The sequence below is a fragment of the Mercenaria mercenaria genome, chromosome 15, assembly GCF_021730395.1.
Source record: "Mercenaria mercenaria strain notata chromosome 15, MADL_Memer_1, whole genome shotgun sequence".
In the NCBI taxonomy this organism is placed as follows: domain Eukaryota; kingdom Metazoa; phylum Mollusca; class Bivalvia; order Venerida; family Veneridae; genus Mercenaria; species Mercenaria mercenaria.
This window is the reverse complement of record NC_069375.1, coordinates 16,069,064-16,124,430: the sequence shown is the minus strand read 5'-3', so window position 1 is coordinate 16,124,430 and position 55,367 is coordinate 16,069,064. Positions and strand designations below refer to the sequence as shown.

At 34.8% G+C, this 55,367-nt stretch overlaps 1 protein-coding gene and 1 non-coding gene across 3 annotated transcripts; both read right to left on the bottom strand.

The window, feature by feature from the left end:
- Positions 1-5,402: 5,402 nt before the first annotated feature.
- Positions 5,403-36,504, bottom strand: LOC123545972 (ras-related protein Rab-14). 2 transcript variants are annotated; one of them, XM_045332171.2, is made up of 9 exons: positions 36,418-36,504; positions 20,742-20,877; positions 18,692-18,737; positions 17,555-17,686; positions 16,999-17,065; positions 15,386-15,473; positions 14,959-14,989; positions 14,228-14,296; positions 5,403-12,494 (listed from the first exon to the last, which is right to left on the bottom strand). In XM_045332171.2, exons 2-9 carry the CDS (start codon positions 20,845-20,847, stop codon positions 12,389-12,391), a joined length of 645 nt encoding a protein of 214 aa, XP_045188106.1. In that variant the 5' UTR covers positions 20,848-20,877; positions 36,418-36,504; the 3' UTR covers positions 5,403-12,388. The 2 variants fall into 2 exon arrangements, with proteins under 2 accessions (XP_045188106.1, XP_045188098.1); XM_045332163.2 differs by having other exon boundaries at positions 36,306-36,490.
- A 5,019-nt stretch (positions 36,505-41,523) lies between these two features.
- Trnay-gua (transfer RNA tyrosine (anticodon GUA)) lies at positions 41,524-41,609 on the bottom strand. Its single transcript is given in 2 exon segments — positions 41,524-41,559; positions 41,573-41,609. It is a non-coding gene; the product is annotated as a tRNA-Tyr (tRNA).
- Positions 41,610-55,367: the final 13,758 nt, after the last annotated feature.

Here is a 55,367-nt window from a genome sequence, read left to right as displayed (position 1 = left end):
CTAGCATTCCTGGTAGTGTATTGGCTTTCAACAGAGCAACAATACATAGTACCAGTACGAGCGATGTCAAGGTCGTTGGTGAGGTAGAGGAATTCTGCTGTAACTTTATATCAGGTGCACGGAAACACAGAATTTAAATGTGCAGATGTAACTGAAATAAATGATGTTATACCTTTAAAAAGTTATAATCTTTGAATAAATTAACTCTTGTATAAAGTTTAGATAGAGTGCTGGAAGGCACTTTTACTAACATTTTTATAGCAAATGTCACATTTTTATTTGAGGTATTACATTTGTCAGTATTAGCTAACTGTCCACAAGGGTATTATATCTCCAGGAGAACACATTTCTTGTACATTCAGATTTTCACTGTTTCTTTTTGTCTTATTCATAAGGTGAATAACCAATTTTGTTGAAAAAGTTTTAAACGAGCAAAACGGACATTCATATAATTTTATGATTGTTTATCATGATGTATGTAGAATCAGCTAGCTACTGCTGTTTACACAATTATCTAACTTTTAGGAATGATTGACCACTTCTCCACACTGGGAGTCAGTGAAGATGACCTTTGTAATTTTTTTCAATTTTTGTTGTTGATCATTATGCACCAATATATTTACAAGTAGTCTGTGATACACACTTTATGCTTCAGGTATTAAGCAGTCACATAATTGATGTCAGTTTCAGTTTTTGTATACCCAGTGCTTTGATAAATGTGGTTATAAACATTGTTCATATAAATAATTCCATTGTCTGTTCTGCACTTTAAAGCTTCCAAAATTTAAGAGAAAACAGATTTTTATACATGTTGTCTTTTTCCATGTTGTAACTTTACTGTTAGTAACAACATTTTCTCATTTTAAACTTGAAAATGCCTTCCTGTTACCAGGGTTAAATAACAGCTCAAAATGAATGTAATCTATTTTGCTCACTTGCCAGTATTACACAATTATTCTTCCTCTGAATTGAGGAAGTAAAACATATCAGGAAATTATTACATAAAGGATTTCAATTATACCCTCTAGAACAAATATTTCATTAAAACTTTTGTAAATTGTCTCAAATGTTGCCAGGGAAATTGAAAATGGATCTGATTCTAGTAAATTCTTCTCCTTAAAACAAATACGTAAATATAGGAAAATCTTCCACTGGTGTTTGTTTCTCTTAATAAAAGAAAAGTAGTTATACCATTTCATTATTCTAAAAGCTTAAAATGCAATTTGCTGTATTTCTATCATGTTGTTATTAGATTGACTTTACATTGTTACCATGTTTATGACTGTGATCATACCAGAATTTTTTTCTAGCTGATTGTTATAGATTCACCTTGTTGCTGATGTATTATCAAACATTATGAGTGCTTAATAAATAAGAAAAATATACAAGAGTCTGTTTTTAATGAAGACCATGGCTTTTATCTAGTCAAAGGTAAGTATTGGCTTTGATTCTTCTAACTCCATGTATTTTATGCAGGAGTATTTGCTCACATTGCTGGTCTGGGTACCGGTACTTCTTATTTACCTTGCAAATCCTGTTTACAAGTGCATACAATCTAAATCTTTTTGTATAAAAACAAAATGCTTTTCCCCTTTCAGTTTCTGACTGAAAAATTTAGTCATAGAAAACTTCTAAGGTTATATAGCAGTAATTCAGTCAAAAACGTGCTGCCATTGTGTATTAAAAAACTACCTAATAGGTCCGAATTTTTCCACTTTTAGCACTTTTGCATGTAAACCTGGAACCAAATGGGCATTATTTCACTTGTGGAATGTATTTTACATAAAATAAGACACATCATGATTATATTCGCATTTTTTCGAGTTGTTTACTTGCAAACTTTATTTTGCGGACAGCTTTCAGAAATGCGGCAATATGAGGGTAATTGATTTCAGTTGACTTGCATTTCACTGCATACTATTCAACACGCCTTTTTCTTCTCATTTTCTTGAAGCAAACGCATGGATGTCTTGTGGAAAATAGGTCTATGACAGAGTGAAAATCTAGAAACTGTATCAAAATGGACCTGAAGTAGCTGAATTTTATATGAAACCAAGAACAATTGCTTTTATTGGTATATAACCTCTAAAATCAAAGCCTAATGTTGTACCCTTACCAGAGTAACAGTGACACCAGCAGGTGGTGATCTTTGCTTTTTAACAAATTGCTGTGCTGTTTGTGAAGCAGTGATTCTGACTTTTGAGACATATAGCAACCTTTAAGGATCATAACTGGACTCTAACCATACCTCATCAACGTTACAAACTACCTCTTGTTTCTTTCAATCCATTTTGTCACCTCCTTCAGTTTTAGTAGATAAACCACTGTACACTTCAAATTTGAAAAAAAAACTAGTTAGATACAAATCCATTTGTATACGCCGGTCTCTGAAAGGGCGGGGCATATTATGTGGACACGTGGCAGGTGGTTGGCATCCAAAGCATGTCCACTCTCTAAGTCGAACAGTTTTCATCCGATCTTTACCAAACTTGCTGACATTATGTTTATGGGCATATCTCGGCAAAGTTCGATAACCAGCCAAATCGCCCCAGGCACCCTTGGATTATGGTCCTTAAATTACTCGAAAAACTGCGAATGTAGCTTTGGCCGCTCTCTAAGCTGAACAGTTCATATCCGATCTTCACCAAACATGCTGACAATGTTTGTGGGCATAATATCCTGGCCAAGTTTGATAACCAGCCAAATCGCCCCTGGCACCCTTGGATTATGGCCCTTGAATTACTCGAAAAACTGCAAATTTAGCCTCGTCTGCTCTTTAAAGAGAATTCCTATAGTTTTTTTCCTTTCATAGAAATTTTTTAAATTCAAATATATGATAGAAAAATTTGTGCTGAAAAAAATGAACAAATAACAAGAGGACCATGATGGTCCTGAATCGCTCACCTCTTCCCACATGACCCAGTTTTGAGTATGACGTCGTTTTTTCTATTATTTGACATAGTGACCTAGTTTTTGAGCTCATGTGACCCAGTTTTTCTGACCTAGATATTATCAAGATAAAAATTCTGACCAATTTTCATGAAAATCCATTTAAAAATATGGTCTCTAGAGAGGTCACAAGGTTTTTCTATTATTTGACCTGTTGACCTAGTTTTCGAAGGTACGTGACCCTGTTTTGAACTTTACCTAGATATCATCAAGGTGAACATTCTCACTAATTTTCATGAAGATCTCATGACAAATATGGCCTCTAGAGAGGTCACAAGGTTTTTCTATTTTTATACCTACTGGCCTAGTTTTTGACCGCACGTGACCCAGTTTCGAACTTGATCTAGATATCATCAAGGTGAACATTCAGATCAATTTTCATGAAGATCCATTGAAAAATATGGCCTCTAGAGAGGTCAAAAGATTTTAATAATTTTAGACCTACTGACCTAGTTTTTGACCGCAGTTGACCCAGTTTCGAACTTGACCTAGATATCATCAAGACGAACATTCACACCAACTTTCATACAAATCCCATGAAAAGTATGGCCTCAAGAGAGGTCACAAGGTTTTTTTATTATTTGACCTTCTGACCTAGTTTTTTATGGCATGTGACCCAGTTTCTAACTTGACCTAGATATCATCAAGGTGAACATTCTGACTAATTTTTATGGAGATCCATTCACAAATATGGCCTCTAGAGAGGTCACAAGGTTTTTCTATTTTTAGACCTACTGACCTAGTTTTTGATCGCACATGACCCTGTTTCGTACTTGACCTAGATATCATCAAGATGAACATTCAGACCAATTTTCATACAGATTCCATGAAAAATATGGCCTTTAGAGAGGTCACAAGGTTTTTCTATTATTTGACCTACTGACCTAGTTTTTGAAGGCACGTGACCCACTTTCGAACTTGACCTAGATATCATCAAGATGAACATTCAGACCAACTTTCATACAGATCCCATGAAAAATATGGCCTCTAGAGAGGTCACAAGGTTTTTCTATTATTTGACCTACTGACCTAGTTTTTGAAGGCACGTGACCCACTTTCGAACCTGACCTAGATATCATCAAGGTGAACATTCCGACCAATTTTCATGAAGATCTCATAAAATATATGGCCTCTAGAGAGGTCACAAGGTTTTTCTATTTTTAGACCTACTGACCTAGTTTTTGACCGCACGTGACCCAGTTTCGCACTTGACCTAGATATCATCAAGATGAACATTCTGACCAACTTTCATAAAGATCCCATGAAAAATGTGACCCCTACAGTGGTCACAAGCAAAAGTTTACGGACAGACGGATGCACGGACTGACGGAAGACGGACACCGCGCGATCACAAAAGCTCACCTTGTCACTTTGTGACAGGTGAGCTAAAAACAATAGGTCACTAGGCTTGTTTTTGTGAAAAATTGTTTTGAACACACCCACTGTTGCTGAAACTGCTAGCGATTTTTCAACATTTTCATAATTTTCTGCTTTTTTATAAATACCAACTAAAAAATACATCAAGACAGCACAATAAGGTTTTTTTCTTTTTACAGATTTTATTATATACTTATTTTATATCATAGTCTTATTTGTAATACTCTATCCTTACAAAAATGGGTACAAATGAAAAAAAGAATATTGTTTCATATTTATTTTTGTGAACTTTTTTCAGTGAAAAATACCCATAGTGAAGAATATTTTTTTAAGTTTTGAAAAAACTCTTTCATAGAATTTTTTCCTGTTTTTCTTGTGTATAGATAATTGTATTGTGAGCATAAAAATCGCTAAAAATGTATGGGTCACCAGGCTAATTTTTATGTTAAGACCGCTAGAATACAACACCTGTTCGGATGGAAAATGGCGAGAACCTGGCCAATTGATTACATGTATGTCTGCTAGAAGTTACAAAAAAGTTTTAAAAATTCCTAATTCTTTCTACAATTGAATACTAAATAACCTGAAAGGTGATATTGTCTTATCAGTACTAAGTCAATTATCTTATGTTATATGAACAACATTGTCTTTGTACTAAAATGCGATGTGAAAAAAACAACCACAAAAATAGCAAGATACCTGTCAGGCATGATACTTGTCAATACAACATAAACCAGTATCAACATTTGATTACTGATAAAACTTATCAAAAATGTTATTTTCATTCAAGATTTCTCATATTTAAGACTGTCTGTAACATGTTTCAACAAATGTTGACTTTAGTTCAGTTTTCCATAGAAGGTGTCGGCTGCGCAGAAAGATGCGCATAAAAAACTATCGGAATTCCCTTTAAGTTGAACAGTTTTCATTTGATCTTCACCAAACTTGCTGTCAATGTTTGTGGGCATAATATCTCGGCAAAGTTTGATAACGAACGTATTTTGTGACAGTCTGGCACTCTTGTTAAAAGATAATAATATTTTGTTCAGCTAATGTTATAAATAATGATAAAATGGTTACACAGTTCATATTCTTTTATTATTTCATATATCTTATACATCATTCATGCTACACAACATATACTTGAATGTAAGAATAATAATTTATAACGATAAAATCATATTGCAACAAAATCATATCAACTGTAGAGTCATATATCTTCCCACGTTTATGTTCCATTGATTTCTACTCGTATGTAAGAAGTTAAACCTCAAAAGAAGGAAAGTGACTGACATTTTTTGGTTAAGTAGACAAAAATAGAGACACTGATTAACAGCTGTTCAAATGTTCACACAACCTGTTAGTTGAAGCTAATAATTATTGACAGTTATTCAAAATAAACAACATTTCAATAATAATTGCAGTAACTGGAAAATAGAAAAATATGTTATGTGAAAAATTCTAATTCTTTCTTTTTCTGCTTTAATGGAATTTTTTCCTATCAATATCGAACAATAATTAAAATATTCTTGCACCTAGTGGTAAGAAATGCAGACAAACCTACAGCTTATGTTCGTGAAAGTACATGACCATACAGTAACAGATGGTAAGTAACTGAATTTCACCAACATCCACTCTACCAGTATCTCAAATACCAGCCTATGTCATGAATCTGAAACAAACAAATGAGGAGCTGTGCCCTGCAAAATCTGGGAATTTGTTAAAAACTGTATAACAAGACACAGTATGTAAGGATAAATGCATAACTGAAATAATCCATTAACCTAATGTAAAAATTATGTTCTCAGGGCAAATCGAACTTGCAAGACTGATTTTAAAGAATGCCCAACTTTTTGTCTACAAATACAATAACCAACCCACACCGTGACAGATTTTTCTTTCATATAATGTTTTCTTTCTTTTGATGGATGTTAAGTGACAAAACCATGGTTCATACAGGACTTGGCAAAAAAAATTCAAGGACTTTTCAAGGACTTTTTATGGATTTTCAAGGACTATTTTAATCGCTTTAAATCTTAAATTACAAAACCATTTAGGCTCTTCATAAGGCATTATGACAAAAGAAAAGTCACAGAACAGTTTTATTTTCCATAAGCTACAATAGCATATCTTAACCTTTATGAGATCTTCAATGGGATTACCTTTTATGAGCTATATTTGCCTGTATACATACTTAGTACATGTTTTTTATAAGTCTTTCAAGCTCTCAAGACTACATTTGTAGTTTTCAATTTGTCCTCAAGGGACTTCACTTCTTGTTTTCGCGTGTGATTTCAACGCACTTTCTCCCATAGTTCCGACATCAATGAGTTTATCACATACACTTATGCTTGTCTGACTTAAACTTCTTTAACCACGATGAATAATCATCCTGTGTAAGCCATTTATTGGTGAAACTACATTTATTCAAAGAAGTATAAATACACAGAATGGCAACTGGCTGTAATCTCGCGTGAGCTCGTGTCAGAGCGTGATTCGGCGTTATCTCACTAAAAACAAACATCGGCGAGCATGGAGTTACAATTTGTACCTTTAAAACTACATTTAAAATACATGTTAGCTTCTAAAACAAAATTAGTTTAATTTGAAATGGTCTTAAGACACGAAGTACACGTTTCTTTTTGCCATCGAAAGAAGCGTGGTCATACGGTGATAATCATTTTACCGATGAATAATTGCTTTCGCATACAAAATGGCGCGTGGAGAAAGCGCCACTTCCGGTAAACGAGATCTCGTTTTTTTGTCACGGGAGGTTGGCGAGATTTGCTCTATATGCCTTTCAAGTTGCCAATCTATTTATTTTTATAGCTCTTTGATTTATTTTTTGGGCCACTCATTGTTGTTGTTGATAGTCACGCTACAATGACCTTGCGCATAATATTTTAATGTTGTGAAAATCGCTATTCCATATCTAACTTCCGTACCGAAACGGTGTTCAACTAGCGTTCCCTCCGTGGGTGTGCATGTATTTTTATATTACACCGTTTTTTCGCTCGTTTTGACTTATTTATTATTTATTTTTTGTATTTTTCCCCTACAATACGATTGCACCCCCGTTTTTAGCAAAATTTAAGGACTTTTCTACCTTTTTTTTCAAAATTCAAGTACTTTTTCAGGGGATTTTTGGAAGAAAAAAATCAAGGACTTTTCAAGGACTTAGGATCAAATTCAAGGACTTTCAAGGACCTGTGCGAACCATGAAAACTAAAGTCATACTGGCACAATGTCTTTCAATGGAATCAGAAAGACCGCAGGTGCCCCTCCTGACATTATTACAGACTTGGACTAGCATCTGGGTTGAACCATCTAACTTCCTCAAGCAAGCTGCACAGGTTCAAGCTATGGAAGAATTCTATAGTCAAAAGCACCCACAGCTGAAAGGGGCAATTAGACTTCACTAACAACTCGGCCAACAAAGATCCCTTTCATGTGATGGGGGAAACCATTTAGCTTGCTTGTGTATGATCTATTGGTCTACAAAGTACCCTTCCCATGCCTAAATTAAAATGCCGAGAAGCTCCTGGCTCTATGATTCTACAAGATACCTCCACATGCCCAAATTATTCAATATGTGGGTGTTTTAAATATTAGTATACATGTACTTTCTCTGCATAAATGTTTTTTAGTATAGCACAGAAATTTCTGAATAGCCAACAAAACATCTTTACTTTTCTGAATTGGTAATCAATACAGATGAAAAGCGGAATTTTACTGGATCTACAACACACACAGTCATCATCCACACAATTCAAACAAAAATGTTACACAATAAAACCTGTGGAATATTTTACATTACTATGGTTAAATCTGGGATAAAACACAAGAATTATAGACAAAAAAGAAATAATTTAAACAATATACATACACATCACTGTATACACAATTAAAATAAATATCACTGCATTTACTCTACTCACTAATGGCAGCAAATCACATCCACATTGTATCTTATGAAGAATTTTCTCCAATTACAGTATTATGAAAGTTACAGAAATTTCTGAAGCCATTCCACAATAAAGAAATTGTATAACAACAACAATTGGGGTATTTTACACAGCATCTGTAATATCAACCTACTGAAATTCAAATGAACTCTGTATAACAGATGTATTACAAAATTTCAAAAGAAATAATCTTTCTTAAGTTAAAAGTTACAACATTATCCTTCCAGGTGACTTTGAACATTATGATTGGAAAATGTTTTTATAAAAGGACTTTTTGCAACAGGTACACATTAGGGCAGTTAAATGTAACTCAAAATTCAATGAAGTTGGTTTGCTGATAAACAGCTTGTTATATCAGTACAAAAAAGAATATCAACATGTTTAAAGTACTCATGATGAGTATTGTATAGGATTTCACTACAGCCACAATAATTATCTTGCTGACTTGATAATGAAAACAAGGAAAATAATATCCATCTATGATGTTGTCACACTTACTCATCCTTCACTTCCAACATTCCTATTTAAGCACATGCAACAATAGGAATTGCACATTGTTTGAAAACAAAAGGGACTAGTTAGAATTCTATTTAGTAAATGCTGCAAGTATCTATTATCAAACTTGAGTTAACTAAACGTAATAGGGTAGATGGTTTATACCGGTTTGTTATTTTATAAACACTAGCAAAAATATTGTTACCAGTACTAGAGAAACAGTGAACCTGCCTGATTTCATTTTAATATTGTGTTACTATGGGAAATCTTCACTTAAAGGACATACAACAAATTGATGATTCATTTGGCACAATTTTACAATTACAGTAACAGTGTATCAAATGATGATCAACAAAGACTATATGACATCAAACATTCATCGGTAGTTACATACAATCAAAACCCTGTTAGTACTCCAATACGCAGTGATATCTATAGAAATGTCAGAAGGTGTAAAGTTTTATTGTGAATAAACCATCTTTTCACAACACTTAATGTTTCTCATAAATTGTATGTTAATAACATCAGGAATAATATGGTGTAATAAAGCAGACAGAATGTGTACACTGAGCATAATATAAAACATGTATATTTTGTTCATGAAAACAGTCACAAGAGAACCAGCACAACTTGCTCCGACTGAAAGTTTCAGAAACTTTGTGTGCCATATTTTCATCACAGAACATTGCTGCATATCCCATCTTTAAGTAAGAAGTGTGGAAAAGTTGTACATGTATTTATCACAGGGTCATTCTGGTCTAAGGAACTTCTGCTGTTTATTATAAAAAAAACTTTAGTAACAGACAAATAGAAAACGATTACAAGGAATTTTCTGTTCTTCTTACATTAAACCTTTCTAGCACAATAAACAAAATTCCCTTACTGGTATCATAGAATTAAGTATCAACAATAAACAGTGGTCCCAATTTAAAGAAAGTTTCTCAAGTCCTTTTACTGTTAACATGAAATACAACAGTTAAGTATTCATTTTTTAGTACATCACAAATTTATAGACTGTACAGAAAAGACATGCAAATATTATTGTCATTACAGTATAAGGAAGTATGCCTAATTACCACAGAGAAACAGCTGAATCTTCCTTTATCTATTTTTCATGCTAAACAGCCAAGCAAAAGCTTTGATTTCCTTATTTATTTACTTACATGTAAATTACTTGGCTGTCTATTATATTATTTGACTTAACTCTTATCTAGCATGCTTTTTTACCTTGTCTACAGTTGTATATATTTCTTAACAATCTGTGTACTTTTACAACTGCAGTAATCAGACAACTTCTATATTTTACATTTATCTTCCAGTCATAAAACACAAAACATATTTACAATTGTTCTTTCTCCTATCAGTACAGGTAACATGCTTTGGATTTCTGTTATATCAGACACCTCTTAATCTGCATTAAATGTACTACAGAAACTTCCCTCTTGCTATTTTGTCAAGAATTTATGGATGGATCAAATACATTAACCAGTACCTTGCACAATTTATTATGTACAGTATCCAACTCAATGCCTTACTTACACTGGTTTCAGTACTGGTAAATCGTAATAAGCAAAGAAAGCCTCGCAAAATTTCAGGAAATTAAATCTACAACTTACTATAAAATAAGTCTAATTTTTCTGGAATTTGAAAACATAACTTCACTACTCTTCAATGTACCAATAAACACAATTTATTCTTCAAATAATTAGTGACCAAGGCGTGTCTTATTTTCTTCATACTATCATTTATTATATGACAATAACCAACAACCTTGTGGCAAATATCATATATTTACAGTCTATATAGGTTTCCTATCATGAATCTATATACAGCTACTCTTTCAAACACTAGTGGCCAGATTTGTTTACATCTGTCATTAAGATACAAGCATTTTAGCAGAAAACGCCCACAGAAAACATGTTTTCTATTCCATCAACTGAAGCTAGTTAGAGGCTTTTAACTTCAAAATTTTACAACATTGGGTCAGTTACAACAAAGTGAATGAAAAGAAAAATCTGTAAAAATAAGTTATAAATCACAGATTCTCAAATCGCCATTTGGTTATAAAATATACAGCTATATATACAATAAGTATGTATAGCAGTCCCACACTTCAAACATTCCCATATATTTCAAAGCCAAACAGGAACTATTGAATTGCAATTTACTTCTTATCTAGCATGTTACCAACACCTATTTCTATACAATGTTATAAAATGTATTATGTGCAATGTTAAAAATATGCTTTTACTATCATTCAAACATAACACACAAACAGTTTTACAAATCAGCCATAAATACAACATACTATATCTATATACATTAATGTTTAACATGTTTGTAAAATGCATACCCTCAATTCAAAGCACACTTATATTCATCAAGTACTTCTTTTCACAGTGACAAAAACATGGAATGATGTATTAAAACTTTACTGAGTTCATTGTTCAAAATGAAAACGAACATGTACTCAGTATGGCAACAGGTTGCCCTGTTGAAATCACCTGCTAAAATTTCTCTGGTGTTGGCCTACAGAAACTAACAATTTTAGAGTCAGTATTTCAAACAAAAGTCAATTTAAAGACTTAGTGACAAATTGGTATACATACTGATGACACATATGCAAGTGTAAGCTATGTATTGCCACAGAAACTCTTTTTAATCTATCTTTATCAATGCTTCTAATCTATATATAATATAACACCTTTTAAACAAATATTTTCAAAAGTAACATTTTGCAGGTCTATCTGAACACCCATAATTCCAGCAATCTAACTAGAACAGCCCCTCACACTATTGCCACAGTATGTCTTAAAATACAGACAGGTATTCCACAGTACATCACATTCACTTCAATGTTCCCCAAACATTTTTTGTTAGTCCCAATTTTTAAGAATCAATTGAATTAGAAGAAAGACCTCTGCCCTATTTGTTTATCATACTGAACACAAGAAATTGCAAGAACCATTCAAACCTGTCTATCAAATGAAATATCTCTGCTGAAGTGACTAGCATTTCAGTTTGTTCTGTATAAACACTGTCTAGTAAATACAAATCTAATGTAACTCATGAAGACATACAGCAGTGTTGTATTCACTGTCAAATATTTATAATTACATGTATCAAACTTAAAAATATCTAACACATGCCGCTAACATTAATTTAATGTTACTTTTACTTTGATCTCTTGAAAAAGCATCAGAATACAATGTGTCTAAGTTTAATGTTCAGAAAAAGTACAAGCCGTAAAATTTGTTGTTGACCTAAAGATCAATACAATGTCTTTTAGTTACAACATGCCTGCAACAATTTGTTGGCATTTCCAACAATGTAATGTAAAGTCAGTGTTAAAAAGACTGGTTGATTTTGACATGGCAGAATGTCAGAGGAGTTAATGTCACAGTATGTTAATGAAGTGTAGTGTGTCGTCTACAAAGTCTATACCGTGTACATCTGTCAAGTGTAGACTGTAATCTACCATGTCTATGCCGTAATCTATCTGTAAAGTTGTTGGATACCATCAAAGTCCATACCATAGTTTGTCTGTAGAAGTGTTGACTGTACAAAATGAGTATAATGTAACATAATAATGTGTATGTATATCAACACGCACAACTTTTCTCACTGGGCTGCTGATCCGTATTGAGGGCATTACGGGGCGTGGCTGGTTTATGCTGGACACCAGACTCGGCAGCATTTAAATCCAAACTGAAATTAACAATCAAAACTGTTAAATACATGTACAGGGAATTGTTTAGAAAGCAAAACAATTTAAATCTTACAATGAGCTATAACAATTCATATCCACTTTGTCACTTAGCCATTTAAGCCACTTGAGCCATTTGCTGTAATTTCATGAAAGTGGTTCAAAATGCTTTCATGTTGCCTTTAAACACCTCTATTTTCTAAGGTAGAATTCTATTTACATTTTCACTGGAACTTTCAGAGACAAAAAAAATTTGAGCAAATGTGACTCCTGTAAGCAGGGCTCCGGAAATTTTGGTAACTCAATCGGTTTGAAACGAAAATCCTGACATCGGCGCTACCCCACCCACCGCATTCCCAATATTACATATTTTGTAAAACGTGATAGGGTAAAGAAATAAGCATGTCATGCATTAAAACTGAGTTACCAGTCACCGTGCGTTACCATACAATGAAGACAATTATTCAGTGTTATGTGTGATCGTTACTTTGTTTAAATTTCGATGTTTTTCCGAGATAATACGAGGCATTGACACCGTGTGCGTAACTAGTCTAAAAGCTAACACACGATACTTCGATACCGTATACACGGCAGATACTTTGTGATGTTTCCTCATTTTTTGACGGAATTCTATAAAATACAATGCGTCAAAGTGAGTTACACGACACATATTCTCTGCTAAACAGCCTCAGTATTTAAAGAATACTCTGCCTCGGACCAAATGTGTACGTTATTTGAACGCTGAGATCGAATTTCCCGCATGTATAGTACCAAAACGTCACGTGGGTTGGCCACGGATATTTCATTTCACTTACGTTGTACTTCAATAAAAAACTACATTTTATAAAGTTATATGTTCTCTTCTGATGTAAACAAAATTTCATTTTGAAACGTTTTTTAAAAGACCGATTTGATAAACAGTGCCACTCCGGTTTTCTTAATCATTCATGGTTGCCCGTCCATTTTTTCCTTTTTTGTACAGTCGGGTTGCAAAGACGATTTTCTGCATTTGTTTCAACTGGAGCCCCAACAAATGAATCATGTAATTTTTTCAAATCAAGTAATTATAAAAATTATTTTTATCGGTTTTCCGTGTGATGTCTCATTAAATCAAAGACCTATAATGCACAATTATAGCTCTTTTATTAAATGCAGCGACCATTTGTTTGTTACCGTGATCAAACATAGCCTTTTGAAATAAACCATCCGTCGGATTCTAAATAAAAGAAGTGGATCCCCGTTGAAATGATTTGGATCCAGTCAGAAATGTTAGGAAACCAGTCAAAAATGTTTAATACACCGCAGTCGGCTGTCTGCAAACATTAAAGGATGTGCTGCGCGAGCACTGATTGCGTCACGCGCTAATTACGGACCGATTATCAAAGTGTCAATCAGACCGATTGTCACGTTTATTGATTATCTGAAGGTGCGACCAACAATTTCCTACTTGGCAGGTGATCGTGTATTGAGATATCAGACCGAAATTTATACTTTTCTCCATTTTTACGGGACCAATTTTTTTCGTTTTTTCACTTCACGAATCGGTCTGAAAAGTCAAAAATCGGTCCAAAACCGACAAACCGGCAAATTTCCGAAGCCCTGCCTGTAAGTGTATATGGTAATAAGTTTGGAAGCAAATGTTGCAATAAAATTCAAGAAATGTTAACTTCAAAACTTTTAACATGCCAGACAACAGATACTGTTAGCTACAAACGACATCTATTCTGTATCTCACCTGCCATCCTGTATATTTTGGTAAATTTTCTTTGCTGTGTCTAAAAAGGCGTCTTCTACATTGTCACCTCTGAAAAATGTATAAATAAATGTAATATCATGTTTAATGACTAGAAAACCTTGTGCGAAGTTTCAATACTATACATAAAATTACTACTGAGATATGACCTAACACACAAAATTTAACCAAATTGCAATGCCAAACACCATGTCCAGTTAGCAGAATATACATGTTGCTCTCACTGTTCTTCCGATAGCCGAGCTGAAAATCATATATACAAATCCATTTGCTCGAAACTTGTAGACTTTCAGTGGTAAGTTACTAAAATTGCTGTTAAGTGAAAATCTCAATTCTGTTCCCTTCAAAATGTTGCAGGTGTAATACGGGAGTTTCAGGATCAATTCCCAAATATAATTCTGATGGCAAAATTATGTTAAATACAGTGGACTTTATATTCAAGGGATACACTTTTACATACACACATGCTTTATCATTACACTGATAAGATATAAATGCCTAGTATATCTTTCTCGTTTGCAGTCTGACTTTCGTGACTGTTTGCCAGATTTTATGTTTTACAAAGTTCTTTCTTTTAAGAAATGTTGCAAAATGTTGTATATGCCACTTTAAACAAAGAGAATTCCAACTTTACTTTTTTCAATTTAATTTTAATTTGAACTTTAAGATAAGGAATAACAATAAGAAAATTTGAACATTTATCCCACACTTACGTTTTTGCACTGCACTCCAAAAACATTAAACCTGCAAAAAGATAAAAGATTTAAGAAAAAAGGTTTCAAGATCATTCCGCTAAAAAAATAACAATAATTCAATACCAGACATATGACAAATACTGTGTAATTATTAATTATTACTTGCGAGGAAGTATGTTTCAAGGATTGTATTTTTGCATCAAATGAAAATACATCTCACCAAACACATAAAATTCCAATTTATTTTCAAATCTTTAATTTCATCTTATTATTGTACTAGCAAAGAAAGTTGCTTTAGCTGAAACTACCAAATTAAGGGCAACAAATTTAACAGATTTTACAGCACTTATTTCAATTCTATCTGTTTACAAGCTACATGTAATATGAAGTCAACAATTGTCGAAATCAGTTTTCTTTGAAATTAAGCTATATTAAAATATCATACCATTTTCATCAGCAAATTGTTTAGCTTCTTCGTAAGTTACATCTCTTTGTGCTTCTAAATCAGATTTGTTCCCAATCAAAAATATTACCTGAAATGAAATTACAAAACAAGATTATTGAAATCTGGCGTGGTCTTCAAAAACTACCTATTGTCTGATTCTACAAAACAACATGAAACAACATCTTGCCTACAAATATTAGTAAATTACAATCAATCATCTGCTAAGGTGCTCGTCTAATAAACTCCACTACTCATACAAGCAATCCTTTTAATACCTAATTTAGTAAAAATGTGGCCAGAAAATTTGGACTGAATCTACCACAGAACATCTAACAAATAGCATAAACCTTTATAGTGGGTATTTTTTAATTATCAATGAATTTTCTGTTGATTAAATGCTTATACATGAAAATAAGATTGGTTCACTATAAAACAGCTCCAGATTTTCAAATGAAATAACTAACGTGGAACGCAGTGATTTAGAGTGCTAGTTTTCCATCATCAAAATAAAAACACCATTTTGTTTTGAAAAAACAACTACAAAAGACACATTCATGCAAAAAAATTTCATAAACATGTTTTATTCTTCACTTATCAATAGGTATGTGAGACAGATATGTAGGTTATTTGGAAATTACCATGAGAGAATTTAGCAACTGAATCCCTTAAAAGCCAAGTCGACATGTTGTCAGATACTGTAAAAGCACATTTTTCGCTGGGTAAAACTTTCGCGAAATTGAACATTTGAGTATGTTCGCGAGGTTTATTATCGCGAAATTGTGAAAATTGTGTCCTACTTGAATTTGAATTAAACTAATGGGGAATATTTATGCGAGGATTAATTTTCGTGATATACAGGGCCTCGCGAATATAGCGAAATTTAAACCCTCGCCAAAATTTCTGCTTTTACAGTATTTAGCTCTCAAATCTAGGATTAAGGAATACTTGGATCTGGAAGCTGACAAAGTGTTTGTGATAAATTTAACTTTCAGCACCTGGATTAAGGAATACATGTACTTGGATCTGGAAGAACAATTAATGAATTGACATCACCGAGAAAACAGTAATCTATTTTCTGAATTAAGCAATGCTATGGCCTGCATGAATTTAACACAGGCTTCACATTTGCTTGATGAGGATAGGTGCCTGAATTTCACATAAAAGTCACTTGGCAACAAATCTAATTATGTTTAACACTGCATAGAAGTCATCATGTACATTTGTACATGACACAAAATCAGTCTTTCTTCTTTGAAATCTATAATGACTAGCTACCTATTCAACAATGACAGGTGGAAAAGAAACAGAGCTGGATTGAAGCAAAGTTTCTGTTCCGACTAAAGTTTTTTAGTTAACAACAAAAATTATTTATGCAGTGGAATATGAAATTATTTCTTCGACATTTTCAGGAATTTTATCCAGAGCATGTAATAAAACATCTAATAGTGTTAAAGGAAAGTATCAGAAAAAATTCTAAGAACATAAAAATCAATGATTTCACAAATTATTGATATCCTAAGACGGATTGTCCTAAACCTAATGTAAATACAAAGTCAACACTATATGCAGTATACTGAGAAGTTGAGACACTATATGCTTATCTGTATACTTACAGTATTTGGATTAGTTAAATTTCTCGCATCTGTTAGCCAGCTACTTAAATGGTTATATGTACTTCGTCTGTAAATAGTAAAGTAAAACTATTTAATGCATATATTCTTAACTTTAGAGAATATCTGATAACAGTAGATGTTAATTGTTTAGGAAATAACAGCATTTTATTATGAAAATTCAGAAATGAGGATTGATTTTGTAAGGTCTAAATGTCATAGCACTAATATTCATACTCACAGTGGCAAGTGTTTGGTAAAACTGGTAATACTTTTTCAAACTCAGCAAAGTTAGGTCACATTATAAACTACTTCCTTAAAAGATTCAAATGTGAATTTATGTTGAACTTTTGTCAGTTGTTAAATCTTGATTGAGGTCTATAACCTGTGAAATCAAACATAAAACCCTCATAATATGAACTGTCTATATTGAAAATGGAATTAAGATTTCTCTTAATCCTGTCAGACCAAAGATATAGACAGAGATGTAATTTGTGGCTGGTAAACATGGAATGAGGACCTACTTTATTTTCTATGTAACAATTAATTTCTCACTGACCTAGTTATATCATAGACCATGAGTGCCCCTGCTGCACCTCTGTAGTAGCTTCTGGTGACAGCTCGGAACCTCTCTTGGCCTGCTGTATCCCAGATCTGCAACTTTATCTTCTGACCTGATACTTCTATAATCCTAAAACGGAAGAAGCAATGAAATTGTTAAGGTGAAGTACGACTTCACTCTAAATTTCAGAACAGAATTAAATAAATCATATGTCACTTGCCCCTCATCAATGTGGGTTCGAGCTCACTTGGGGCTTTGAATTTCTTCGTGTCAGGAACCATCCAGCTGGTTTAGGAAAGGTCAGTGGTTCTAGCCAGGTGACAGCTTGTAATGAAATAATGCACGGAGGGGCACCTGGAAAGTCGTCATAATTATGACCTATAATTGTGTTGGTGCGAGGTTAAATCCAACAAAATAAATAAATAATTCATCAAATGCTAAATACATTTCTCATTAGCATGCATAAAGTTTTACAAGCATAGCAAGATTATTTTTATTTTCTATGAAACAAATGTAGTAGATGCTTATCATTATGTACAGGGACTCTGTATATGTTTGTTACATGTATACATACTGAAATCTCATTCTACTTTTACTTTTTCTCTTTGTAACTTGGTTACCAGTACACTGGGTTTAAGAAATCTACAAGTGTATTGGTAACTGAATTCTTGTTTGCTAAAGTGCAATTTCAGCCCATCAGAAAATAAATCCAACTATATTTTCATAACATACTTTTTCCACATGGGACTGCTTCACAAGAATATAATTATAATATGAGCCGCGCCATGAGAAAACCAACATAGTGGCTTTGCGACCAGCATGGATCCAGACCAGCCTGCGCATCTGCGCAGTCTGGTCAGGATCCATGCTGTTCACTTTTAAAGCCTATTGCAATTAAAGAAAGTGTTAGCGAACAGCATGGATCCTGACCAGACTGCGCGAACGCGCAGGCTGGTCTGGATCCATGCTGGTCGCAAACCCACTATGTTGATTTTCTCATGGCACGGCTCATATGTAAGTTCAAACTGTAGCTACTTTATCAAAGGTTTTGGTTTGATACAAACTTCAAATCAATATTGATACAATGTATCTGATGATAAAATGATTTTATCCTTATGAATATTTAAAACTTACCTAGTACCAAATTCAACACCTATAGTATGAGGACAATCTGCCATAACTGAAACAATAAAAACATACATGTTTGTTAAGGGGAACAGAGAACAAATATTTGTTTAAAGAATACTTTATTGCAATGATATACTGTAAAACACTTTAAATTCGCGAGATCTTTATTTCGCGAATTGTCCCGATTTTTGGCATTTTATTATTTCGCGAAATCTTAAATTCGCGATGTTAAAATCGTAATTTTAAATTTGCGAATGTGAATCCAGAAGAAAACCGGAAGTACGACTGCATTCGGTTATTTTCTGCAATTATGGTACCTATATGACGTCACTGTTAAAAGTTTATTCTCCGATCCGCTAGTGCGTGTTACGCTCTTTATTGATAGCAGATTAATGCCTTTAATATTGGGTTTGAAACCGGCTATAATCGCAATGTAATTACGTGCCGGTGAGCTCATGACGATGGAAGAAAAAGGTTCAAAACAGGTAAAATAGATAAGTTTAAACTAAAAAATCATGGCTCGACTGGGACTCTATATTTACAATGAACGCTTGATCTTTGAACATTTATTATGCACCCAATCATTGCAAACTTTTCACAGTTTCTTTCAGTTTTGAAAAAAGTGTAAACCATTGTAAAATTGGTAAACAATGGCACATTTTGTATAATAATTATCTTCGTCTTTTGAAAAGGGAAACTGTTTCGTTAGGCGTGAAAAATAATTGCGTGTATGTATGCCAATTTCAAGTTGTACATGAAAGCGTGCAGAAAATTGAGAATGACACTGATATGGTACAGCGTGGCTGGATTCAGGCTGGAATTCACGTCACAGCTTAATTTAGAATTACTAGTACTTAGTACATGTACTATAGTATTGTAATGGAAGATAACTTTGTTTGAGCGGTCATGTACAGTAACACCGTTAGTTTCTTCCCTTGTGCTGATCGATACGTCATGAATTGGATAAATGTTTACTATTAAATAATAAAGATTATACTTTGCTGTATACATGTATATTTTGTATATAATATAGTCATTTAACCGTACTTGTTGAACCATGGTGGAATCACACAAAATCACAATAGCTGAATTTCGTAAGTGCGAATATTTATCGTTCAGACACTATTTCGGACATCAGCGAATTTCGGATAAACACGAACAGGTAAAGCTTTTTTTCGTGGTCACTTTGAATTCGCGAGTACTTAACCTCGCGAATATTAGCGAAAATTAAATTCTCGCGCATAAAAGGTGTTTTACAGTAATTTACTCAAGTTACAAGTTCCTGTCAAATCTGCCTTGTAATGTCAGAAAGTTGTGGACAAACTTAAATACAGACAGCATAAAAATCAATGTCTTTGCTACAATTTGTGGTGATTGTTGCAAAAAAAAAAAAAAAAAATTAAATTCATAATTTGTACAAGAACACACAAGACTTGGTGCTTTACAGTAGCCATATACACAGTTATAGATCAACATCCTCTAGAATATGTAAGTCCTGTAAACACATCAATTCTAGGTCATATATACCTTATATCAATTATTCATGTCAATGTTAACTTAAATAAATCAAATTAATATGTTAGATCAATGATAACTTTGACAACAAGTGACACATGCTCCTGTACACAAAACAGTACATGTTGATAAAATGATGACCATTCAATGTTACATTTGATTTTCACAATTCAAATATGTGACATTTATAATACAATTATATATAACTAGAATTTTACCTTAGGAAATAGCCACATATAAAAGTTGAAATCAATTTCATGAAATAGTAGCAAATGATTCAGGTAGCAAATAGCAATGGGCTTTGAGAGAACTAAAACATTCCAAAAGCTTTTTTTGTTTTTCAAGTGATTGTCTGTTCAATTAATTAAAATGTAAATTTGCTTAAGTTTAATAAATTTTTGTTTAAATTTACTGACAAGTAATTTACTCTGTAGGTCTTTCTTGTTGATTTTTACATTTCAGTATGAAACATCATGATATCTAGTATGTAATTATTAAGCTGGAGCTTGCTTTAAAATCAAGTGCATAAAGGGGTACTTACATTTTTTCTCTGTGAACTGATGTAACAAACACGACTTCCCAACTCCCATATCCCCGATGATAATATATTTAAATATATATGAGTAATTATACGGGCCTGCAGCCATCTTGTAGCTGCCAATATTGCACACAACTACCTGAAAGTAAACCAACACTGCAGTTAGCCACTATCTCTACTGAACAATGCCTAAAAACAACCAAATTATCAGTGACGACTCGTCCTTTTCTGAAACATACAGATACAATAGTGATGTTCTGCCATGTCTCAATACAACATAAGGTAATAGACCTAGACCTGCAATGACAATCTACCATTTTCATGCAATTAATATTCTCCTCTCCTATAAGGTAAATGTGGCTGAAGGATCACATGCCTTTCAGTAAAAAAAGACAGAGAATGTATAACAAACAGAAACTGGCCTTTGTCACTATGGATCCACTGCCTTAATCAGTAGTTTATTACAACATATTAACACACATTGCATGCAACCTGTCTATCTGACTGAAATGCATCTGCAACTCTTCTTACAAAAACAGACACATTATAAAAAATTATGACTTCTCACTCCAAATATCTGATTTTAAGCAATATTATAAACCTGTATAAGTCAGGTTACTGGATTTCTAGACAATCCATATATGGGCAGTCTAGAGGTCTGGTAATTGATATAGAGTCATTTTACCTATGCTCGACCAGCCAAGTGCTCGACCACTATTTATAAATGTACATGTTTATTGAAATAAACCTTTGAACTCACGGTTTTTGTTCATTTATTTCCTTCCCAGCATCCTTGTATGACATTATACATATTTGATCTAGATCTTTAAGGGGCTTGTTTGTTTACTGACGACAGCTTCTTTGCATCTGTGAAAATACTTACCGTGAATCTCCTCTTGAAAATGATGCGTCTTTCCCGAATTCTTTAAGAAGAGTACTGGAACAACGTATTTTATAGTCTTCTAACCTTTATTGATAATTTGACATAAGCTTATATCTGTAAACTATCGACTTGAAAGTAAAATTTAAGATGTAAACAAACACGCCCACCTCTCGAAAGGTCAAAACAAAAATGGCGCCTTCATTAGTTGCGTCATGTAGACGCTTGAGATAAAAAAAATTCACCGCGCCATAAGACAAGTTGGATAAAATGATTATGGACATTTGACTTTTTGAAGTTTTTAGGTTTGTTTGATTGTTAAAACAGTTCGATTTCTTGTTAAATTACTTGATGGATACTGCAGACACACCATTTACCAAAGTTCCTTTTGCCCGCTTTTCAGGTAGGTGTTTCTATCTCTTGTTTGAAAGTCTGAAACTTATTGATTTTAAAATCTGAAAACAGAATTAGAAAATATGAAGTTTTGACTATAAAAATATTTGTTTGTTTGATTTTATAAATACCTCTGAAAAAAGAAATCGGTCTGGTCGAGCATAGGAAAATGTCACTTTAAAATTTAGTGTTTTACACCCTATAGTATGAACCGCGCTATATTTTATCCTGATCAATGTCAGCCAAACGCTTGGGTGGAATTTTACCAATAAAAGTAGGTCAATTCAGAAACTAAACGTTTTCCACAACCTTGTCAGTTTTTAATTTGTTCCGAGAAAAATACTTGTAAATCTGGTCGAGCATAGGTAAAACGAGTCTATTATAACAAATCAAATCAATACTTATTTATTGTTAGTAATTTGATTCTGACTTCCATTAAGTCACCTTTATTTACACAAATATGTAAACAAAATCTACAAGGAATGGTTGTGACCTCACTGCCCCAAAATTAACAAGAGCTGTCCATAAGACTATTTGGCGATTTGACAGTAAAATGAATTTATGCGTATGAAAGGGGCATAATTTGGTCAAAAATACTAATCAGAGTTATGGGGATTGTTACCACACATGCAGATGATGATACTAAAGATACATTTCAAGTTTCAAGTCATTATCTTATATTGCACTAAAGTAATATCGGCCAAAAAACTAACTAAGTATGAAAGGGGCATAATTCTGTCAAAAATACAATTAGAGTTATGGGGATTGTAACCACACATGCAGATGATCATTATAAAGAAATAGTTTTAATTTCAAGTCATTATCTTTTAAAGTACCAAAGATATATCTATAAACGAAGCTTTCGAAAAAATTTAACAGAAAATAATTCCAAGTACTGTGAAATCATTTAATTTCGTGGGCATTAAATTTCGTGGTAAAGGTCAAAACTGCAATTTTGTGGGGATATGAATTCGTGGATTTCAATTTTTGAACATAAAATGAATGAGAATTTTACGTGTTCGTTGGGATTAAATTTCGTGGATTGGTTCAACCACGAAATCCACGAAAATTAGTCCCCCACGAACATTAATGATTTCACAGTATAACAACTTGGTGACCTTGACCTTGGGTATAATGGGCCCAGCCCCTGCACATACTTTGTTTGTATGCTGGACAAAATTTATATAAAGTTACAGTCAAAAATAAGCAATAGTAACAAAGATATGACAGTAAAACAAAGGTTGCCGAAAAACTTTACCCTTAACAAGAGGACCATGATGGTCCTGAATCGCTCACCTATCCCCACATGACCCAGTGTTGAACTGAGTATGACGTCGTTATTTCTATTATTTGACATAGTGACCTAGTTTTTGAGCACATGTGACCTAGATATCATCAAGATAAAAAATTCTGACCAATTTTCATGAAGATCCATTGAAAAATATGGCCTCTAGAGAGGTCACAAGGTTTTTCTATTATTTGACCTAATGACCTAGTTTTTGAAGGCACGTGACCCACTTTTAAAGTTGACCTAGATATCATCAAGGTGAACATTCTCACCAATTTTCATGAAGATCTCGTGAAAAATATGGCCTCTAGAGAGGTCACAAGGTTTATCTATTTTTCGACCTACTGACCTAGTTTTTGACCGCACATGACCCAGTTACGAATCTGACCTAGATATCATCAAGCTGAACATTCTCACCAATTTTCATGAAGATCCGTTGAGAAATATGGCCTCTAGAGAGGTCACAAGGTTTTTTCTATTTTCAGACCTACTGACCTAGTTTTTGACCCCACGTGACCCAGTTTCGAACTTGACTTAGATATCATCAAGGTGAACATTCTGACCAATATTCATGAAGATCTCATGAAAAATATGGCCTCTAGAGAGGTCACAAGGTTTTTCTATTTTTAGATCTACTGACCTAGTTTTTAACCCCATGTGACCCAGTTTCAAACTTGACCTAGATATCTTCAAGGTAAACACTCTGACCAATTTTCATGTAGATCCATTGAAAAATATCGCCTCTAGAGAGGTCACAAGGTTTTCCTATTTTTAGACCTACTGACCTAGTTTTTGACTGCACATGACCCAGTTTCGAACTTGACCTAGATATCATCAAGGTGAACATTCTGACCAATTTTCATGAAGATCCATTGAGAAATATGGCCTCTAGAGAGGTCACAAGGTTTTTCTATTTTTAGATCTACTGACCTAGTTTTTGACCCCACATGACCCAGTTTCGAACTTGACCTAGATATCATCAAGGTGAACATTCTGACCAATATTCATTTAGATCTCATGAAAAATATGGCCTCTAGAGAGGTCACAAGGTTTTTTCTATTTTTAGATCTACTGACCTAGTTTTTAATCCCACGTGACCAAGTTTCGAACTTGACCTAGATATCATCAAGGTGAACATTCTGGCCAATTTTCATGAAGATCCATTGAGAAATATGGCCTCTAGAGAGGTCACAAGGTTTTTCTATTTTTAGACCTAATGACCTAGTTTTTGAACCTACGTGACCGAGTTTCAAACTTGACCAAGATATCATCAAGGTGAACATTCTAACCAATTTTCATGAAGATCTTATGAAATATATGGCCTCTAGAGAGGTCACAAGGTTTTTCTATTTCTAGACCTACTGACCTAGTTTTTGAAGGCACGTGACCCAGTTTCGAACTTGACCTAGATATCATAAAGATGAACATTCTGACCAACTTTCATAAAGATCCCATGAAAAATGTGACCTCTAGAGTGGTCACAAGCAAAAGTTTACGGACGCACGTACGCACTGACGGACGACGGACACCGCATGATCACTAAAGCTCACCTTGTCACTTTGTGACAGGTGAGCTAAAAATAACCTAAGCATAACACCTTGGTGACCTTTGTCCCCTGGGAAATTTTGAAATACAGGCATGAAATGGGTGGCCTCTGGTACATTTTTAGGTCCAAAATATTGAGGTAAAGAAGGGGTTAGTACCCTTTTTATGAGTGAGGGGTCAGGGAAAAATTATAAAATACAGGTATGGAATGGTGGCCTCTGGTGTGTTTCTTGGTCTAAATTTTGAGAAAATATTATTATTATTCCTTTGCCAAAATAGCAGGGCACTTCTCAGCAAAAATTAAACAAGAGGACCATGATGGTCCTGAATCGCTCACCTCTTCCCACATGACCCAGTTTTGAGTATGACGTCCTTTTTTCTATTATTTGACATAGTGACCTAGTTTTTGAGCTCATGTGACCCAGTTTTGAACTTGACCTAGATATTATCAAGATAAAAATTCTGACTAATTTTCATGAAGATCCATTGAAAAATATGGTCTCTAGAGAGGTCACAAGGTTTTTCTATTATTTGACCTATTGACCTAGTTTGAAGGTACGTGACCCTGTTTTGAACTTTATATAGATATCATCAAGGTGAACATTCTCACTAATTTTCATGAAGATCTCATGAAAAATATGGCCTCTAGAGAGGTCACAAGGTTTTTCCTTTTTTATACCTACTGGCCTAGTTTTTGACCGCACGTGACCCAGTTTTGATACTGACCTAGATATCATCAAGGTGAATATTCAGATCAATTTTCATGAAGATCCACTGAAAAATATGGCCTCTAGAGAGGTCAAAAGATTTTAATAATTTTAGACCTACTGACCTAGTTTTTGATAGCACATGACCCAGTTTCGAACTTGACCTACATATCATAAAGATGAACATTCAGACCAACTTTCATACAGATCCCATGAAAAGTATGGCCTCTAGAGAGGTCACAAGGTTTTTCTATTATTTGACCTACTGACCTAGTTTTTTATGGCACATGACCCAGTTTCAAACTTGACCTAGATATCATCAAGATGAACATTCTGACCAATTTTTAGGGAGATCCATTCACAAGTATGGCCTCTAGAGAGGTCACAAGGTTTTTCTATTTTTAGACCTACTGACCTAGTTTTTGACCGCACATGACCCTGTTTCGAACTTGACCTAGATATCATCAAGATGAACATTCAGACCATTTTTCATAAAGATCCCATGAAAAATATGGCCTTTAGAGAGGTCATAAGGTCTTTCTATTATTTGACCTACTGACCTAGTTTTTGACGGCACGTGACCCACTTTCGAACTTGACCTAGATATCATCAAGGTGAACATTCTGACCAACTTTCATACAGATCCCATGAAAAATATGGCCTCTAGAGAGGTCACAAGGTGTTTCTATTATTTGACCTACTGACCTAGTTTTTGATGGCACGTGACCCAGTTTCGAACTTGACCTAGATATCATCAAGATGAACATTCTGACCAATTTTCATGAAGATCTCATGAAATATATGGCCTCTAGAGTGGTCACAAGGTTTTTCTATTTTTAGCCCTACTGACCTAGTTTTTGACCGCAGGTGACCCAGTTTCGAACTTGACCTAGATATCATCAAGATGAACATTCAGACCAACTTTCATACAGATCCAATGAAAAATATGGCCTTTAGAGAGGTCACAAGGTTTTTCTAATATTTGACCTACTGACCTAGTTTTTGACGGCACGTGACCCACTTTCGAACTTGACCTAGATATCATCAAGGTGAACATTCTGACCAATTTTCATGAAGATCTTGTGAAATATATGGCCTCTAGAGAGGTCACAAGGTTTTTCTATTTTTAGACCTACTGACCTAGTTTTTGACGGAACGTGACCCAGTTTCAAACTTGACCTAGATATCATCAAGGTGAACATTCTGACCAATTTTCATGAAGATCTTGTGAAATATATGGCCTCTAGAGAGGTCACAAGGATTTTCTATTTTTAGACCTACTGACCTAGTTTTTGATGGCACGTGACCCAGTTTCGAACTTGACCTAGATATCATCAAGATGAACATTCTGACCAATTTTCATAAAGATCCCATGAAAAATGTGACCTCTAGAGTGGTCACAATCAAAAGTTTACGGACGGACGCACGGACGGACGACGGACACCGCACGATCACAAAAGCTCACCTTGTCACTTTGTGACAGGTGAGCTAAAAATACATCTGCATAGGTAGGTCTTCTCTGAATGACCAAAATTAATCGGAGTTAAAATTTATAACGTATTTTCTATGACCCGAGTTAATTTTTACCATTGATTTCTGCTTGTTTATCGCAGTTTTCATTGGAATTTGCCAAAATCAATCTACATTGCTTTATCGCATGTTTAAATTAAAGTCAGAGACCGAGAGACACGTGGCAGCGTTATGTAATGGATGTTGAATCGCTAATCCCTCGGTTGGTGACACACTGTGTATTGTGTATTATGAACGGAAACGGCCCTTGAAAATACTGATTTTTAGGCTAGATAGAGTACTTTAGACAAAGAAATACACATTAAAACAAGAGCACCGCCTTGCGGGTGCTGACGCTCATCTGATTTTTTTTGTATAATAGAAATATTGTCCTACCCATGATTTTCTAAGTTTAAAAAGGGCCATCATTCTTGCAAAAAGCAGGATAGAGTTATGTTTCTTGATGTACAGTGTCCACTTATGATGGTGAAAAACTGTTGCAAGTTTTAAAGCAATAGCTTTGATAGTTTATGAGAAAAGTTGACTTAAACATAATATTCAACCAAGAAAATGATTTTTCTAAGTCCAAAAGGGGCAATAATTATTGCCAAAAGCAGGATGGAGTTATGTTGCTTGCTTTACAGGGTCAGCTTATGATGGTGAACAACAGTTGCAAGTTTTAAAGCAATAGTTTTGATGGTTTAAGAGAAAAAGTTGACCTAAACATAAAACTTAACCAAGAAATCTGATATTTTCTAAGTCCAAAAGGGGCCATCATTCTTGCAAAAAGCAGGATGGAGTTATGTTTCTTGCTGTACAGGGTCCACTTATGATGGTGAAAAACTGTTGCAAGTTTTAAACCAATAGCTTTGATAGTTTAGGATAAAAGTTGACCTAAACATAAAATTTAACCAAGAAAACTGATTTTCTAAGTCCAAAAGGGGCAATAATTCTTGCAAAAAGCAAGATGGAGTTATGTTTCTTGATGTACAGGGTCTGCTTATGATGGTGAACAAGTATTCCAAGTTTCAAAGCAATAGCTTTGATAGTTTAGGAGAAAAGTTGACCTAAACATAAAACTTAACCAAGAAATCTGATATTTTCTAAGTACAAAAGGGGCCATAAATCTTGCAAAATGCAAGATGGAGTTATCTTTCTTGCTATACAGGGTCAGCTTATGATGGTGAACAAGTATTCCAAGTTTCAAAGCAATAGCTTCGATAGTTTAGGAGAAAAGCTGACCTAAACATAAAACTTAACCAAGCAACGCCGACGCAGACGCCGACGCCGACGCCGACAACCGCTCAAGTGATGACAATAACTCATCATTTTTTTTCAAAAAATCAGATGAGCTAAAAATAATACATTTACGGCAAAATATTTTTCCGCCACTTTTTTTATTTTTTTCGCCACTGGCATATTTGGCAAATTGCAGCGGAAACCCCAATTATGTCCAACAGATGATAATAGCCTGGCAAGAACCCTGTGCACACAGGATTGGGATAAATGTTGTACTGAGGCATGTGTCTTTTTACCAACAAATCATAGTATACTACTGGTTGGCGACCCAGAAAATCGGACAGTCGCATAAAGACTTATTTTGGCGTTATTTTTTATTATTTGTTGTCAAGTACACAGACACCTGCTTTATGTGCAACATCCGCTGAAACAATTGCAAATCGGTAAATTAAACTTACAAAATTGGAATATTTACATTTGTTCACAAAATGTTGTGACAGCTCTTGCTGGAGGGAAGCTGCATGTGCTTTCAGTGCGCATGCGCAGGGCTCGACACTAACGCTGGTCCGCTGGTCCGAGACCAGTGCTTTTCAGGGAGGACCACTAACTTCTCGAACCTGTGTGGTCCGATGGACCACCGAAAATTACAAGCAAGTCATTTTTAAAATAAATTAATAAACATTGAATTGTTCACGGTACTGCAGTTTAAAAATAGAATTTGGTTTTCCCCGTGTATATTTTCTTGAAATTTGGAATGCCCGGATGTAACGCTGGTACTAAAAGCCGGGAACGGAACACGATAACTTATCTATCTGCTTACGAACTATTGAGGTATCAGTACAGTATCCAGCGTTCGGTAGAGCCGAGGTTCCAGATTTTGACCCGCGAAAATCGAGAAAAACTCATATCTGACCCGCACAGAAAATGCCCCATGCGTCGGCGTGACCCGCGGAAATTTTCTTTGATTCGTTTCGAGTTCGAAAGTTCTGCCCCTATGCCAATCAAAATCCCAGTGAATTTAAATATTGTTTGCCGCCATAAGCGGAAGTATGGCAGTAGGCGGAGCGTCGTATATTAATTAGCTACTGACATATGTCAATTACGCCACGCGCCGACTGACACGTTGTCATCTCGCGGTTTGTATTTAGTGCCCGTCATTATCAAGTGTTTATTGATCAAAAAGTTAAAAGTTAATTGATAAACAATGTGTGTGTGTGTGTGTAGATCGTTTCCGCTTTTGTTGTAGCGTTGACCACTATGTGCATTATCGTTGTCATCACAGGTTGCTTACACAATGTGCTTTTTCACTTTTGCTTCTTTATTAATATGAAAATATTGTATTAAATTAGAGGGAAGTTGTTTCAATGTCATTTAATAAAATCTGCCTGATGATTCTATAAATGCTGCAAAAGCTTTGACAAGTTCTTCTTTTGCAGTGACTGTCACATCCTCTGACAATGCAAAAAGCAGCCTATTATCGTGTTTGTACAACTTGTTAATAAGCAGTATACAGCTTCTGCTGTATTGTTGTCTTGCCGATTATTACTGAACAACAAATTGGATAACGAATTTCATTTATTTTATGTGCTTGACACGTTTATATAAGCCGATCGGCAGTTACGATCTATAGCATTTTATTAAATTTATTATCATTACCGAGGCTTTGTTTGGGCAAAAACAAATAAAAATGCTTTTATTAAGCAGAAATTATAAGTATTCAATAGGTATAAAGAAAAAGAAAGAAATTTATAACACGTATTTTATCAAGAATTTAATGTTACTTTTGTTTTCCATATTTGTCACCCGTTTTCATGGCCGTGATTTTCGGACATTTTTAACGAGATTTTCTAGTGCAATCTTAATGAAAAGTCAATAAAAAGTCTGTATTTAAGAAAAAATGACAACTGTTGCAAAAAAAAAAGCTCTTATTTTGAAGCATTTTTCGAGAAGAGGCACCAAACCCCACCCACTTAAAATATGAATTGCTGAAAAAATCATCTTTATTGACATAGATCTACTTTATTTTAAATTTGATTTTCAAAATTATTTTTAATAATTAAATGGCAGATGTTTATCAAAATAATGATATAAAAATCACATGTTTTGCAGTGTTTGTAAAAAGTACTCCATGAAGGAAGTCTTCAAGAGGGGGTCTCATATGTTACTGGTTGCGTTAACTTAAAAAAAAAAACATCCACATCTAGGTAGGACCACCTGAAATTCTGTCGGACCATCAGTTTGCAAAAGCTGCTGGTCCTTCGGACCACCACTGGAAAAAAGTTAGTGTCTAGCCCTGATGCACATACTTGTTTTGAGGCCCCAACATTATTCATGGGGTACTTATCTACAATCTGCTAAATGCAAACATGAAAATTGCGTGTTTTATAACAAGTATCAACTTGAAGGTTATCTCGTCAATAACACATGTTAAATGTGTTTAAACCATTTCTTTTTACTTAATATTTTGTGTCGTATATAGGCCAGCTGAACGTTTTAAAGTCTCGACAGACTTATATCAAACATTAATAGTTGAATGTAAACTAGAGTTGTCACAGGAGTGACGAATTATACCCCCACAATATGGCCTTGTCACAGAACTAAGCCAATGTCTGCACTTGCTTGACCTTTGACCTACTGACCTCAAAATCAATAGAGGTCATCTGCTGGTCATGATTAACCTCCCTAAGAAGTTTCATGATCCTCGGCCCAAGCGTTCTCAAGTTATTGTCCAGAAAAGGTTTAAATGACCTTTGGAACCAAAAATAATTATGGGTCATCTGCTGGTCATGACCAACCTCCCTATTACATTTCGTGATCCTAGTCCCAAGCATTGTGAAATTATTGTCCGAAAACCGTTTAAATGTTCCGGGTCACTGTGACCTTGACCTGTGACCTGCTGATCTCAAAATCATTAGGGGTCATCTGCTGGTCATAACCAACCTCGCTACCAATTTTCATGATCCTAGGCCCAAACGTTCTCAGGTTATCATCCGGAAACTGTTTAACTATTTCGTGTTATTGTGACCTTGACCTTTGACCTACTAACCTCAAAGTCAAACATGACCTGTATTTAAACATGTTACACCAGTGTACAAAAATTCAAGATCCTAGACCCAAGCGTTCTCAAGTTATCATCTGGAAATCGTTTAACTGTTCCGAGTCACTGTGACCTTGACCTTTGACCTACAGACCTCAAAGTCGAACTTGACCTGTATTTCATGATGTTACATCTGTGTACCAAAAATTATGGTCCTAGGCCCAAGTGTTCTCAAGTTATCATCAGGAAACCATTTAATTGTTCCGAGTCACTGTGACCTTGACCTTTGACCTACAGACCCCAAAGCAGAAGTTGACCTGTAATAATGATGTTACACCTGTGTACCAAAATATATGATCATAGGCCCAAGCGTTCTCAAGTTATCATCCGGAAACTGTTTAACTGTTCAGGGTCACTGTGACCTTGACCTTTGACCTATTGACCCCAAATTCGAACTTGACATGTATTTTCTGATGTTACACCTGTGTAACTAAAATTATTCAAATCGGTCAAGCCTTTCATGAGTTATCATCCGGAAACCACAAAAACCAACAGACCGACAACCTCACTCCTATATACCCCCCCAAAGTTCGTTTTGTTGGGGTATAACAAGGAAAGCATGTCTTTTTATCACTAACGCCGACCTAAAAGTGACTCTGCTTGACAAAAGTGATGATAATTAGCGTTTTCCTACTGTCCGATTTCTGGGTCCTGCAACAAGCTAAAAACGTTAAATTTACGTACCCTGTTTCGGGCCTCAGTAACATGTTCAGTTTATTTCTTTATAGGCAGTGGCTAGAGAACCGGAATCGGTTCCCTGGACAGCAAACTTATTCGTCCGGAACCGATTCTCTAGCCAAAGTACCATGCATAGATTAGGGAACCAGAATTTTACTTCTATGCATAAAGCTGCCGAAATTCACTTTGTTTCTTTTGGTAAGTATTATGCATGTAATTATCTTAATAAATCTAACATTGCAATTTTCAGCAAGCAATGCCCTTTCATTTATCTGTGTTTACCGTGTCTCCAAAAGTGTACTCACCGCATACTGTCCGCCATATTGGAATGATAAATAAACTAGTAAGAATGACTGCGGAAATAGCATTGGAGCAAGCCGAAATAAATTTGAAATGTAAAATTAAAAGGTATAAAACAATAAAAGGAACATTTAAAACAAATTAAGTAATTTCTGTTAATTAGTATTGATCACATATCTTTGAACGTGAAATGCAGAGGTGTTACAAACTCAGGGGTTCCACTAGACCTGAAAACCCAAGAGTCCCAGGACCCTTGGGCCCAAATTTTGAAGGGTCCTTTTCCAAAATACAGGAATCCTGTCCCAACACGTCCATATAATTGACTATATTTTTTTTAGTAATACCAGGAAGGTCTAATACGTATCAATTGTTCCAGGTAATACGTAGATCTTTACCTAAGAAAACAATAAACCCAAGATCATGTTACAGCATAATAAAAATGTCAGTTTCAGGTCATATATTGTAAACTAATATGTATCAAAATTCATGTTATTTTGATTAGGTTTTTCTTCTATGTTTCATTTAATTTTTAATAACAGAACAGTGCTATAACACTCTATAAAAATGTATCCAAAATGTACTATCCGGATACTGGTACACTTTTGGAATGTCACCGGAAAGTAGTTTTTGCTCAGTTTACTTGGCAAACTAAGCTGAATCAGAGATAGTTCCTCAAATAATTATGCTACTTATCATTAAAAACTGCATTGAAAGTCAGTTTTTTTTCAAGGAATTTTGACGAAACGAAACGAAATATGCATATGACATCGGGTGTAATTAGACTCGTGAACGGACATTCTAATCTTATTTTTGCTTTCAAAATTCATCAAAATTTGTGAAGTTTCTTGTTGAAATTACGGTATGATCACTAAGCAATGGTCTAATTTAAGGTTTGCATGAAAAAATCTTGCAGGGCACTTTTCACATGCTCGGTAATCAGCTGCTTACGATAATTTAATAATTGGCGCCTTTTTTGACTGTCCACAGGATCAATACGTTTTATCAATTAATTTCAACACTTCATTGATTCTTGTTACCTATGTGCACTCGCCGTGACGTAACTTGCTGATAAAAAAACCAGCGAGGCATGTCTACAGGAGAAAGGGCGGGATTTAGCAGAAGATCAAAGGCAGGAGGGCATGACCGCGAGTGTTTATTTTGGAATACACGTGTCTATCGTGGAAATAGTTTTACTGAAGGAAATGAATGATAAGAGAAAGGATTATCAAAGGAAAATGCCTCCGGGTCCCGAAGGACGCACAGGCAAGTATCATGCCGGGTCCTTTGAGCGTCTTTTGAAAATCTCCCGGGTCCGGACCCGGGTCAAATGGAACCCCTGAAACTGATCAAAGAATCTGCATAAGGTTTTAATGGCAATTAAATTTGTTTTTTTGTTTCCTTTGTTTTGGGTTTAACGCCCTTTTTCAACAGTATTTCAGTTATGTCACGGCGGGCAGTTAACCTAACCAGTGTTCCTTGATTCTGTACCAGTACAAACCTGTTCTCCGCAAGTAACTGCCAACTTCCCCACATGAATTATCAGAGGTGGGGGACAAATGATTTCAGACACAATGTCTTTTATCAAACATTCACGACGAACATACGGCCCGCCCGGGGATCGAACTTGAGACCCCGCGATCCGTAGACCAACACTCTCCCTACTGAGCTAAGCGGGCGGGGGCAATTAAATTAGTTTGTACATCTATAAACATGTTATGACACAAATTCAAATCAATATTATTTTATATTTAAATAATTTTAACATAGTACATGTTGAAAGCAAATAACATTTAAAAACGGGAAAGTGAGTTTTCACGCATTTATTCATACTAGTTTTATCATTCCAATATGGCGGACAGTAAATGCAGATAAATGCAAGGACACGTTAAAATTAATTAAGATAACAATATGTATGAGTCTGACATTTACCAAGAAACAAAGTGGATTTTGGCAGCATTATGCATAGAAATAAAATTCTGGATCTCTAGCCTAAGCACAATATTTTGGTTAGAGAACCGGTTCCGGATGAAAAAGTTCACTGTCTAGGGAACCGATTCTGGTTCTCTAGCCACTGCTTCTTTATACAAACAAATTTGTGTTTTGTGACACCGAAGATCTGAACTTGATTCAGGTACATTTCATGGATCTTGAATTAAAAATGACAATTTGACAGCTGAAAGGTCTGTAAAAATGTCCAAATCTGGGTCGCCAACCAGTAGTGTATCAATTATTCTGTAATACTGCACATTCCTACCATAAATGCAAAGTCAGGGGTCACGCTGTCGATCGCCACTTGAGCCATTTGCGACAAAAAATTAAATGTGGCTCCGAAATTTTATAATTGGCGAAAATGTCCCGAAGCTATGTCTGTCTGCAAAACTACAAATATTGCCAATTTTACTAACCAAAAGGTGTGAAAAATCGATAATCTGTGTAGACACAACATCCGTTATTGAAAGGGAGGGAGCTAATTTGCAATTTTTTTATTTGATCAGGCAGTTAATTGGCGATAATTATATTATTGAATAACAAATAATCATTTTGTGCACTTGATACGATATTATGAGCAGTCGGCCGTTAGACAAATTGCCGAGGGTTAGTTTGGGCAAAAACAAATAATAATGCTTTAGACAAGCAGAAATTGTAAGTTATGATGATAGAAAAGCAATAAAACATAGGTATTTTATCAAATATTTAGTTCTAACTTACGTTTTCCGAATTTGTCACCCGTTTTCGCGACCGTGATTTTCGGATATTTCTGACGAGATTTTTTAGTGCAATCTTAATAAAAAGCCAATAAAAAGTCTACATTTAAGAAAAATATGACAACTGTTGCAAACGGAGCTCTTATTTTGAAGTATTTTTCGAGAATAAAACATGCGAAGGCATCGAACCCCATCCACTTATAGGCAATGTGCAAAATAAGACACTGTTTTTTTTTAAAAATTTTTTTTTTTTTTTTGACATCTTTATTTTAAATGTGATTTTCAGATTTTTTTTATTAAATGGCAGATGTTTATAAAAATGATAACTTTAGAAATTAACACAAATTGATTTTCTAAATAGCTTTTTAAAGGGTTACTAAGAAATATGTAATAACTACATTAATTCCTTGAGTAGTATGAGTATTTTGGTACATATAATGTAGTCCTACAAGAACGTCAGTGCCATGCGCTTCGCCGTTGTTTGCCTCATAATTTTATTTTCAGAAAAAGCAGTGGCTCGGAGAAAATAATTCCCAGTGTGACCCCTGAAAGTTATGGCAAATGCACAACCTAAACAGGCAAGCCAAAGAACTAAAAATACACAGAATTGCAACTGGGGATAATCCCGTGTTAGAGCGTTATCTTATTTCAAAGCGTTTGCCGACTTGATCAATCGTGATCAAATCAACAGACGCTTACTGAAATATAAAATTGGCGGTACGCCCGGTGCGTAATAAACCAAATAGAGTCCTTTTTTCAAACGAAAACTGTTGATTTCTTACACTTCCAATCATAAATTCATTCCTTCCCCGTGTAGAAAATACTAATAACATAAAAAAAAGCACCATTATCATTGTAAACAATCGATACGAAATTAACCTTATTTAAAAGCGTTTGCCGACTTGATCAATCGTGATCAACTGACGCTTACAACGAGATCTCATTCAGTTGTCACGGGATGTTGGCGAGAATTGCTCTATATGCCTTTCAAGTTGCCAATCTATTTATTTTTATAGCTCTTTGGGCAAGCCAAAATGTCTAACAACACTGAGATTTTTAAAGACTGGTGCAATTAATGGTGAATTACATTTGCTAACAATATAACTTTAATTTTAGAGTCTCATTACAGATGACACTTTCCCTTCCAGCACTTAATTCCTCACATGACGCATAAATTTTTGAACGAAAATTTCTCAGACTTCCGTGTAAACACAGTGGTTACTTACCGAATTTGAAATAAACACGAAAGCAAATAGCGACTGACAGATTCCTTGATGGAATTCGAGCTATATCTGACTTCCTAAATGTGATCAAACAGTCGAAGATCGATGTATTTACCTTTTAAAATTGATAAAACTTTCGATTAGTTCACTATGGCCAGGTCAACCACCAATATGGCTGTCAAATGACGTCATTGGGGCGCTGCAAAGGGAGGTAATTAAACGGTGTCGCAAAAAGAAATCAGTATGTATAACAATTTCTTAAAATTTAGGCCTGACGCTGCTACTAACAACAAATTTCGACCCCAGTTAGAGACATTTCAGCTCCAACTCCTTGGTCATTTCGACCATATTCTGTGATATAAATGGAAAAATTGTCAGGAAAGTAAAAATGCTAAGTTATTTAAAATTATTATTTTAGACCTTAACCCTTTTATTACAAATAAAATATGTGATATCCATGAGTATTATCCCGGATGTCATAATGTGCTAACCCTGGTGGACCACATCAAATGTCTTATTTAAATCCAAGACGCCAACATGCATCTGGGCCCTTTATATGCTGCTATATAAAACCCACAATTAGTTGAGTTTTACAAAACCTTTGTGCCAGAAAGCGATGCTGATTGTCCGCCAGGATTTTAAAGGTGATTCAGCATATTCTACATCACGCCATGTACCCGGATAATCTTAACTCTGTTCAGCGACCCTAACTCAGTGCCAACATGGCGGATGTAAAGCCGATACGACTTTGTTTTCTGTGTAATTACGATGTATAAAGGAATGTTTCTGTTGTTAAATCTATACACATTGATCAAGTGTATATTTATTTCAAAATGTATCATGTTAAATATATCAACCCTTGTGATTTCAGGTGGAAAAACGACGAACAAGGCAACTTTTTCAATGAAAACTTTTACAAAAAATCTTTAAAAATACTTCTATGCTTTTGATGCCTCGACTATTTTGTTGTTTGAAAGCAAAGATATACTGCTTTATAGGCCCGTTTACACTATGTTGTTAACCCACTGCATGCTGAAACAATACATGTTCAAATGTACTGACAGCGAGAAAAGGGATAAAAACCTAACTTTGATTTGTTAAAAACCGAACTCAGTTTACATGAGGAATGGATAAAAACCTAACTTACACGAAAATGTGTGACGGATAAACACCTAACTGAATAATATAGTTATATGTATGCCCACTACAGTCAAATATATTTTCATAATTTTAATATTATGCAAATAGCAATGTTTGGAATAGTCTGGATAAACCCTAAAAAATAACTCAGTATAAAAGTCAAAATTATTATATTTACATAAGAAATTATTTAATACCACCGATGTTCGAAGTTCTGTAGTACCCAACCCTCCCCCCCCCCCCCCCCCCCACACACACACACACTGTTTCAGAAGAATTGTGTTTGTTTCAAATCTTGTATATCGTATAGTGTAAGAGATTTTTAAAGAGGTGCTAATGGAATATTTTTGATATTGTTTAAATGGGATTAGATTTATGATTAATTATTAAATATGATATTTTTCAGACGGTAAATAGGGAAGAAAAGTGTTTATGTGTTGTGTGGTAGGGGTGATGCATGGATTGACGGGACAGGGGTGTGGGTAACCTTACATTTTTCACTTGTCCGCGGACACTTAAAAATCTACTTGTCCATTGTCAAATTTCATTTGCTCTGATTTGTAATATTAAACCTTCATGAAAGCGCAAATAGACTAGAGATCGAGTTCTTTATTTAGGACAATGAAAAGAAAAGCATATCACAGTAACTGTGGTAAAAAATAAGCTGTTGAAATATTTGCCTTTTAACGTTTATAAAAGTCTGAAATCGCGTAAGCAGTGTTCGGGATCTTTTGAGGTCATGCCCGAAACACTGCCCACGCAATTCTGCAAAGCCAGATGAATTCAGAGAAAGACTCTTAAAACGTTCCGACTTGTTTTAGTCATACTTGCGATCTCTGTGTGCTTTTGATTTTAATTTGGCTGACTACTGGGTCAAATATTTCTTTTGACAGTGATTTATTGTCTCAGCAGTTAGAATTCTACTTACAAACTTGTCATAATGCTTTTTTTTTAAGTTGTTTACGTTTCTGATGTCTTTAAATGTCCTTTTAGTTCTCTGTGTGTAACCCTTGTTTTCCTTTTTTAGTTTTAGTTACAGAATGCTATATGCTGATGATGCAAACATTGTTCTTCGGCTACTTTAAGTAGTTCTTATGTTCCCTTTAGCATGTATATGAATTCTTCTTTTATGTTTTTTTTAATGCATGTTGTACAATGTGACTCTTCTTATTTTTGTGTAGTGTCAGATAATTTTTTATGTTGCTTTAAATGTGCTAAATCTGTATGTGGTAAATTACCGTTTCCATTTTATTTGCTAGTACATATGTGCTATTTTGTTTTAATGCGCTGTAACATGTATGATTTGTGATTTGTTACTTATCTACTTAGAGCCAGATGCTTTATTTGCTTTAATGTGCTTTAACATATTTGCATTTTATCACAGCTGTTTTACTTATTTTGAGCTTATTTACATGTGTTTGTCGGAAAATAGCTTTAAGCTAGGGTTATATGTTTATACTTTTCCGACGTTAAATAAATCTTCTTGTATCTAAATCTTCTCTGATATTTTATCATAGTTACCGAGTTACAGTGTGCACGAGACCAAGTCAAAGAACCCATTATCTTTATCACCTCCATACACTTGAAGCAACACACACTCTAAATGATATTTTATGTTTTTTTATTTTATACCTGAAAAAGTATGCTTGTCCACGGACACACAGAATGAAAAATGCACTTGTCCGCCGGCAAAAAAACAAGAGTCGGATAAGTTGGACATAGGAATACCACATCCCTGCAGGGGTGGGTAGATCAAAGAACTTCGATCATCAGCAGTCCATAAAAAAGCACAGACGAACAGCCGTTTTCGTTTGGTTAGGTGTTTATCCATTCTAAGTTCATATTTATCCAGCACTGTTTCCTGTACCAGTTAGGAATTATCCTCAAATTTAAACCCACCTCATAATCAATACATTTTTTAAGCTATAAAATCAATTTCAAACTTTGATACTGTTAAACATTGTCAAAAAGATATTTATGGAACTAATACATTTAATAAGTAAGGTCTTACTGCAATTTCTGGTACTTTAAAACAGTTAGAAACATAAAACATGTTCATTTTGAAGACTTTTTTGAGTACATTTTAATGAATTCCGGCCACATAATGTGACACTTCGATTGGAATATTTAGTACACAAGGCATTTTATCAATACAGGATATTATGACTATCAAAAGTTTTACGCTAACATTGCATACTCACATAAAAACATGAAAAAAGACAAGGAAATTAACTACATACATCGTCTTTCCGTCAGCCATGTTGGTACTGAGTTAAGGTCGCTGAACAGAGTTAGGATTATCCGGGTACATGGCGTGTACATCTGCCTTGTACGTCGTTTCAGTAACACTTGACTAAATTACACGACGAGTAGTTTGATCTAGAGGAACGGATATGGAAGAGTGGGTGAAAATTACATGATAAGATGTCCGTAATCTAGATGACTAGATTACGGACAGAATTTCTCTCCTCAGGAATTTTACAAAGAGGAAAAAATCCCTCTCCTTTCGAATTTTACAAAGAGGAAAAAATCTCTCTCCCAAGAATTTTACAAAGAGTACAAAATATCCCCTTATATAAATTGGATAGCTCACATAAAAGGCATCGAGGACACTTCCCAGGGATGCCGTTGATAACGGGTGCCGACTCGATGTTGCCCCATCAACAATAACACGCTGTGTTCCGCCTGTCAAAAGACCAGGATCCATGTTAGTTTCTTCCCTCTAATACTGTAGTGGTTGAGCTTGGCTTATATAGTCAACCGTTGCTTACTACTTTCTGCTCAAGGAGCCCACATGTTGTTCAAGTAAGAGATACAGACATATAGTTTCTAGCTCTGAATCATTTTTCAGATTTTTAATTAACAAAGCTCCACTTTGTAATACCACACTTATGGTCAGATAGACTATAAACAATCTTATCATGTAATTTTCAAGTTCTATGGCCAATCGAAAAATACCAAAAATAGAAGTTAACCATAATGCAAGAAATGTGTCTTTCAGTCTGATTTCTACGTTATCATGCCCAGATCCAGGGCGGAAAGGGGTCCGAGGGCCATGAACCCCAAGTCAGCTGGGCTGTGGTCTATAGTCATCAAAGTTTAGACAAAAACAATGCGCCAGTCATAGAGGCCACAGTTTAATACTTATATCTAAACACTTCCCAGGGGGAGATCTCTTTACACAATTACAGATAACCCCTTCTGTACCTACCCAAGATATTTAACAGCATCGGATTTCTACCAGAATGATATTTGCGTGAAGTCGTTAATTATGTCTCGATCTCTTCCTGTGTCAATTAAGCAAACTCAGAATTTTCATGCCTACAAATTTCCAGGGATGGGCTCTCTGACTCCCCTTACAAGGAGGGGTACCCCTTCCTGTACATACACCCACTTGGCGAATTTTGACTCCAGTGTGAACGAGATCCTGCCATCAGGGATTAAGCAGGATAAAGTTTTCATGAATGATTATAGAAGGGCAACTTGTAAGTTACAAATTGCTGTTTAGCCTGGAAACTTAACAGATTAATTGAGTGAATAACGGTAAACTCCCCTAAAATGGATGATAATTAGCACAGTTCTAAGAAACTTCTCCTGTTACTGCATTTTGCAGTCACTTACCTTACCGATCAGTTCGGTCACGAATTGTCTTATATCAATTTTTTCTCATTTATGGCATAAACATGTTACAAGAATATTTCAGTGACATCATGGAAGTAGTAATATTATTTTTTCCCCCTGAGAAAGTACTAAAAATAATGCGGTTTTCTTTCTGAGACATGGCACAATTTACCCTTTTTTATTTTTCGCATCGTTTTCCGATGTACTTTGGGAAGGTACTTAGATTTGCAGGAATATGAAAAACAACGAATACCGCACTGCGGGCTTACGTGTCGTCCTTGAAAATAATTTCTAAATATTAATTAAAAAAAGAAATCAGTACAACCGCCGAGACCATTAAACATAGAACTTTAGTGATTTTGCAAGCTTTTAAATTTAACGTTTTCAATAAAAATTCGGGCAAAAATACTGTAATAAAAAAAAAATCCCGGGAGATTGTATTAAAGAAAAAAAAAAGAACTCCCGCGAGCCGGATTCGAACCAGCGACCTAAGGATGACAGACAAACCGCTACAGTCCTCCGCTCTACCAACTGAGCTATCACGGGAACTGATTATTCTATTGCAAAAATTATACATATTCTCATGTGCATTTTAATATTTATAAGGGAAGCTACTCAATCATACTGCAGTTTATAACACTTCACGAGTAGAGCCCCTTTTTGTTTACTTTTAAGGACCAGACCTGGGGTCAATTACTTTAAAATGTTATTAATTAAATTACAATTACATTGTGAAATGCTCACTTAAATTACAATTACCATTAGATCTACATGAAATTTAGCAATGTAATTAATTAAATCACAATTACATTGTGAATTGTAATTAATTAGATAAACGTGTTGCACTCTATGCCAGCTAAGTCGATCGTGTAGACATTGGTATTTCATTTACACACCCTATTACCTGATGTCCCCCACGCCGAGGGATGCGGCTACCACAGAGGTCAGAAATCAATAATGGTGAGTAGTGGTGTTAGTTTATTAAAGGCCTAGATCTTGGCAGTGGTCCAATGGATTTCTGTCTTCACCAGCACAATTGGGGACTAATGACTATCACAGTATGGTTCCATTCCACTTCCAACTATGCAGTGCTGATCCGCTAATTGAGATGACTAAGGTAATATCCACTCAGTGCTGTTGTGATAACCGCTCAGACAAGTCGCGTGTGGTTTATGTCTCTTGGAGAAATTCTTTTATGTACAGTTTATAGTGTTTATGGGTAGTGAGACTGGCTGTGACATTTAATTACCATTAAGGGGACGCATATTGCTACATTCACTGTTCATACAGAAATGCGGAAGGGGTGCATATTCAAGAAATCGATGGTGGGAAAATAAAAACATATTCCTAAACTGATATAATACTGATGGACACCTGTAATATTCAGTATTTTGTGGATAAGGATGTGGTACTATGAATGTAATGGGAAAACAGAGGTCTTTGTGAAAGTACATTCAACACAAAATATAAAGCTTTTGTATAAGGAAAAAACAGGTTTTTTACAATAACAGTGTTCCAAATAATGTTGAAGGGATGAGATTTTCTTTCTAACACACCAGGTTTGCTTAAACATGTAAAAATTTAACGCCACGTCATTTCAGCTCGGGATGGACGCCATATTTCTCATTGATAAAAATGTAAACAAAAAAAGTCAGAGTGGGATTAGCATTGCATGGGCATAACATGACATTCTACACAACGAATACCTTAGAACAGATATGTAAGATGCTACACAGGTCAGGCGGGTTAAATGCATAATGGCGATCACTTGAATCTCATCTTGAAAAGGTGGTTAATTTTAGTTTATTTACATGGTTTTTAATTTTCCCACGACTTCTCGGCGATTCACTGCAAATGTATTACTGCGCCGGACGAAAGGTAACTCTAATTAACAACGGGAGACAACTTAGGTGTCAGCACGTGTACGATTTTTAAAAAAAAACATGTCGATGATTATAATTTCTTATCAAATAATGAATCCTATTCAGATATTCGTCTTCAATATTAGAAAAATATTAATTTCTGTGGACATTTGTCAATAAATATTACTTACATTGGACTACTTTGCGCATCAAACTGGTTTCCGCTTCAGTTGTGAGGCACTTCCGTTATACTTTTTGACAACAATAACAAAACACAAAATGAATCAATAAAGTCACTTATAAACCGACTGCTACTTAAATCAGTGTAAGTAAAGTTGTTGTTACAACATTATACATGTTCGTTACGTTATGAGATAAAGTTTATCTTGAACTGCATAATCCATTAATTACGTTTAGATGATATTGCATTTACAACTTATTTGACCCCAATATTTTACGTGAATGACAGCATTCTCGTGCAACTCGTGCAAACAGAGTTATGAAAAGTATGGTGGAGAATTCAAGGACAAATTATAAATGACATTAAATTGAGGATAACTGTATATTCGTCCAGTTTTAATCATTGACATGCCTGCTGTGTATTAGTAACTTTTGTGAACAAGATTAGAATGTTACTTTTGCACATATACACATTGATTGGACCTCTCAACCAAATTTCATACCTTATTTTAGGGATTTTTAAGACAATACATTTTCAAAAGTTTGTTGAATGTGTTTTGATATTTAAGTGCATTGTAGTTCATGAATACCAAGTTAAAAATTAATAATGGCAACATTTCTAGGCCCTTATTGTAAGCCACTAGACTTCTGTAACGATAAATGTTTAATGTATTAAGGGGAATATACTCTTTTAGTTTTGGAATGTGGCATTCCTTGACCACCGTATCTTTTCTTATGCACTACTTTGTAAACAAACTAAATAATGTGTTTTAGCTTACATATGCGAAATGAAAAGCAAGACAGTTACCATATCTCACATTCTTTCTTTAAATTAGAATCTGTAGGACATTGATAAAGGTTTGGACAAGGTGAAGCACTATTATTTTCGCACCAAAAAGTCTTAATTGTTGACTTTGAATGTACACAATAAGTCTTATGTAATTCAACAATAACTTTCTTGTTTCAGTTTTCTCATTTTTATTTTAGTGAGCAATCCTTTGTGTACTTATAACAGTTGAAACAGTATCCATTTCATGTACCAAAACCTTGTACTTTTTTGCATGTAAATTTTATCATACCCCACCCACTTTTTTCTAATTACAAAGTATGCGTCCCCTTAATTCATTGATGAAGTAAAAAACTTTTGGATTAAATATTAATAATATTGGAACACTTTTTAATATGAAAAAATTATAAGTTAAAGACAACAAGAAGAATTATTTTAATAACAATGGATCAAATAGACACAGTGGAGGAGCAGTCCTCAAATGAACAAACAAAAACTCAAGATGAAAGGGAAATAATGGATATGTTCAAATCCTTTATGGATCAGCAATCTGAGATGATAAGTTTAATGAAGGAAGGCTTTAGCAATTCGACCGACTCGGTCAACAAAAAAGCCTCTGCTGGCCAAGCCGACTCGGCAATCAAACAGACCGGTGCTAGCTGTTCACAATTGGCCGACTCGGTCAGAACAGCACCCACGAATTATGGACTGTCGGACTCTGATGACGGATCATCGGCTAATTCTGATTGTTAGGAAAGTAATTGTGAATTTCTGACACAAATTGAACAATTATACTCTGCAAGTGAAGGCATGGGAGAAAAAATAAACGACAAATTAGCCAAAAATGTGAACTTGTCTTTCCAGAAGATGCTGACTGCTAGTCATCAGAAATCCCTGAGGGAAAAATACAAAATCCCAGTAAATTGTGAAAACCTTACAGTACCAAAGGTGAATATTGAACTTTAGGACGAGGCACGTCATACGACGAAAGCTAAAGACCTGGCACTGGTGAAAGTCCAATCCCTGTTGACTAAAGCTGTTGTTCCTGTACTTGAAATAATCAGTGACGCACTGAAAAGTAAAACGCCTGACAACAGGGAAAAAGCGGCCAAGGCTACTGACTCAGTAATTCTCATGGCTGCAGCATTCACTGAAATTATTCAGATTCGGAAGGAAGGATTCAAGTATGAAATGCCTGCCCAGTATAAGAATCGTTTGTGCAGCACATCAAATGAGCCATCAAAGGAGTGGTTATTCGGAAATGATCTGCCGAAAAAGATAAAGGATATAAATGACACGAAATCAGTGTCATATAAACTGGGAAAAAAGAGTGACAACAGATTTCATCCATACAAGAAGGATGAAAGGTTTGCGAGAACTCCTAGACAGTTTCGTGCGAAGCCTTTTTTAGGCAAGCGGAGACCCCATCCTCGAGCAAAGGAGGGGAAACAGCGATTCGCAAATTAGCCCAGGTAGCACGGGCAGAGGTGAACACTTGCATTTTTTCAAATATACACACTTTAAATACCCCTGAGAATTTCACAGATGGAAAAGTAGCAAACTTTCAGTTACAGTGGTGTCAGATTACTTCAGATAAATGGATTTTAAATGCTGTGCATGGCATTGACATTCCTTTTGAGGAAATACCTAATCAAAATGTTTTACCTATCCCTATAAACTTCTCAGAAAGTGAACAAGACTTAATTCAGAAAGAACTGTCATTGTTGTTACAGAAAGGTGTAATAGAACATGCGCAATACGACGATACTGGTTTTGTTTCTAACATTTTTACGCGCAAGAAGATGGAAACTTTACGGACTGCTATTTCTTTGATGAAGCCTGGAGTGTACTTTGCGTGACTTAAAGGATGCTTATTACAGTTTGAACATCAATGAATCCAGTAGAAAATTCTTACAATTCTTCTGGAAAAATAGCTGTTTTCGTTTTAGAGTTCTATGTAATGGCTTAAAGATTGGTCCTCTTTATTTCACAAAACTTTTGAAGTGTGCATTCTCGCATTTACGGAAACAGGGCTATGTAAATACTGGATATATTGATGACTCATTACTGCAAGGAGATACATTTGATTTGTGTTTGAGTAATGTAAGTGCAACAGTGCAGTTACTTGATTCTCTAGGTTTTACTGTACACCCCGTAAAATCAGTGTTTATACCTACACAAATAATTGAATTTTTAGGTTTCATATTAAACTCATTGGATATGTCCGTAAGCATTACAACAGAAAAAGCAGAGAAAATAATAAAACAATGTACTGCAGTTTTAAAGGAAATATATATTTCAATACGACTTTTGTCAGAGGTTTTGGGGAAACTAGTGGCATGCAGTGCTGCAATTTCTCATGCAGTCCTCCGATATAAACGGATTGAAATTTATAAAAATGCTATGTTGAAGAGGCATAGAGGAGATTTTGATGCAAAATCATTTTACTAAGTGGCGTGAAAGCAGACATTACTTGGTGGATTAACAATTTGCAGACTTCAAAGAAATATATATATCAAAGAAGCCCAGACTGTGTGATATTTACAAACAGTTCACAGACAGGCTGGGGGTCAGTAATGAATGATAAATCAACAGGCGGCCTTTGGAATGTCAGTGAACGTATGTGCCATATAAATTAACTAGAACCAAAAGCTGTACTGTTTGGTTTACAGTGTTTCTGCAAAGATATGACAGATAAACATATTAGAATCAGATCTGATAACACAGTCACTGTTGTTTGTATAAACAAACAGGGCTCCAACAAGGTATCATTTAATGACCTGACTAGGGAGATATGGTTTTTCGCACTTGACAGAAAATTATGGCTGTCTGCAGAACACGTGCTTGGTGTAAATAATATCGCTGATTCTGAGTCACGGAAGAAAAATAATGATAGGGAATGGATGCTAAACAAACAAATATTCTTTGACATTACAGATTTGTATGGAATGCCTGACATTGATTTATTTGCCTCTAGGATAAATCATCAAGTTAACTGTTACTATGTATGGAGACCAGATCCAGGTGCAATAGCAATTGATGCATTTCAACAAGTTTGGTCTCATAGATTATGCTTTATTTTTCCTCCTTTCAGCTTAATAGGACAGATTCTTCAAAAAGTTCAAAAGGAGGGGGCAGAAGTGATTCTAATAGCACCCACGTGGCCAGCACAAGGTTGGTTCCCAATTTTACTGCAAATGTTGACAGATTGTCCGAGACTTCTTCCCGTGTCAAAAGATCTGCTAATTCAACCATGGATCTTGTCCATCCACTTCTACGCAGACTACACCTTGCGGTTTTTTGGATATCGGGGAAAGATTGCACACAGAGGGAGTATCGGACGACGTTATCAGCATCATACTGTCGTCATGGAAAAATACCACAAAAGTTCAATATGGGAGTAATATCAAAAAATGGTTCAGTTTTTGCAATGAACGAAATATTGATTCCTTTTCACCACATGTAAAAGATATTTTAGATTTTTTGGCATTTCTTTATAAGAAAGGTCTTAGCTACAGTGCTTTAAACACCGCTAGGTCAACTGTGAACTCATTAATTAATACCATGACTTGTTCCACAAACTGGGTGGGAAACAATCATCTGATAAAGAGATTTATGAGAGGTGTGTTTTTACTCAGGCCTTCTCTACCAAGATATCAGTTTACCTGGGATGTTGAGATTGTTCTTAATTATCTGAAACAGATAAATTCATGCAGAGATTTGAAACTTATAACATTTAAATTAATAGGATTGTTAGGTTTGTTGACTGCACAAAGATTACAATCACTTCACCTTCTAAAAAAGGAAAATATAGAATTTACCAAAAATGGTGTAAAAATTAGAATAACTGAATTGTTAAAGCAATCTAGGCCTGGAAATCATTTGAATGAGTTAAATTTTCAATCATTTTCTGTAAATCTTTGTGTGTGGTTGCCTGCTTACATTTTTACATGGAAATAACATCGAGTTTACGCAATAATGAGACTTCACTGTTTATTAGTTTAAATAATTCTCATAAAGCTGTGTCAAAGGACACAATTGCTAGATGGGTTAAGCAAGTACTGGATGATGCAGGCATCGACACTTCTAAGTTTAAACCCCATAGCATCAGAGCTGCTTCTGCATCGCATTCTTCTAAAAAGCATGTACCTGTGAGTACTATAATGAGAACTGCTTGATGATTACATTTTGTTCAAAATAATTGCTTTTTTGCTTTACTTATGAAAAAAATACAGTCCATAAATTTTTCATCACTTATATTGGAACCGTAGAAGTACATGCTAACAAGTTAGAAGACTAAGTGTTGGTATTTTTCTTTCTTTGTTTCCCTTCTTGGCAGCCAATACAGTGTGGGTCTCACTCTGGGAATTGTAATTACAGGCTGTGTCCCTGTTGGGATCCTGGAAAACCTGGGATGGGCTCGTGGGATGGGATGGGATGGGCTCAAGGACATGGGCTGAACTTATTTGCCCATAAAATTTTCTCAAATTCTCGAAGGTTTCTTAAGGTGAACAGTTCTCTATAAAATAAATGATACTCCTGGGAATTCATGCCATACTGTCAATAAGATCTGGCCGAGAGTAACAAAGTGGGCTAATGTCTTATTCTTATAAAATAAAGAGAAATCTACTTTAGGAAATAAGCAAGTTTTTATTTTCCAAATTGTGTCAGAAGAATTGTGATATTTCAGAAAAATGTGACTATTATTCATCTAAAGCTTGCAGAATACAGTAAATAACATTTGTCTTAAATTGAAAACCGAATATGCATTTCAGAGTCACAAAGTAATGCATTAAACATTACGCTTTTGGCAATTTACTAAAATTTAAAATTTAGTGCATTTTACTCGGGTATTCCGAATCAGTCTAAAATGCGGGTCAGTCTGAACGTTTCACAGCTGATGACAAAAATACAACGGCAGAAATTAGTAAAAGGTTGCTTTTGTATCATTAAACAACCGCTGGTTATAAGATTTCGTTATTTTTAAAGCGATAAACACCACACTGGCCATAGCTTTATCAGATAAAGTGGTTCCAACGTTGTTTGAGCGGTGAATTTTACGCCGATCAGATGGAGAAATATGGCCGATACTACAAATTTCCGGTATTGTAAGTATGATTTAAAGGAATTTCTACCCGTTAAATAACGAATCAAATGAAAACGATGGGTGCACCTGGAGCGCAAACGTGTCTATGTTTTAGCACACGTGTCCATTTAGCTGAGATTTGTGCCGTTTATTCAAACACTTCTGTAAGATTTTTATATTACTCTATGCTGATGACACTGTTATATTATCAGAATCAGAAACAGGCCTGCAGAAAGCTTTAGACCTTTATGCCCAATATTGTGACCAGTGGAAACTGACAGTAAATACTTCAAAGCCTAAAATAATAATTTTCTCTAGAGGACGTCAGCCTAACTGTAATTTTCTTTTTAAAAATGAACGTATGGAAATAGTAAATGAATATAAATATCTAGGTATTTTGTTTAGCAGAAATGGCTCTTTTAATAAGTGTAAATCTCATATTGCATCTCAAGCAACACGAGCTATGTACAGTTTGATTAGAAATTCACATCGCCTTGATCTCCCAGTAGATCTTCAAATTGACTTATTTAATAAAACAATCAAGCCTATTTTGTTATATGGTGCTGAAATTTGGGGAACAGGAAATAATGAAGTAATCGAACGAGTACAGTTGAAATTTCTAAAGTACGTTCTAAAACTTAAAAGGTCAACACCGGGTTACATGGTATATGGCGAGACAGGTTGCATGCCTATAAATATCGATATAGAAGAAAAAATTATATCTTTCTGGTCAAGAATTGTCAACAATGAAAATGATAATTTTCCAACCAAACTCTCCTCCATTATCTATAAAAATATGTATGCTATTAGCAGAAATTGTAATCACGAATCTTTAAAAAAAAATTGTCCGTGGCTGTATGCTGTTCAATCTGTTTTGATTAAGTGCGGTTTTAATAATATATGTGATCAACAAACATTCACAAATAGCAAATGGCTTAAAATGGCAGTTAAATATAAACTAAAGGATTTATTTATAAACGCATGGTACTCGTTAGTTGAAAATTCTAGCAATAGCACATTCTATAGATTATTCAAAACTTCATTTGGTCAAGAAAAATATCTATCAAATACCCCAAAGTCTCTATTGCATTCTGTCATAAAATTTCGCACGAGAAACCATAGGTTACCTGTAGAAACAGGAAATTGGACAAGATTACCATTAAACCAAAGAACATGTAACAACTGTGAAAATAAGTTAGGAGACGAGTTTCATTATCTTTTCGAGTGTAACCTGTTTTCAAATGAACGAAAAAAAATTTATCAAACCATATTTCTTCAGAAATCCGAATGTATTTAAATTGGAACAACTTATAAATACTGGAAATAAAAAAGAGTTTTTGAAATTGTGCAAATTTGTTAAAATTATATTGTCACAGCTAAGATAAATGAATTTTATATTTTCATCTCCGTACATTTTATGACTCTCCGATGCCCGAATGGGGGCATCATTTATTTATTTATATATTTATTTATTATATTGTAATACTGACATATGAAATCTAGAGATGAAAGGCGTTATTGTGAAAACATCATATTTTGTTAGAATTGAATTGTACTATTATTTTCTTATGAGCCTCCAATATATTGTTAAAATATCTTACCTCATTTATTCATGTATTCATGAAATGAGTGAAATAAAAGGTTTTGACTTGACTTTTGACTTGTACAGTCCGACGGGGGAAGGAGATTTTTGACAGTTTTTGACAATATCGCATCAAACATAGTGTTAATCGGGAACAAGTAACTGTTAAAACACTTTTTATGTAAAGGGCTACCTCTTAAAACAAAGCGTGTGTATTTTCATTGAATTATTCAGCGTTATTTCTGAAAAATCGGCCGAAAACCTAATGCAACGCCGTTTCGAGTGGGTCGCCATGCAACGCAATCAAGTGGATACCGTTCTGTGTCTTACTTGCGAAGTCTTATCCGTCTTAAAAACAGTCATTAAAGCCTAACAATGAATAAATTTAGAGAGTTTTATAGCATTATAATGATCCTGCCATTTCAAATATATTGTACATCGAACAATATCATTAAGTAAATAATAGTAATAGTTCGTAAAAACAAGGACCAGTTCATGGATATCTATCTCCTCCACGAATGGTACTGAACTGCACTCTTTAAATCAGTATAGTTACAATTGGTTACTTTTTAGTCCCTTAAAACCGATACATTGCGATTTCATTACTAATTTGTTGTGCATTTAAGCTGTTCATACAAAATAAATAAAATTTGGTCCATGATAAAAGTACTGCTCAGTTGTTTGTACATATTTTCATTCATATTCCTGTGGTAGCGTTCATTTATTTTCAGAGAAATAAATCACAAAGAACGTTAAAATTGGCCAGGGAAAAGACAAGATTTTATTTGTCCTCCATAAAACAGAAACGAAGTATTGCTGGTCCGTTTATTTTCCTTCATTGGTGTCTGTATTTCATTTGTATTTTCATTTTCGAACGCCGACCATAGAGGTTTATATATATATTTAGTACAAGATATTAGTAATGGCGGGATCATTATAATGCTATAAAACTCTCTAAATTTATTCATTGTTAGGCTTTAATGACTGTTTTTAAGACGGATAAGACTTCGCAAGTAAGACACAGAACGGTATCCACTTGATTGCGTTGCATGGCGACCCACTCGAAACGGCGTTGCATTAGGTTTTCGGCCGATCTTTCAGAAATAACGCTGAATAATTCAATGAAAATACACACGCTTTGTTTTAAGAGGTAGCCCTTTACATAAAAAGTGTTTTAACAGTTACTTGTTCCCGATTAACACTATGTTTGATGCGATATTGTCAAAAACTGTCAAAAATCTCTTTCCCCCGCCGGACTGTACAGAAGTGTTTGAATAAACGGCAAAAATCTCAGCTAAATGGACACATGTGCTAAAACATAGACACATTTGCATTCCAGGTGCACCCATCGTTTTCATTTGATTCGTTATTTAACGGGTAGAAATTCCTTTAAATCAGACTTACAATACCGGAAATTTGTAGTATCGGCCATATTTCTCCATCTGATCGGCGTAAAATTCACCGCTCAAACAACGTTGGAACCACTTGATCTGATAAAGCTATGGCTAGTGTGAACACACGGGGGAGGAAGTGTCACACGAAGGATGGAGTTCTTCTGATAACCTGTCATGTTTTCTTCTGATAACTGTTACGGAGTTCCTGGAAAACGTTACAGAGTTCGTCTGATTTCTGAATGACGTGCCAAGGACTCGTAGGAAAAAATGGTAATTATTTATTTTTAAATAGAGAGAATGGGGTGTAAAACTAAAGTTTGATGATCAAGGTTGCCTGATGTCTTGTGCTATGCGTCAGAAAAAACTGTTTAGTCTAATAATCAGCGCCACTACTTTGAAAAGAAGACATTTTGAGTAAAATATCGAAATCGTTTGCTCATTCATACATATTATTCTTCTTATTCACGTTCTTCATCCGCAGCACATGCAATAGAATAATTTTAGTGCAAAGTTGTAAACATATACCACTTTCTAACAATTTTATGCCCGATTTTTCAAATGTTACGGAATTCCGGTGATAACTCTGAAGATGACACAGAGTTCTTATGATATCTTTTATTACTGCCAGGGTGTTTCTTGAGCTATGTTAAGATACACCCCATTCTCTCTATTTAAAAATAAATAATTACCATTTTTTCCTACGAGTCCTTGGCACGTCATTCAGAAATCAGACGAACTCTGTAACGTTTTCCAGGAACTCCGTAACAGTTATCAGAAGAAAACATGACAGGTTATCAGAAGAATCCATCCTTCGTGTGACACCTCCTCCCCCGTGAAGCACAGTATTGATTTGAGATTCTAATTTTTGCAGAGCAAATATAGAGCTGCTCTCTTCTTCAGACGCTTACGTTATTGTCCAGTGATGTACAGAAATCAATCAACATTACACGGACATCATGTATATATTAATATAACTATCACACTATCGGTTTTATAAATTTTTAAAACATTTATTATGAAAAATGTTGTTTGTAGTAAACAAAAGTTATTAAATATGGGGTATTCCGAATCACCATACATTTTATGTTCTATTCTATACCAAATAGTTGTTTATTTACAACATATGTGCCTCATTTTCCTTTCATCACCTTTAAATATTTACCAGTGTTACCCAGTTTATTCGAAAATGTCTTGAACTCACGTCAGAAATTAGTCTGAACCATTTACACGCTACAATGTGTTACTCTTTAAAATGCTTCATTTGTCTTGTAGAATTTCAAAAATTCTCGAGGCAAATTCCCGAATATTCAACCCCTGTCTTTTAGTTATGTGCAGACGACGAGCTTTAGTCACCTTGTATACATCACAGTTTCCCATGTTTATAGATCTATGTCTGGAAACATATTCTATGAAATTTTATATCCATGAATTTCAAAGAACGTTTAAAGCGTAGCTTGCAATATACTTTGTGTGTGAAATAGAAAAGTTGAAGTAGCATTCCGAATTATGAACAATACCACACAGTTGAATTTCCATCAAAACAGTTATTTTCGAGGTAGGCTATATGAATGTCAGTTTACGTCCTTGATATTTTATACATGTACAGTATTATGTAACTATATACATGTAGAGTATTATATACATGTACGAGTTTAACTTCTAATTAGGAAATTTCTCCTTGGTATGAAATTAATAACTGGAAATGGCGTATAATAATATTGCAGTTCTATCCTTTAAATAGCTTATTTAAATGATAAAAATTCTTCACATGCGATAAGCAGTTCAGCAAATAAAACTTTACCGTCGGGTTATAATCATGAAAGTGTCACCTATATGAATTATATTTTAATCTGCTACTCAGTGTGACTGCACGTATGTGTATGGATATCGCGATACCGTTTGTTAAAACTACAAAAGAAAAAAAGAAAAAAAAAAAGAAACAACAAATTGGAAGTTTTGAAGACGCTAGTGCAGCCGTCATGTGGCCTAGTAATTTTGGCCATGACTCTGTAATTCTGTTGCGTGTTCAAACTCACATGTACATTGTCGCACTTAAACATACAATATATTATACATATGGGTGTATAAGATGGTGTACACTCTTCACAGCCAGGTACCTACACGTACAATATTTTAGCTTGGCACCTACATTTTGATATATGGTTGTGCAGGAAGATGAGCCCGCTTCGCAACTGGGCACCTTTATGTACAATATTATGGATGTTTAGATAATGTACCCGCATCGTATTTTCTGTGTATTAAGTCAATCATTTTATATGCCTTTAGATGGTGGACAAACTAGTAGAGTACTTGTCTCAGCTAAGCTGGATCGACTCTGAATCCGACCAGAAAGACTGCATTTGTTTCGTTAGACTTAATTCCCGTGACCGCCTAAACTGCCTTCAAATAATATGCTGGAAATATACCCTGACATCGACATTGAACGCTGACCGGCAGGGATTTAACCTGGCTGTACCTTAGCCCTCACGAAACTTTCCAACAATGTATCATTTATGACAAATAGACACTCGGCTACTCAAACAATACCCACACTTATATTCCGTTAGTACTAGGTTTTGTAACTACTAGTATATCAGTTTTACTAGACAACCCCACACGTGGAAAGTTATATTATTATTTGAGATTGTTAGATTTCTTTCGCATTTTTTATGCAGTAGAAGGCATATCATTTTTGTAGGTATATATACACATCTCATGATCTATATCTTATGGAAAGAATTGCTGATTATTTATAGTTTACATTTGTATTTTATTTCGCGGTCAAATGTAGTTCCGTAACAGTGAAAATTATTCAATGAAATGCCCGCTGTTTGAAACACTGGACGCTTTCAATAAAACCCATCAAGTTTTATATTTCAATATACTACTGAAAAAAAAAAAAAAAAAAAAAAAAAAAAAAAACTAAATGGTTACAAGCAACACTCTTGTCTTTGCGAACGTTTATATTACAAAGTTCGGGAAATCATCGTCTTCTTGTAGCGCAGGAGAAGGGTGACGCCTTCCGCATCCCCCAGGTTTTGTTAGCCTGTTCAAAATTTCGCGCATACTTCGTCGGGAACGCGGCTGGTCACGTGGTGAGTCTATTTCTTGTAGTCCTCGTTCGTATTCAGTGAATACACGTCGATAGTGACCACAACCACGTGGATTAGACTTTAACTCGGGCTTCTGTGTTAACCTAGCTACCAGTTCATCCACATACGTCTTATCCGCCACTCTAAAATAACGAAGCACATGATTAGGCTTAACCTTTACCCTTCTAAATTTCTATAAAGAACTTGTCCATCTTTCAATTTGAACAGAACCGTTAACTATTAAAAGGGATGTTCGCTGAAAATTTACTGACTGAATAGCGAACAGTGCAGACCATTACCAGACTGCACAGATGTTCAGGC

Bases quoted from the DNA above. Each gene is read 5' to 3' on its own strand.
- LOC123545972 (XM_045332171.2), bottom strand. From the start codon at position 20,847: ATGGCTGCAGGCCCGTATAATTACTCATATATATTTAAATATATTATC. The intron at 15,474-16,998 runs GTAAGTATACAG...ATTTCATTTCAG, and splicing joins ATTTAACTAATCCAAATACT to GTAATATTTTTGATTGGGAA. The intron at 12,495-14,227 runs GTGAGATACAGA...TGTTAATTTCAG, and splicing joins CAAAATATACAGGATGGCAG to TTTGGATTTAAATGCTGCCG.